Consider the following 72,089-nt stretch of genomic DNA (forward strand, 5'->3'; position numbering starts at 1 on the left):
ACTCCAACTGCCAACCTGGAGATGCCTTCCCAACATTCTAAACCTGCCTCCAACTGTCACAGGGTTCTGGAATGTTCTGGAAGGTACTGGTAGGTTCCAGTGATGTCACAGGTGACAATGGGTGGCCACCATTTTGTGCTCCAGGCCCTCAGACAGAAGTTCCAGGGGTAGATAAAATGGCTCCCTGAATCTGCATCAATACTGAAAAGTCTGGTGGTTCCCAAAAAGGAAAAAATACTAACAGGGTTTGAGGCAAAAGTGGAACAAAATAAATAATGATGAGGAGGGACCACCCAAAGGGCTGACAGGTCTAACACGCGTCCCCCCCAGCTGAAAGTGGGGAGAGCTACCCAACCCCTTGGGAGTTCTCATCACTAAGGCGGAAATACCTTGAGAGACCGTCTGCATTGGCGTGGTCCACTCCAGGCCGATGTTCCACCTGAAAGTCCATTCCCTGTAGGGAGATAGACCACCTCAACAACTTGGGATTCTCCCCCTTCATCTGCATCAGCCAACGAAGGGGTCTGTGGCCGGTCTGAACTAGGAAGTGCGAGCCAAACAGGTATGGCCGCAACTTCTTCAGAGCCCATACCACTGCAAAGGCTTCACGCTCTATTGCACTCCACTTCTGTTCCCTGGGAAGTAGTCTCCGGGATAGGAAGACCACGGGTTGATCCAGACCCTCTTCATTGAGTTGCGATAACACTGCCCCAATGCCATGTTCTGATGCATCTGTCTGGACAATGAACTTCTTGGAAAAGTCTGGGGCCCTTAAGACCGGGGCCTCGCACATGGCTTTCTTCAGCTTGACGAAGGCCTGCTGACAAGCCTCCGTCCAGACTACCCGTCGAGGTTGTTTCTTGGACGTAAGCTCCGTGAGGGGGGCCACGATGGTACCGTATCCCTTCACGAAGCGGCGGTAGTATCCGGTGAGGCCCAAAAATGCTCGGACCTCAGTCTGAGTCTTGGGGGGTTCCCAGGCCATGATGGCCTCGATCTTCACCTGGAGGGGTTGCACCGCTCCCCTACCCACCAAGTGTCCAAGGTACACTACCGACCCCTGCCCGATCCGGCACTTGCTGGCCTTGATCGTCAATCCAGCTTGTCTCAGGGCCTGGAGAACAGCTTGCAGGTGACGCAAGTGATCCTCCCAGCTGTTACTGAAGACGGCTATGTCATCCAGATAAGCAGCAGAGAAACTCTCCATTCCGGTGAGGATCTGGTTTACCAGGCGCTGAAACGTGGCAGGTGCGTTCTTGAGCCCGAAGGGCATCACACAGAACTGGTAGTGGCCATTGGGCGTGGAGAAGGCTGACCTTTCCCTTGCTCCATCAGTCAAAGAGATCTGCCAGTACCCACAAGTAAGGTCAAAGGTACTTAGATATTGGGCAGCTCCCAGCCGGTCAATCAATTCATCCGCCCTTGGGATCGGATGAGCATCAGTTTTGGTTACTGAATTCAGTCCCCGGTAGTCCACACAGAACCTCAGTTCCGGTTGGCCACCCGGTGGTGCGGCTTTTGGTACTAACACCACCGGACTGGACCAGGGGCTGCTAGAAGGTTTGATCACTCCTAGCTCCAGCATCTTAGTGACTTCACCGTTAATGCTGGCCTTCACCTTGTCTGACATCCGGTAGATCTTGGACTTCACAGGTGGGCTGTCTCCTGTGTCCACGTCATGGACGCACAGGTGAGTCCTACCCGGAACAAGGGAGAACAACGAAGAGTACTGTCCCAGGACCTGGCGGCAGTCCTCCTGCTGTTCAGGAGTTAGGGATGGGGAGAGAATCACTCCCTCCACCGACCCATCCTTCTCTTGAGACGCAAACAAATCGGGGAGAGGCTCGCTTTCCACGTCCTCTGCTCCGTCAGTCACCATCATCAAAATGACTTCGGGCCTCTCGTGGTGGGGTTTGAGGCGGTTGGCATGCAGCACCCGTAGGGGCTGACGAGGGGTCTTAAGATCCACCAAGTAGGTAGCCTTACCCTTCTTCTCCAATACCTCAAAGGGTCCTGACCAGCGATCCTGGAGGGCGCTAAGCTCTCCTGGTTCGATCACCCACACCTTCTGGCCAGGCTCCAACTCCACCGGGTGAGCGTTGTGGTCATACCACGCCTTCATTACTGCTTGGCTGGCCTCCAAGTTGTCAGAAGCTTGCTTCCACAACTTAGCCATTTGGCTCCGGAAGGCCAGCATGTAGCTCACCACATCCTGGGGAAGCTTTCTGGGAGTTCTCTCCCATCCGTCTCTCACCAGGTTGAGAGGTCCACGTACAGGGTGCCCATACAAAAGCTCGAAGGGGCTGAAGCCCACTCCCTTCTGTGGCACTTCCCTGTAGGAAAACAATAGACAGGGTAGGAGGACGTCCCATTTCCTCCGCAGGCTTTCAGGCAGACTTCTGATCATGCCTTTCAAGGTTTTGTTGAACCTCTCCACCAGACCATTGGTCTGGGGGTGGTAAGGAGTTGTGAACCGGTAGGTCACTCCACACTCCTTCCACATGGCCCGCATGTACGCTGACATGAAGTTGGTCCCCCTGTCGGACACAACTTCCTTGGGAAAACCCACTCGGGTAAAGATTCCCATCAGGGCCCTAGCCACAACAGGTGCTGTAATGGTCCTCAGAGGTATTGCCTCTGGGTACCGTGTGGCATGATCCACCAGAACCAGGATAAACCTGTGACCAGCTGACGTAGGCGGATCTAACGGACCCACAATGTCGATGCCCACCCTTTCAAAGGGGGTGCTAACGACAGGAAGTGGTTCCAGGGGAGCTTTCAGCTTCACCCCTGTTTTCCCACTGGCTTGGCAAGACACACATGTCCGGCAGTAGATGTCGGACGACACTTTCATCTGAGGCCAATAAAAGTGTGGGACAAGACGGGCGAAGGTCTTGTCTTGCCCCAGGTGTCCTGCCAATGGGATCTCGTGAGCCAACTCCAGAAGGAAGGCTCGATAACGTTGAGGGACTACCAAGGCTCGTGACGATCCATGTAGGGGTGCCTTGGGTTCACTGTAGAGGAGGCCATCCTCCCAGTAAACACTGTAGTTCCCTTCAACGTTCCCTGCTGCCTGGGCTTCGGCCTGTCGCCTCAGTCCCTCAAGGGTAGGGCACTCCTCCTGGCCCTGGCAGAATTCCTCCCTGGTCGGGCCTCCCTCCACGTGCCACTCGGCCGGGATGGGTAGGTCCTCCAGTTTGGTAACATCCCCCACCGCGGACTCCTGGTCCACCACCTCCGGTGGCCTATCCGTCCTACGGGGGGCGGACGCCGAGGCAGGCTCCTCCTGTCCTCGGTTCTTCCCTTGACTGGCAGCTGGCTGGGCCTTTGTTCCAGGCTCCAGCCGAAACGAACTTCCTCTCCGGGTAGTCGCGGACCTTGTGCTAACACAGGCCCAGTCAGGTGTACCCAGCATCTCAGTGTGAGTCCGGTATTCCACCTCTTTCCAAGCATTGTGCTCCATGTCATTCCCTAGCAGACAATCGACTGGCACGGCAGGGCTTACGGCAACTCGAAGTGAACCTGCAACCCCTTCCCATTCAAAGGGAACCTCGGCCACTGGATAGTGGCCTGTTCTGCCGTCAGCCATCGCGGCTGGGTGGAGTACATCGGGAATCACCTGCTCTGGAGACACCAGTTGGCTACGCACCATAGTCATACTGGCTCCTGTGTCTCTCAGAGCCTCCCCTCTTTGGCCGTTGATGGTGACCCACTGCCCATACTTTGCGGTATTTGCGGGCACCTGGATCTTAGGAACCATCTCCCGTTCTCCCAGGGACACTAAAGTGACACCCGCCCACTCCCTTCCCTTAATTAAAGGCATCTCCTCCCCGAGCACTACACTAGCTACTCCGGGGGCCTTTCCTCCAATGGGAGGGGGTGGTCGTTTTGGGCACTTCGCATCTCCCTTATAGTGTCCAACGCCACCGCACTCGAAGCAATGGACAACCCTTGGCTGCTGACTCTGGCCAGGATTAGGGTTTCTGGGTGGGTTAGCCCTAGGGGTGAATCCTGTTCCCTTACCTTGGAAATTATTTTGGGGGCCTTTGGAGAACTCCTTTTTCTTTTCCCCTCCCTCTTTCTTCTGGGGGGCGCCCTGTCCGGCCTTTTGAGTATCCCCTCCAGTCCCCCTTGTGGACACCCGGGTACTAGCCCAAATGTCCGCCTCCTCAGCAAGCTTCCGGGGATTGGTCAGCTTGCTATCCACCAGGTGTTGACGCAGTTCAGGGAAACATTTTTCGAGCAGGTGTTCCTTCAATACTAAATCAAACAACCCCTCGTAGTTCCTCACTTCACTGCCCTGAATCCAACCCTCTAATGCCTTCTTTGCATAATCCAGGAAGTCCACCCAATTCTGTGTGCCCAGTTTGTGGCTACCCCGGAACTTCTGTCTGTATTTCTCGGGTGTTAGTCCAAACTTTCGTATGAGCGCCACTTTCATGGTGGGGTAGTGGGTCTGCTCATCCTGCTCTAGGGCCAATAATGCATCCCTACCAGCTGGAGGCATGTACCTGTACAATCCCCCTCCCCAGTACTTCTCTGGAACCCCATGGGCCCTTAATGAGACCTCATAGGCCGCTAGCCACTTGGCAATATCGTCGCCCACACCATAGCTAGCCACTATGTCTTTCGGCAAATAGGGTTTGGGTTCCCTGGTGAACTCTCTTTCTTCGCTGCCACCATTAGGAATAGGGTGTGCCCCGGCTCGTAGGATCTGAAGATCTATCTCTTTCAGCCTTAGCTCATGAGCCATCCTCTGTTCCTCCTTCTCTTTCTCCAGCCTTGCTAAGTCCCATGTGAGCTGTCTTTTCTCCCTCCGGTCTGTTAACTCCACTTCAGACAAGCCACCGCTAGAGGCACTGCTGCCCTTCCTAGAAAGTGTCCTGGGCCCCGCTAACAGGTTCCCCACCTCAGGTTGGTACAAACCAGCTCCCTCACTGTCGGGCTCTCTATCCCTGTCCTCCTCCTCAGCCTTGCTTTCTCGTCGTGCCTCCCCCCTAGCCCTTAAGCTGGTTTGGAGTGCACCCTTCTTTGCTCCTGGGGGACAATACACCCCTTCCCGCTGACAAAACTCCCTGAGTTGGGCCACAGTGTAGGTTTCCAGGTCTTCTAGCACAAACTCCATTTTGCCCACTCAGAACAGAAGACAGGTTTTTACAGAAGCTATGCAGGGGGGTACCTTTTATAATACCTCCTCCCACCACCAGAGTAAATTTGGAAAAAACAAAAACTCACAATTAGGAGGTCCGCTTGGAGAAAACTCCCGGTGTAGGCCTATGGACTACCCACAGTTATTGTCGAGTATACGTAGGCACAGCTCTATCCCACCACTGAACACCAATTATGTTAGAAAACCACTCCCACACCGGAAGGGTGGTGGTGCTCTCCCAGACATACACTGTGGTAGCTTGGCTCGAGTGGTCAGGGATCAGGCACCGTGCTAAGCATACGTCATACCCACACAATAACCATGCGTGCATCCGTTCCAAAAACGACACTACACCTTAAAAATTATACTGAAAATATATCTCTTTATCTTCTTTTCTCTTAGTTGCTGATTAAATAAATAATAATACAATCACAGTACACAAGGCTTTTCCTGTGGAAGGGTAAGTCAAATCAACACTATCTTAACGATTCAATAAATAAGGTAGATCATAAATAATCAAGGCATAAATATAAGTGCATTACATGAAAGGCAATTAAATATTATGAGGCAATAAATACTGCGAGACAATAAATACTGTGCGACAATAAATACTGTGAAACAATAAATACTGTGAGGCAATAAATACTGTGAGGTAATAAATAGGATTAATACAATAAATACAGTGCTCTCAATAAATAATAAAAGCCAACAGTGACACTTGAAAATCAGTTCACATTCCTGAGGTACTATGGGATGATTTGACCCAATCCCAGCTTGTAGAGATTTGGATGGCCTGAGGGGTATACTCCCTGGCTTGGACAAGGCTGAGGCCTAAACTGAGGTAGATCAAGGGGGAATCTAGAGATCTGGCTCTCCCACACTACACAACCCCTCTGTATTAGTCTCAGCTCACCCCTGGCACTATCAAGCTGGTTCCAGCACCTCTTTAGCCTCTAGGATGGTCTCTTAGGGCTTCACAGGGCCTTAGGCGCCCTCTATTCCACTTACTGCCCTTTTTATGAAGTTCCGACGCCGCTGGAGTCGTGTCGACGCCGTGAGGCGGCTCCGGTTCGATGTCGGCGGCCTCGGCGCAATGACAGTTCTTGACGACGCCGGTAGGCGGTTCCGGTTCGATGTCGGCGGCCTCGGCTCGATGTCGACCTCCGGTTCGATGACGTCGGGCAGTCTTGGCTTGATGTCGACTTCGGGCGGCTCCGGTTCGATGTCGGCGGCCTCGGCTCGGTGTCGACTTCCGGCGGCTCCGGAGTGCGATCTCCACTCCCGACCTCCGGTGCTCCTTTCCTCAGGTTCCGGCGACTCCGGAGTGCGACCTCCACTCCCGACCTCCGGCACGATTCTCTTCAGGTTCCGGCGACTCCGGAGTGCGATCTCCACTCCCGACCTCCGGCACACTTCACCTCGGTCTCCGGCGACTCCGGAGGGCGGACTTCACTCCCCCGTCGACGCCGCACACTCGACCTCGGGTGACTTCCTCCTCGACCTCTGGTACTCTCCACGACCTCCGTCGGCACCCTCTCTCGACCTCTGGCGGCTCCGGGTACGACGTCTGCTTTCCAGTCAGCGCCGCTTCTCCACCTCGGGCTCCAGGTCTCCAGGCTTCTCGACGTCGGACTTCAAGAAGTTACCAGTAACCAGGTCAGGAACTTGCTGTTCTTTACTTTTAAGGCCTGTTCCTGCTGTCCAGGTCCTTAAGATGGTTTCTCTTGCTTTCTCCCACACAGGGCTCCAGGCTGGGCTCAGTCAGTAGGGACTAGTATCAAGGGTGGGTTTATGGACCCCACTCCAGGCACAAGTTTCCACCCCTGCTGCCTCACTCCTTCCTCCTTCAGTTCTGTGCTCCTCTCTCTTCACCAGTCAGGTGCCAACTGCCAACTCCAACTGCCAACCTGGAGATGCCTTCCCAACATTCTAAACCTGCCTCCAACTGTCACAGGGTTCTGGAATGTTCTAGAAGGTGCTGGTAGGTTCCAGTGATGTCACAGGTGACAATGGGTGGCCACCATTTTGTGCTCCAGGCCCTCAGACAGAAGTTCCAGGGGTAGATAAAATGGCTCCCTGAATCTGCATCAATACTAAAAAGTCTGGTGGTTCCCAAAAAGGAAAAAATACTAACAAGGTTTGAGGCAAAAGTGGGACAAAATAAATAATGATGAGGAGGGACCACCCAAAGGGCTGACAGGTCTAACAGTAGTAAACACTCCCCTTGTGAGAGTTAACGCGAGCAGACATACACCTCTTGACGGTGTCACCAGCAGATGACAGCCCTCCACCCCCTGTAATGGGCAGCAGACACACCCACCAGTGATGGACCGCAGGCACCTCTTGTGAGAGGGGCAGCAGACACGTCCACCTGTGATGGACAGAAGGCACCCCTCGTAAGAGGGTAGCACTCTCCGTGTGAGTGGTAGCACACACATCCACCTGTAATGGACAGCAGACACCCCTGGTGAGAGGGTGGAACTCCCTGTGTGAGGGATAGCACCACGTCCACCTGTGACATACAGCAGGCACGCTAGGTGAGACGGTGAAACTCCCTGTGTGAGGGATAGCACACACGTCCACCTGTGATGGACAGCAGGCACCCCTGGTGAGAGGGTGGCACCCTTCGTGTGAGGGGCAGCATACACGTCCACCTAGGATGGACAGCAGGCACCCCTCGTGAGAGGGTAGCACTGTGTGAGGAGTAGTGCACACAGCCACCTGGGATGGACAGCAGGCACCTTTCATGAGAGGGTAGCACTTCCTTTGGGAGGGGAGCGCACACATTCACCTGCGATGGACAGCAGGCACCCCTCGTGAGAGGGCAGCAAACACCTTCCTTGTGAGGGGTAGCTCACACATTCACTAGTGATGGACAGCAGGCACCCCTGGAGAGAGGGTAGCATTCCCCCTGTGAGGGGTAGCGCACACACCCACCTGTGATGGACAGCAGGCACCCCTGGTGTGAGGGTAGCAATCCCTGTTGGGGGGTAGCGCACACATTTATCTGTGATGAACAGTAGGCACGTTACGTGAGAGAGCAGCCAGGACACCCCGTGTGAGGGTCACCAGGAGATGACAGCACCCCCCCCACCCCCTGCTTTTGTCAGCAAGCAGTCACTGCTCCAGTGAGGGAGAGGTTCACCAGCAGCTGGCAGACCTCCACCCTCCTGCTAGTGTCAGCAGGCCATCCCTGCCCATGTGAGGGAGAGTACGTTAACCCTCAAAGAAGGCGCCATCCCTGACCCTCGGCAGATCCGACCCGGGAAGCTTTAATGAACTGTCCCAGCGCGGCCTGTGATTAAGGGGCTGGAACGGCAGGCAGAACAGGCTTCACCCTCAGGGTGCCCCAGGGCCCACACAGTGCTTGTGCCCGGGTACCACTGCACTGTGGTGAGCCAAGGCTTGCTTGTGCAAGGGTTCAAAGGGATGGACAGCAGAGGGGCACCAAGGGTGCCCAGAGACTGATCACAGACTTATTAATATTCAAAGAGCAAGCTCCCGTCGCACACTGCGATCTTGTGCAAGTGATGGCATGGCGGCATCAGATAAGGAGGCGTTCAGATCCGAGCGGGCTCAGGCCCCGAGGGCACAGGGAGGACGGCGGTTACAGTCAGAGCAGAGGGCACAGGGCAGCTCACACCAGGACACGGTGCGCCCTCTCACATTACACTGGAGACCACTTGTGACACGAGAACACCAAGGCCAGCCAGACTCACACTCCCGTCTGGGGGCAGGGCGGGGGGGGTTTCCTTTAATAATCCCGCAGTCTACCGTCACAAATGAAAGAGTGGACAGCAGAGGTAGACAGATCAATGGCCCCTTACGAGCAGGACCGACGCCATCTGTTCAAGCCCAAGAACCGTACATCTAAGAGTTAAAGCCCCCGCTTCCTCATCAGCGCCCCCCTCCCCCACCCCAGAGGCTGGTTGTGGTTAATGTGTTCATTTCCAAGCTCAGAGGATTTCTTCCACCGCAAACGCCATCAATTTCGTGCGACCAGCAACTTACTTTCAGATGGGCGACACCGTGGGGCTTAGCAGCTGAAGGCAGCGGCGTTTTCGGATTCGGGGGCGTGTTTTCTTTCTCTCTCGAAAAAAAACACGCCCAGAGAAAACTTCGACAAAACCACGCCCTCGAATCCGAAAAGGACATTAGATCAAAAATAGATCAAGAGATCAAAAATAAACGTGATAAATTCGGCACGGCAGCATTTCGTCTCTCGGAGGGGGCCCTGGCCCCCTGCCCCCACAGCTAATAAAAAACTCTGAGGTTCGAGTGAGATTATCCCCTCAATCCATGCTGGCAGGGTCCGGGGGTTTCAGTTACAAATCTGGTTATCAGGTGAGCTACATGCAATAGGATTGAAGCAGGACTACAACTCCCAGAATGCATTGTTAGAAGATGAATTCACAGTGCAGGATGGGAAGTCACTCTGTAGACCCCTCTGCCCGTGGCTCAGTGTTCCATATTTCTATATTCAATAGAAATATATAGAACTATATATTCTATGTTCAATATTTCTCTTGTGCAGCGACCACCAAAATACCAAGGAGCCCTGGTGGCCCGCATCGCGCTCAAGAAAACACGTGTAAAGAGTGAAATGCCGCCAGTGACTAAAGCCGCCGAGCAATGCATTTAGTGGTGAAACGCTGCATTCGCTCAGCGCCTAGAGTCGTGTCAGTTCGTGGTGAGCACTGCACACTCAGCGGCCTATTTACCGGTTTACTTTTCATTGGTTAATTCATCCACCCATTCACTGATGCGCTTATCCGCGGATTCACTCACTCATTGAAGTTCTAACTGAGTGACTGAAACCTTCAGTTACTTACTGAATCTCTCTCATTCACTGTGACACTTAATCGGGAGCTGTGATTGGCCGGGGCAGTCTTGACGTAGCTGCCACGGGGCACGATCAGTGCCCGCAGACACTGACTCCACTGTCGCCTCGCCTCCACCCTCCCTTCACGTGGGGTTTAAAGCAGACACGACGGATCCTGTCCTTCCGGTGTCTTTTATAAACACATTTTATTTACAGTTTGTTACCGGCACGTTACAAACCACATTATGTTGGTTTTCACAACACAGTTGCTTCACATTTGCTTTGTTCACATTTTTTTGTAGCACATAAACAAAGCTGCTTCCTAAAATTATCAGCAATAGATTTGTTTGTGAATGCTTTTTGTAAAAATTGTACAAGTGAACTACTTCTTGTGTGCACAGCCTGAGAGGACAGGGGGAGGAGACCAGAGCAGCAGCCGGACACGGGAGCACCGAGGGAGCCGAGAGAAGGGGGAGAGGACGAGCGGACGAGAGGACGAGCACACCACTGCCTTTCTCCGAGGTGAAGCAGAAATGCCTCGGAGAAACGCAGTGGCGTTTTCGGATTCGGAGGCGTGTTTTTCTTTTCTCTCCTCTTGCCATTGGCTGGAGGAGAGAAAAACACGCCCAGTGAAAAGTATCGAAAAAAAAAACGCCTCCGAATCCGAAAAGGACGGGGCTTGTTTTGCGAGACAAACCTCTTCTCCAATGGCTGGCCAGCATTTAAGAGGCCAGCCAATGGAGAAGAGGAGAGAAGAGGGGCGGGTTCAAGCCCCTCTTCTCCAAGTCATTAAATCTCGCGAGCGAGACTGCGCAAGCGCAGCCTTCGCTAGCCGAGACCTAAAAATGAGTCATCTTATGAAGGGGCTCATTTTTATCTCTCTGAACCGTTAAAAGTGGGAGTACTGTTGAAACACCAGTAGCCGCGTAAAGGTCCCATAGGGGAACCCTGCTTCTCTCGTTGACTGGTTTTAATTATCTGTATTTTATGTAGGAGAGTGTATATGTTGTCTTGAAGAAGGTGGTAAGAATCATAAGAAACACTGAAACGCGTCAATGAGGTAAAAAAAAAGACTGGATCTGTAAACATATCTGCTATGACGAAAGATGATTTCTAGATGAAGTATCATGTATAATGTTGACACACTGCAGTAATATGTACTAACTAGACCATTGGTGTTGTCTTTTTGTGTCCCTCCCCTGTGTTGAACCTGTTTTTATGGTTTATAGATTGTATTATTTTATTTTGTGTCGTATTGTGGAAAGAAAGAACGTTTTTTTTAACTAATACATCCTAGAAGTAGGAAATGTTTTTAACTCCGAAATTTGATTTAAACTTATTTTTATTGTACTACATGATGTCCAGTTTGAATATATGATCATTAATAAAATAATGGAAGAGCTTTGAAAATACTCCACTTTGATCTAGTGTTTTTCTATACTGTAGTGGTACTGAGGTGTCAATGTACATAACACAGGAGTTACCAGATCCTGCTGGGGTGAGACTGAATGTTGTATGTATTCATGGTTCAGCACTTCCCAAGGGGAAATCCTATTTTTATTGTTCAAAATAGTGCCTTGTCCCATTGTTATGTGGGGCCCTCTCTCCGATTCCGTTTGATTGCACCTATTCTTGCGTGAAATTACACCCATCTACATTAAATCTACCCATGCCTGAGATATCCCTAAAACTGAATGAATTAAAATAAGCTTAGCCTCTGCTTTAATGTACACTCATTCCAGTTAGACATTATTCCATATGTGGATGTGTTGTAGTCTGTGTATTTGTTCATGGCCCTTTAACTCTGATGTAATCTATGGAGTATTAGGGGCATCATAGAGAATTGTGGTGTGTCCTGGACAACCAGAGGACAGTTAGTTGGAGGGTTGGTCCAGTGGTGGCTGTGATGTACATGGTGGATCCAATAAAGCTGAGCTAATTTCACGGTTTATTTACTCTATTAAAATCACCAAAGATGTATCCAAATTATTGAACCTTTTCTAGTAACTAAAGTAAAAAAGAATGTGGTTGTACGGTGAGGTGTGGAGCATGTAATGCTTGGCAAGAAGATCTTTGCAGGTGGGAGGGTGGTGAGGGGGCGGGTGATAAAACCTAGGTCTAATGTGAATGTTGAACATAGATCATTGGGGAGTTTACCATGTGCAAAAGAAGGTGAGGGAGTTCCAGCCAGGAGGAGTCCAACTTATCTTAAGGATTATGTTGTGAATTAACACGCTTGTGGAAGTTTATGTGAGAGTGTTCAGTGGTTACTTCACTGGCAAGGGGGACAGCCTCCATGAGAGCACTCGACTGGAATGCGCTCAAAGTAGTCCTACGTGGGTAATGTCGCACGAAGACAGATGGAGTCAAAAGCATGCGACAGGGGGAACTCGGGAAACAAGAGCAGAAACTAGCTAGCCTGCCACACAACAACTCGGGCAGTCCCACTGCTGAAAAGGAAACGGAGCAAGAGAGGCGTACCATAGGGAAAATTTGACAATCTGGATAAATTCATCAGGAAGGAATAAAGGCAGTACCTGCATCGAGAGGGGGACAGGCCGGGCAGGCTCTTGGCCTGGCTTTTGCGGAGTGAACGGCCCCCACCTGTAATAATGGCAATGAAAGGCCATTTGGGTGGCATGTGTAAGGCTGCCCGGGGGGGGGGGTTGCGCAGCGGCCCGCCCCTTTGAGGGCGGCCGCCTTAGTGCCACAGGAAGGCACAGGGGTGGGAGGTCGTGTCCCTGGGATAGACCAAGGGAGACCCCAGCAGATAGCTGCTTCCGGCGGGGAGGAGCCAGGGGGGGTACATATTCTGTCTCCGCCCCCTCCTCGGTGGCCACTCCCAAGGCTGTGGAGGAGTTACAGGGCGATCCAGGGTCTGCACATACCAAGGGGTATAGCATGCAGCAGCACCGCGTGGTGCTAAGCCAGGATACCCAGGGATGCTTAGCGTGTCCACTGGAAGACCGACGGCGCCCCGCTATCCGACAGGCGGTTGTGGGTCTGAGCAACCGGGGGCTGCCATGTATGCTCCGCCCACCCATCACGGGGGGGCGTGTGAAGCAAGTGGACTGGTGGTCCACGGGTGGGAGGGGGGGACCCTCCCAACATTAGGTATACTCCAATTGGCGTTGCCATGGTGACTCTAGGCTTATCAGACGGGCAGGCGGCATAGGGGCTGGCCTGCCCTGGGATCGCCCGTAAGATAACCCACCATGTTTGCATATTGCTTATGCTAATAAACCTGCAGCAATATTTCTCCACTTACATTCAGTGTCGTGTGTTTTTATTTATGTACTTATGTGTGTTGTGATAACTGTTGCCGATATTGGCACTATGTAAGGCTGCCCGGGGGGGGGTTGCGCAGCGGCCCGCCCCTTTGAGGGCGGCCGCCTTAGTGCCACAGGAAGGCACAGGGGTGGGAGGTCGTGTCCCTGGGATAGACCAAGGGAGACCCCAGCAGATAGCTGCTTCCGGCGGGGAGGAGCCAGGGGGGTACATATTCTGTCTCCGCCCCCTCCTCGCCCTCTTGTCCGCTCGTTCGCCTTGCCCGCCCATCCGCTTACCCGGCGTCCGGAGGGACAAAGGGGGGGCCAGGTTTTCTAACAATTCTCACTTTGTGTTGCAGGAGGAGTTACAGGGCGATCCAGGGTCTGCACATACCAAGGGGTATAGCATGCAGCAGCACTGCGTGGTGCTAAGCCAGGATACCCAGGGATGTTTAGCGTGTCCACTGGAAGACCGACGGCGCCCCGCTATCCGACAGGCGGTTGTGGGTCTGAGCAACCGGGGGCTGCCATGTATGCTCCGCCCACCCATCACGGGGGGGGCGTGTGAAGCAAGTGGACTGGTGGTCCACGGGTGGGAGGGGGGGACCCTCCCAACATTAGGTATACACCAATTGGCGTTGCCATGGTGACTCTAGGCTTATCAGACGGGCAGGCGGCATAGGGGCTGGCCTGCCCTGGGATCGCCCGTAAGATAACCCACCATGTTTGCATATTGCTTATGCTAATAAACCTGCAGCAATATTTCTCCACTTACATTCAGTGTCGTGTGTTTTTATTTATGTACTTATGTGTGTTGTGATAACTGTTGCCGATATTGGCACTATTGCATACACCGGCTGCAATGAACGGTGAGCTGCAACACCATCTGTCAGCGCTCTATAAATGTCAAGGTGATTGAGTAGACATGGCAGAGGGAGTTTTTGGCTAGTGTGCATCTCCAGACTTTAACTGTGAAACAGGCAGCAGCCTTAGATGCGGACCTCACTAAGGAGAGACTGCTCGAGGCCATTAAGGGTATGCCCAGATGTAAGTCACCGGGCCTTGGTGGCCTACCTTCTGAGTTCTACCAGAGCTACCTGGACCTGCTGTTGGAACAGCTTTTGGAGGTGTTTTGGGAGGGCCGACAGATGGGGACGCTGCTGAAATCTGTGCGGGAAACCCTCATCATCATGTTGCCCAAGCTCATTGGCTCCTACCACCCCGTTGTCCATGATTAACATCAATGCCAAGGTGCTAGCGAAGGCCCTGGCCAACCGCCTTCGAGCAGAGACCCTCAGTTTGATCCATGACCATCAGTGTGGGTTTATCCTGCAGTGCAGCACCCTTATGAACCTCCCAGGCTGACTCACATCATGCAGTTGGTCTGGGGCTTGCCCCTAGAAGGGACGCTGATGGCCCTGGATATAGAAATGGCTTTCAACACACTGGATTGGGACTTCCTCCAGGTGGTTTTGCGGCGAATGGCATTTTCAGTTTCTGAAATGGGTCTCCCTGTTGTTTAAGGACCCTTCGGCAAGGGTGAGGTCCCCGACTGTGTTGGGGTAAATCACTGGGGTTCCCACTGGCAGCGCTGGAGGGGCAACTCTCAGAGGCATTACACCAGGTTGTGCTGGGAGCTAGAGGCGTTTGGATAAGGTGGGGATTTAAATTGCATAGGAGGAAGACAGACATTTTCCCAAAACATGGGTAGAGTGCTCAATGGGCTTCGAGCCTCGGTGGTGTTCTGGCAAACGCTGCCATTGTCGGTGGCTGGCAGGATCTCCTTAACTATATGGTATTCCTTCCACAATGCTTGTACACGTTGCGGAATTCAGTGTTTGATCCAGAGGAGCACTTTCAAGGCACTTGACAGTTTATCAGTGGTCTTGGGGGTGCAAGTGCAGCAGGGTGAGTGTCCAGGTCCTCAAGCTTGACCCAATGCAGACTTCGAGCTGTATTATCTGGCTCACCTATAGAACATGGGCCCAGATGGTGCTCAGATGTGAATAATTGGGAGAAGCGCCTATTGGCCGGAACCCCAGAGGCGGCACACCTGCCGTCCATAATACCAGCAGGACCAGAAAAAAGCAGACCCTGCCCATTTGCAGTATGACAGGTTGCCCAGCCCTGGGGGAGGGCTGTCAGGAGGGTGTTTCGCACACCACAGTTTCCCAGAAATCTCCCGCTGTTGTGGTTGCCTCAGTTTGCAGACCTCGACCGCGAGGTCTCCCTACTTAGATGGAGAGAGGGGGGATGTGAGCTACTGGGGGACCTATAACCTGCCTTACATTTCAAGAGGTGCAGAAACTATTTGAGGTGGGGCCGGGTCAGTTCTTGCAGTTTGCGGCACTGACCAGGGTTGCGTGGGAATTGTGCCCGGATTTCCCAACTACACCGAGATCATCTAATACACTGGGCATCATGTTGGAGCTCATCTCCTCCAGGCGATTGGTATCTTACATATATCGAGCCCTAAGGGCAGACCGTCCATGGGCCACATATTGTGTCTGGAAGGCGGAACTGCCAGGACCCCTTACAGATGGAGAGTGGAATAGGTCCTGCGCCCTGGTGAAAAAAGTGTCTTGTAATGCATGGTTCAAGCAGGCTCTCTGTTATGTTCTCCACCGTGCGTACCTGGCACCCATGCGACTCAGTAGAATTGATCCTACCTCCTGCACAAATGCCTGTCCGCGCTGCAAAGGGGTCGGAGCAGGCTTCACACACATGCTATGGGGCTGAAACAAGCTTACCCAATATTGGCAGGATGTCCTTGATTGCCTGACATGTGCAATCTTTATTCAGCTTGACGCGACGATTAAACATTATTTACTGGACCTTATCCCATCACCCAAAGAAGGGAGGATACGTTACAGGTTTACCCAACTGTGTCTCTTGCTGGTGAAATGCAGAGTGGCCATCAGGTGGCTCTCTCCCGTTGAGCCCACGATTTTGGGATGGTCCAGGGACCTCATGGAGTGGTCTTGGGCAGAGCTGAGATGCACAAAAGAAGTTAATGCCGATGAGCACTTGGAGGATGATTGTCAAGAGTGAGAGCGCATAATACAGGACATAACCCAAGAGGGTGGGGCGGCACAGAGTGGGGCATTGAATGTGGCATCACCAAAGGTGGGGACGCAGCCCCTGGTGAGTGGAGAGGTGAGGGCATCCCCAAATAGCGAACTGTACAGAAAACTGAAGGGTGTATTGCTTTGGAAGGGCATGGATCTGGGCGAGTGATGCTGGGGTGGTCTGGGAGTCCACCTATAATCTGGATATAGGGGATCACGACAATGGAGGACCTCCTGGAGAGATGATCCTGGGAGACAGTTATTGAGCCTGAAGAGACCCTCTCCTATCGACAAACTTGTTCCTCCAGTTAACTCATCAGCATGAACTCACCCAGATTCATAGTCGCTATGTTCAGACACCTGGGTGGGTTGACACAGCTGTAAGTTCTTTGTTATAACACAGCTGCGCGCTGTGCACTGTGAATGAGTGAGAATCTGGATAAATAAAGTATTTTCAAAAAAAGTATTGGTTTATTTTAGTAGGGACCAACTTTTGTGGTTTCCAATTAATATTAAAGACTGTTAGTTGTTTTTATTATAGGGTGGGATGTGTTTTAACCTATGTATTTGTTCATGCCCCTTTGACTCTGATATCCTATGGAGTCTTAGGTGCATCATATAGAATCTGGGGTGTCTTGGACAACCAGAGAGCAGTTGGATGTAGGGTTGGTCCAGTGGTACTGTGCTGTACATGGTGGACATAATAAAGAGAGCTGATCTAATTTCACGACCCATTTACTCTCTTTACAGGATGCAATTATCGCGAAGCGTTATAAAATTACCATCAAATCTGCTTGAAATTTACTCCACATCCACTCAATATGTCCCATGGACATGACATTAACACCCACATCTGCACATATATCCACATATCTGCTGGAAATATTATTGTTAATTTATTTATAGGTATTTGTAAGCGCAGAATTTGTCTATTGGTGCGATAGAAGACTTTAAATAGACTCAAGTCACTTTTTTTTGCTATGCATATACCACTTTTTGTCTGTGAAGAAGCTTGAGCTGAAGGTGATTCTTAAGCAGATTTCAATATTCAAGGACTGCCTTTTTTTTGTTACTGGCAGAAATTTTCCGATAGTTATCATTACCGATAGACGAGTAGCTACCATTGGTCAGTAGGTGCAGATTCACCGGGACCTCGAGTCCGTAGGGTCCCTTTGAACCCGGATAATTCCTATATTTTACTACCCCAACAGCAGCCAAAGGGGCCATTTTCCTTGCTTGCACTAAGACCCATGGCACCCTTGTTACGCTAACGATTAACAAAGGGCTTTTAATGTTAAAAAAAGTCTACTATCTGATTAACTAGTAACCGCCATTTAGGTGTCCCATGCACATGCACCTATGATGCAAGAAATATGCTGTATGCCAAAATGAGTGCCAGCAGTCAGTTGGCACTTTCTGGCTGCTTGTGGTAGAAGATATAGACTATGAGTCTGGTAGACAGTCGTGTCGGATTGCATTTGATAGGATTCAGGTAACGAAGTGGTCAGGTGGAAGCCCTACCAACAACACAGCAAAGACAAATAAACTGAGCTAGCTCAGAAGGCTTTGCTTCCATACAGTTGTAATCTGAAAATGAAAGGGAGACAGAGAGAGAATGGAAGAAAGAAAGAAAGAAAGAAAAAAAAAACAAAGAAAGAAAGAAAGAAAGAAAGATAAGAGAGAGCAACAGTGTGTATACAGGATATTACTTTTGTATTGTATAAGTGTCAACATCCGTAGATTTGCGTTGACTTGCAACTGAACTGGCATGCAGTCATTGTGTGCGGGAGGACGCCATCTTTAAATAGTTGTTCACCAGCAGGGATCTGCACAAATGCTACTAACCCAAAGCAGATGCCAAGTACAAGCCCCACCAGATGCTGTAAAGTCATGAAGAGATGCAACTGAGTCCCTCGCTGGCACACCGCCTTGCTAGCATGTTCTTGGAGGCTGATGTTAATTGTTTTATCACATCTGTCCAGGCCTTCTTGCCTCTGGGTACATTGACCACAGTGTCAATGTCTCTGAACATGATCTTGATGTGCGCTCGTGATTTCCTTGATATGATCAGCTCGTGAGTCATGACAGTAAGCACCTGTGTTATGTTCCCGATGACCACAGTTCACTCATTCAGAAATGGGAATAGCACACCTTGTCAGGCTGAAGCTGGAAATGTCTCTGTGGTTTTGGACAATCTGGCACTAGATCGAAACACTTCGATATGGCTTGGTTGTTAACGGGCACGTGTAATGGTTATTTTAGTAGTGAGAGGGTGGTTATATCACATATGGACATAATTCCTCGTGCCCTGTGGTCTGCCTTTGGGAATGACGCCCTTGAACTTTTGCACGATAGAGTGTGATGGAAGGCTTGCGATGAATGGTATCCTTGCCCGTCAGTGACCGGTTGAGGCCGGACTGGGCCCCCTCTCTTGGCCCTTGGATCCGGTGTTCAGTGTGGCCGTTGTAGGGCTTTACTAATCTACTCAGTATTAACTGTGGGGTATCTGTTTCTGTTTTTATCTATTTTCATTACAGGTCTGTCAGGTGTTAAGAAATTAATTAATCTGAGTAAGAGGAAGGCTGAGGGTAGGATGGTGGGGACTCTCGACGACTACCTAACAAGGGCATAAACAGTAATTAATGACAAGATATTAGCCGTGGAACGAAGACTATCCTTGGAACCAGCCCCAATGTTACCTTGTGTACAGCCCATGGCTGTACAGGATAACACAAAGAATACTCGGTCTGGTAATTGTTCCCCGGTGGGACCTGTAAGTTTAACGTCTAGGTTCGGGCTCACAGATCCCTCTTTAATTGTAAGTAGCCCCTCTAGCCCAGCTATGGTAACCACACGGGCGAAACAAAAAGTTACTGGAGCCAAAGCTAGAGAACCGCCCTGTAAGAAAAGCAAAGGTCGGGGTCCTAGTAAGTTAAGTGCTCCTAAGGTTGTTCCCGGTATCATAGGGGCTCAATCTTATGGGAATCCTACCGCCTCTGTAAGCACTACACCATTGCAACCTATGGCCCAGCAGAATTTTGAGCTATTATGCTCTCTACTTAGAGAACAGTTAGTATCTCTTATACAACCCGTCTTGGAAAAGTTAGAATCTGTGGTGGTAAGGCTTAATTGTATCGAAGCAAACCTAAAAAGTACACAATCTTTAGCCGCATCACTACCCGAGCAGAATCCTAAGGAAGTGGCTAGTCACGCTGGTGAAGGGGCTATTAATTGCCACTATGACTTAAGACCCCAAGTAGATAACCCTCATGATCCCATAGTGTCCAGGGCTCACACAAATCGGTCTATGGCCCATCCCAGTACTGGTAGTAGACCGTCGACCGAACATCAGTCAATGGGGAATATGTTAAGGCCTGTTGCCCAAGACACAGAGGACCCTGATGTGTTAATAAGTTTACATCTTCCCCCGGAAGCTACACCCTACACAGTTATTCTAGCTAATGTTCCAACACTTCCAGAAGGGTCTAGGGAGCATTGGTCTAATCTTAAAAATAAAGCCCTGCACTGTCTTGGGAACAAATTTGGGGCCAGTAAAACATTGTTTGAGGAATTCAAAATGGTTAGGTGGGTAAATTGGGTTGGCCATTCCCAAAAGACCATGGCAGGGGATTGTGTGGTACTGAGCTTTAGGTCTCCACTATTGGTAGAACATATACTAGAGATGGCCTCCCATTATGCTCCCACCCCCAGTGAGATTATGATTCTACCCCTGGGCTATTTTTACAGACCAGCAAGGGCCATGCTTAACAAACAGACCCGTGTTCTGCATAGTGCTCCCCAGCAGGGTCTGCAGTCTATTAAGTCTATTATGTCACATAACCGTTTTTCCGCCTTATCTACCCTGGAGGATAATGACTGACTGAGGGATAGTATTGACCTCCCCTGGTCTGGAGTAACTGGGTGTCTAATACCATCATGTCAGGAGTTACTAGTTCAAATGAATCCAATGGCCCAAGGAGAGGAATCTGTTCCAATTTTAAACCCCACATATGAAGGTTTACCCAGTGCCCGTCCTGCTTTCCACTCTAACCTGGCCAACCAGGTGGTGAATAAAACATCTGATTGCCATAATGTAACGATCTCCTCCTGGAATATAGCCGGATTACAATCCAGATTGGCTGTACCCGATTGGGTGGTTTTTGCTGACCAGGCGGACATATGGTGTTTTCAGGAGACTTGGGCGGTAGATCTCCTATATGACCTAGGTTGTCAGCCTGTCGAGGACATGGTGCGGTATAGGCCGCTGGCGTTTTGGCGACGCCTGTGGACTACCCCAGAACTGTCCCTATATGCCAAGGCCCTTGGGGGCTCTCATAGAATTAGCTGGCTGTCTGAAATCAAAACTATTTTGATTTACCTGTGTATGGGTGAGCTATGGACCAACCCGGAGACGGCAGTCTTCCCCCCGAAAAAGATCCTTAGGGACACCTATTGGCAATGGATTAAAGTAAAGCCTCATGCTTCCCTGACTGGCAGCTCTTTGACTATAACATACTTGGCTGTCAAGGATGAATCCTTTTTTTGAAGTGTATTGGGACGTAATAACAAAGCTGCAGGATCGAAAACTTTATCATCAATTTAGACTTGGCACCCTTCCGTTACGCTGTTTTACAAAAAGTTGGAATACATCTGGTAATGATAAATGTCCCCTATGTGAGGATAAGATTGAAACAGTTGATCATTTTCTCTTTGTTTGCCCAGAGTATCTCCAACCAAGACAGCTGTGGTTGCGCCCTGTATGCCGCGAACTGGGCGTTAGATCAGCGCAGGCTGCCAGCAGAATACTGAAGTCTGATACATCAATACTTGTGGTTATTGGTGTGGCTAAATTTATTAGTTGGGCATGGCTCCTACGGAACCGGAGGATTAGTCACAAACTTCCTGGCCCCAAATAATGCTGAGACTAACGTGGTATAGGTTTTAAATAGATTCAAGTCGCTTGTAAAATTGTATATTTAATATCTTTTTATTATTACTGATTTTAATGTGTTATTTATTTAACTGGTTTATTATGTCTATTGTGTCAATTTATATTCCTACTTTCAATTAATTGCATATGATGAAATGTTAGTATGTCTTTTATGATGAAATATTCGCAATAAAGACTTCTTTGACTTGACTTGGTATTGGAAGACACAGTGTAGGCCGTCGGAAGCCATCTTGAATATGGTGGGAGTGAAAAGTATAGAGCAGTCATTCTTAATGACACACTGAGATCCAGGTTACTCTTTACAATTAACCCTTGGTTTTGCGAATAATCAAATTAGACGCATAGACTTGAATATGAAGCCAAAAACATTGAGTTGAAACACAGCGCCTAAACATCTAACAACGTTTTGAATATTTAGTTACTATACGTATATTAAGCAAAAATTTGCTGCCTAAGGCTGTGGCAGCCACACTTTCGTCCTCTCTATCATGAAAATGCTTTTTTTTGTATTTTGATATAATTTTCTGTCACCAAATTTCGAGCCAACCACTTCTATATTTCAAATATATTTTTTCCGTTATGCCCCTAAGTTGCCCACAAAGGTACAGATCAAAGGGTGCCCCAAAACATATTATGTGCAATTAGGTGCACCTACCACTACGACTGCCTGAGAGTAGAGAGAAGAATCCTCTGTTATACCCAAAACTTCACTTTTTCATTCAGAGCAGCCGCTAAACCTGACATTACTTACTTTTAAATGAGGCGAAACTCTATCCAAAAGTCTCCAAGACCTTCTCACTATTAAAATCACTTTCATAATCTTCTTTTTGTTTTTACTGGAATAACCTTTTAAGTAATGATACTTAAGTATTTGTATTAGAAGATACAGACAATGATAATAGCTCTTTTTTGGTGTCTTACTACTTTATTAACTCTTTCTTTACGTGCTCTTTGTTTTTGGTTTTGGCATATGTGAAATCAAAGTTATGAACCCAAGCAGAACAGAGAACAGATGTGAGGCCTCCAAAATCTCCCAGGCTTGGTGAAAGAAGATGTGGTGACCAAGGGTATTGGGCCGATATAGACAAGTTTGCATGTGCTAACCTAAGAACGTTCCCATCTCGTTGAGAACTTGCTGGTGATATCACCCAGTATAACCAATGACCAATTTGTTACATATTCGGAGCAAATTCTAATTTGGAATCGGGGTGTTGAACAAAAAATATGCCTCGCATCAGTCAAACTTCTCCCATAAACTGTAAGATATTGCATCCTACTTGATTTATATGACATATTATATAGCATGAAGATAGCAGTGAGATCGCTCAGTTGGCCAATGCACTCGCTGCCGTGCTTGGTGTGCTGTGGGGAGCACATAGCTGTCACATTCTCATCCTTTTAAGAGCATTAAGATGGGTACTGTGAAGTTGGGTTATAGTAACATGTTATTATTCCTGCATCAGACTGACGTTTTTCTCATGTTAGGCGTGCCATGAGTTTGCTTCAGGGCATGAACCGTGAGGTGGTGCCCTTACTACATCAATCATAACGTGTTTGCAGTGTATGAACCATGAATCTTCCCCAACTACGTAAGCCAGGAGGTTTCCATATGCACAAGATCAAGAACTGCCTCCACATGACCCAGAATATTATCTCTACAAGATCGGCAACTCCTTAATCATTGGACAGAAAATTGCCCTAAGGCGAGCCATTAAATTCACCCACATGCAAGCAGGACCTATGCAATATAAGCCGCATGATGTCACCAGGAGCAGCACACTTTGGCTGTAAGTCGTAGTATGACCACATTCCTGAAATAAAAGTGGCCTCCACGTGATCTGTGAACATGTCCATGTATATAATGAAGTGACTACACATTTGCATGAAATTGCCAAACAACTTATCAGATTGGCTTAAAAGTTACAAACGCTCTCACTGCTAGGGTTTACAGACACGCGGGGCTACTCGAGAAAGAACAACAAAGAAATTAGCTTTCCACTCCTGATTTAGTAAATGGTTCCCATATATCTTTTAAAGTCAGCAGAGGTCAGTAGTGGAAGTTATGGAAAACAAGTAGTTGGAGGTTAGCTCATTACGCCAAATTAACTTATTTAAATGTGTACTTACCTCCGTTCATCCATAATCTGGTGTTTACATTTCCCCACCCTGCCCCTCACCCGCCCCGCCTCACTGCCCCACCGAACTCCCTCCACGGACCGCTACTGCTTACATGGTATCACTTCCAGGTTCAAAGGCAGTGCTTCCGGGGTAACAGTAGAAGCAGCAGTATAACACATCCTATGGCACTAGTTCAGGTGCCTGGCACTATTACTCATTGTTTTGGTTACATCGTTGGCTCTTAATTTACCACCAACTTCTTCCCTTCACTTATGTTGTGTTTTCCCTTTCCGTTCCCTTCCCTCTGCCTTCTGAACTTACGTTATGTTCACATGGACTTGCTTAATTAACTCTAAACTTGAATTGTAGATGTTTTTGAGCATGGCTACCCCCTCTCAATGGCCTGTGGCTCCAGTTCTGGTTCCAGATTACACACAGAGCCCATCATTCGCGCTGAGAAAGGGGTTAATTCATCAATAAATGCAAAATATCACACACCTGTTATTTGTGTTCGGCATATACTGATTATTTTATGTTGTGTTGTTTTCCCAGAGTACCAATCAATGGTTCCATGAAGGTCCAGAGCTCACATCCCATGCCAGTCCTTAATCAGTGTCTTCAATGCCAGGCTGAAGCGCGTCGACTTTCCACATTGGAGGAGTCCTTTTCAAAATTAAACACATTAAGGATTCTATGGACAGACATTTAGGTCAAGAGAGCAGGACGGGCCCTCATGTGTGGACTCCAAATGGACTACCTTCCACATGGACTATGTGATAAATGAGAAATACGGCCATAATTGTCCTAACCACTGGAAGACAGAAGAAACATTTCTAGCTGTTACATTGATTTTATACATTGGTATACTGTGGATGTATGTTTTGTTACTTTCTTATGTGTCCAATACTGTGTATATATTTTTTTTTACGTACAATATAAGCGACCTATGTCTATACACATTGTAGGTACAGAAACCAGGAGTGATGGTTTTGTCTGCTTGTTGATGAGTCATAATAAATGATGCTTGGTAAATTTAGGTACAGCATCAGTGACTAATTTGTTTTCTCACGGAGTACGTTTTGATGTAATTGGTTCCCATATATATATAAGCTTTTTAATTTCACCTTTGGGGAGCACGCTAAGTTTTTGTCACTTTGAATTATTAATTGTACCACCTGTGAACGGTAGAAATGAGGTCAGGAATGCATTTAGGCTTTTATATATAAAAAAACTCATATTGTCCAGGTAATATGTGATTTATCTAGATCTGTGATTATTATGTCATCACAAGCATTTAAGCATACATAAGTTGATAATATTTATATTTGGAAAAAAATTTATTCAATGACCCACTACAACTATTTTACAAATATTTTTTCTATGTTCATAGTTGTGTATATGCAATGTCACTTTAAAAACTGGGGTTGATGCCAAGCGCAGTCATGTGATCAAGGCCACTTGAACGTCCGAAACGCGTCAAGACAAACTGCTGGAATAAATAATTATTGCACCATTGTTGGTCTGCACTCGTCATTTCTGCGCGAAGCAGCGGGAAGGTGTCACGAGTTCAAAGTGATATATATATATATATTCACTGAAAAAACCATAGGTTTCACACATGTTATAGTTAGCGGAAATTTTACTGATAAAAAACCAATGAAATTCCCCCGTTATAGTTAGTGCAGGCAACTATAACTCACGCGACTGCAATCCTCTGCTGATGCTAATACTGTATTTAGACACTTATTTGCCCATGTCTTCTTCCATACATTTTTAGCTATACATATATTACAAATATTTTTTTTTCATAAAGACACATATGTCATCAGCAGAAGATTGCGGTCGCGTGAGTTATAGTTGCCTGCACTAACTATAACGGGGGAATTTCATTGGTTTTTTATCAGTAAAATTTCCGCTAACTATAACATGTGTGAAACCTATGGTTTTTTCAGTGAATTTGCAAGGTTTTTTAAATGCTAATTCCTAACTATAACGTGTGTGAAACCTATGGTTTTTTCAGTGAATTTGTACGGTTTTTTAAATGCTAAGTTACTTTACGCCATTCGTGGCGTGCGCGCCCACTTAACGCAGTTCGTTCCGTGCGCGCACGGTGCGCTTCGCGCACCGTGCGCGCACAGTGAGCATGCGGTGCGCTTCGCGCACCGCGCGCCCACTTTACGCAGTTAGTGCCGTGCACGCACGGTGGGCACGCGGTGCGATGACAAAGCAAGAAAGCACGTCAACAAATCTGTTTCTGCTTTCCTCCGTGACTATGGTATGGGTGCCATTTACCACAACAACTTGCGTTATGACATGCAAGACATTTATAGAGGAGATGGTGTGCACTTCAATGATGAAGGGAACAGAGTCTTCCTCTTGAACCTTAGACTCTGCATCGGTACTTACTTGTAGGTACCACTAAAAAATCATTTCATAAACACAACGGCTCTTTTTAGAGCCCCCTAATATCTAAACACTTAAATCTGATTTTCATTTTTTTTTTTATTTTTTTCTACCGTACGCTTACCGTAAGCTTACCGTACGCGTACCCCGTGATTTTTTTTAAAATCAATAAATGTTTTCTTTGTACTTTACAGTCCTTCTTTGACCCCCTCACAAATGTAAGGGGGTCTGTAACTCTCCTCATTGCCCCCTTTTCTTGTTTTCACTCTTTTTTTTCTGAGTGAAATACACAAAATGGCGGCCGCCGCTTCCTGGTTTCGGCCGATTCGAATGTTTACTAAGATCTAAGAGCCAATCAGAATCGCGCTCGCGCACGCCACCGTACGCTTACGGTAAGCGTACGGTAAGCGTACCGTAAGCGGGCTCAGATATATATATTGATTTAAAGGCTATTTTCTCAGAATCTACTGAACAGATTTACACCAAACCTACAAAAGGCACTTCCTTGACCTAGGGACTACCTCTCTGCCAAATTTCGAGTAATTCTGTTCAGCCGTTCGGGCTGTAGCTCGTTCTAAAGGTCCTATGGAAAAATGCATGGGGAAAACGCGTTTTGGGACCCCCCTTTTATCTCAGCCCCCGCTTGACGGATCCCCCCGAGACTTTCAGGGTAGGAGCGGAGCGTAGCGCCCCACCTATTTTGAGAAATTCGCGAGGATTCATCGACCGGCGCCAAAGTTATTCAAAATAGAATGTTGAGGTTTTCCTATGGAAAAGGGGTCCTAACTATAACTACCTACTGGCGACCGCCAGTAGGTAATATATATATATATATATATATATATATATATATCCTGATATTCCGCTTCCTATGCACAATCCAGCGCAAAAAGACCAAACGGATAAGGACCACAATTCAGTGCTTGAATTTTATTTTGAGTGGTTAGTCGCCATGACGCGTTTCAGCCCTTCCCACGGGCCTTGATCACATGACACAGTGAAAGCAGTGCATTGGTTTAAATAGTTTGTGCGTGACGACATATTCATTGGATACAGAAGCATGCAAGCATGATAGAAATAGAAAACATATTCACTTGGTGAACTACAAATCTGTCTTTTTTCCTTTCTAGTTTCACTTTGCGTCTTTTTGAAAAGCGAAGATGTGTAAAATATCACAATAGAATCACAATTAAGAGTCCATAATATTCCTTAATTACATAAATAACTAAAGCATACACAATTTCTGATTTAATTTAACATCATGTATATTAATACCCTCAATGTCGTCCATAATTAAATCAATGCAAAAATAATAGATCAAAGTGCAAATTGGTGCAAAATAGTGCAAATGGTGAATAAAATATATACAAAATATATTTTTTGTATTTTTCTTTAAGCAGCATAAATGCCAATACAAAGCTCATTTTGGTATGATATAAAAACCAGTATATCTGTTTAAATACAAAAATATTGCTGGTTAATGTAGCACCAGAAGAGGAAAGAACAAAAGGAATAAAAGAAGAAAGAAAGATTGGATAGGGAAGGGAGAGGGAGGAAAGGAAGGAAAAAGAGGGTTGGGGAGGGAAAGAAGGGAAAGAAAGAAGGTAGGAAAAGGAACCGGAAACGTGAGTATAACTGAATACACACTGGATCACCATTAAAGTATTTTATACTTAGAAATTGTTCCTGTGAGTGCTGTAACATATATATGGGAACCAATTACATCAAAACGTACTCCGTGAGAAAACAAATTAGTCACTGATGCTGTATCTAAATTTATATGCTGCAACAAGGTACATTTTCTTCCTTAGTACCCAATGGAAAGCACTCACGGGAACAATTTCCAAGTTTAAAATACTTTATTGGTGCAGACCCCCCGCTTACTGACAGGCACGTTTCGCCTTGCGGCTTTTTCGATGTCAGTTGCCCTGTACTCAACTAGCAGTATTTCAAATCCACAGCGTGTCACATGATTAATGACTAACATAAATGACGGACTAATCCTTGCGCTGCTATGCCAAAGAATGGCGGCCATCTTATAACATGTTTTACATCTCGTGATTCTCATACTGCCAAGTTTTTAAATGTGCAATAAGTGATATGAAAGAAGATTAAAATGATATACAATGGAATTCATATAAACAGTTATTTACCCTTCAGTAAATTTCCATTACATTTTCATTAACAGACATATGCCACTGAAGAAAAAGGGGTAAAAACTGTTATACAATAATTTCAAAAGATCTAATTCTTTTCATAATTAATTCCATTTGTATTTAAATTAAGCCCTGAATGGGCATAAGCAGCAATTTAGATTTCATTTATATTGGCTATGTTCTTATTCAGCCCTGATGGGCAATTCATTTCAATCATCCTTAGTCAGCGATCAATAGATATATAATGTATACAATATATACATTATATACAATTTTAATACAATTTTTGACACAGTTTTTTAAGATATATCCCACCTATCAGTTTTCTGTTCCCTTCATAAGTTCATATTCCCTGTTAGTCCAAATGAACCCACAACTCTTCATCGTTGTTCAGCCCAATCGGGGCCTTCGTTTGTAGATCTATGATATATCTGGACTCTAACACCCTTCGTTTTTTAGTCCCTTCGCCTCCTCTCTCTCCCCTATCTGCCTGATCAATGCAATAATATTTGAGGAGGTCCCGATTACTCTGATGATATTGCTCGAAATGGCGCGCAACTGCATAGGTGGCATCTTTATTTGTAATTGTGCGCAAGTGCTCAAGGATGCGCTTTTTTACTGGGTGTATAGTACTCCCAAGGTAACGTTTTAGACAGGGACATTCTAAGCAATATACTGCAAAATCTAAGTTGCAGTTAAGGAACTTTTTAATTGTTCTGGTGGGCCTAGGGTCCCCTGGCCTCCCCCTGTAGGTGGTCGTTTTCTTACTGTTTTTGCAGGCTTTACACCGTAAACAAGGATAAAATCCCAAGATATTAATTTTATTCCTTGTCTTCATCATGGGATCAAAGTGACTATGTATTAAATGGTCACTAATCGATTGGCAGCGTTTATAAGTAATTAATGGGCGAGACGGAAGATGGTATTTTAGAATATTAGCTGTCTGTAAAATATGCTAGTTCTTCTGGAAGATATGTACAACTGAACTAGATTTACTGTTATATGTTGTAATCATTCTTACACTGCTATCTTGTAAAGAAGATGTTTTGGTTTTTGCTACCAATAGCGTCTTTCTATCTATTTCCCCCACTTTTCTTTCTGCTTGTTGTAGGGAGCATTACTGTATCCCCGCCTTTTGAATCTTTCTATAGCTCCTTTTTTGGCTATCTTAAAATCTGTTTGGTTAGAACAATTGCGTTTAATGCGCACTAGTTCTCCAAATGGAATATATCTTCTAAGGCTTCTGGGATGGTAGCTAGCTGCATGTAATACAGCATTTCCAGCTGTAAAAAAATATATATATATTTATATATATATTCACTTAAAAAACCATAGGTTTCACACATGTTATAGTTAGCTGGACATTTCACTCGTAAAAAACCAATGAAATTCCCCCGTTGTAGTTACTGCAGGCAACTATAACTCACGCGACCGCAATCCTCTGCTGATGACGTCAGATATTACATCACTGTATTTAGACACTTATTTACCCATGTCTTCTTCCATTAATCTTTAGCTATACATATATTACAAATATTTATTTTTCAGAAAGACACATATGTCATCAGTGATGTAATATCTGACGTCATCAGCAGAGGATTGCGGTCGCGTGAGTTATAGTTGCCTGCAGTAACTATAACGGGGGAATTTCATTGGTTTTTTACGAGTGAAATGTCCAGCTAACTATAACATGTGTGAAACCTATGTTTTTTTAAGTGAATTTGCAAGGTTTTTTAAATGCTAATTCGTAACTATAACGTGTGTGAAACCTATGGTTTTTTCAGTGAATTTGTACGGTTTTTTAAATGCTAAGTTATGATTTTTTTTGTTTTTTTCAGGTTTTACACCGCTCTGTGGGCACTCGGTGCGCTTCGCGCACCGAGCACCCACGGTTCGCAGTGCACGCAGGGTGCGCGCACCTCGCGATTTAAAAAAAATAATAATTGTTTTTTTCTCCCTTGGGGGTCCTTCTGTGACCCCCTGACCAAGGCTAGGGGGTCAGGAACTGTCCACTCTGCCCCCTTTTCACGTTCTCCGCCTTTGTTTTTCACCCCCTCAGACTGCGAGAAACAAAATGGCGGCTGACACTTCCTGGTTTCGACCGATTAGAATGTTTACCGACATCTAACAACCAATCAGAATTGCGCTCGCGCACGGCAGGGTGCGCGCACCGTGCGCGCGTATAGATATTGATATGCTTTTAAATGCTATTTTCTCAGGAAATACTGAACAGATTTACACCAGACCTGCAAAAGGCACTTCCTTGACCTTATGGCTACCTCTCTGCCAAATTCCACGTAATTCTGTTCAGCCGTTCGGGCTGTAGCTGCGACTAAAGGTCCTATGGAAAAATGCATGGGGAAAACGTGTTTTGGGACCCCCCCTTTTTCTCGGCGCCCGCTTGACGAATCACCCCGAGACTTTCAGGGTAGGAGCTGAACGGAGCGCCCCATTAGTTTTGAAAATTTCGCGAGGATTCTTCAACCGGCGCCAAAGTTATTCAAAATAGAATTTTGAGATTTCCTATGGAAACTAGGTTGTAACTATAACTATCTACTGGCGACCGCCAGTAGATAATATATATTCACTTAAAAAACCATAGGTTTCACACGTGTTATAGTTAGGTGGATATTTCACTCGTAAAAAAACAATGAAATTCCCCCGTTATAGTTAGTTCAGATAACTATAACTCGCGCGCCCGCAATCCTCTGCTCATGACGTCACATATTACATCACTCATGACATGGTCAGTGGCATCACTCTTGACATCACTGATGACATCATCCTTGTGATAGAGTGGCGGTCGCGTGAGTTATAGTTATCTGAACTAACTATAACGGGGGAATTTCATTGGTTTTTTACGAGTGAAATATCTACCTAACTATAACATGTGTGAAACCTATGGTTTTTTAAGTGGATTTGCAAGGCTTTTTAAATGCTAATTCCTAACTATAACGTGTGTGAAACCTATGGTTTTTTCAGTGAATTTGTACGTTTTTTTAAATGCTAAGTTATGTATGTATTATTATTTTTTTTTATATATTTATTTTACAATATACTGCATATTAAAAATGTTATTTTATTTTTTATGGTTTTTCACTGTGCGCACACGGTGCGCGCACCCCCGCGATTTAAAAAAAAAAAAATTAAAATGTTTTTTTCTGCCTTCGGGGTCCTTCAGGGACCCCCTGACAAAGGCTAGGGGGTCAAGAACTCTCTACCCTGCCCACTTTTCATGTTCGCCACCTTCCTTTTCCACTCTCGCACTGAAAACAAACGAAATGGCGGCCGATACTTCCTGATTTCGACCGATTCAAACGTTGACTGACATGTAACAACCAATCAGAATTACGCTCGCGCACGTTAAGGTGCGCGCATGGTGCGCGGCTATAGATATGTATGTGCTTTTAACTCCAATTTTCTCAGGAACTACTGAACAGATTGACTCCATATATGCAAAAGGCACATCCCTGACCTGAGGACTACCTCTCTGCCAAATTTCAAGTAATTCTGTTCAGCCGTTCGGGCTGTACCTTCGACTAAAGGTCCTAAGGGAAAATGCATGGGGAAAACGCGTTTTGGGACCCCCCTTTTTTCTCGGCCCCCGCTTGACGAATCCCCCCGAGACTTTCAGGGTAGGAGCTGAGCGGAGCGCCCCATTAGTTTTGAAAATTTTGCGAAGATTCGTCAACCGGCGCCAAAGTTATTCAAAATAGAATTTTGAGATTTCCTATGGAAACACGGTCCTAACTATAACTATCTACTGGCGACCGCCAGTAGATAATATACCGGTATGACCTGTAGAAGCCAGCTTGCTGCACCCATGCCAAAGGCAGTACTGGGTGTACAGCTGCCTTTTAGTGGGTGATAAGAGTCTAAGTGATGAGGGGAGAAAGGATCAGGACTGCTACTGTGTTAAGTGAAATCGGTCTGCAAAATCCTTTGAGACTAAAACGACTACATCGCCCATCATTGCATCCGGCAGGAAATGACACTGCACTCTGTGACCGGGCATTTATAGATATTACCAGTGTTTCGTTTGTAAAAAAAATAAGCGCAGAAGGCCATAGTTCTGTTCAGAATCCTGCAGTCTGTGCTACTGAATGCCAGAGTTGTCGATTACCAAGGCTACATCGTTTTAATTCCACCTCATAGCTCTTTCATCCCTGCCCGTTCAGTCTCACTCTTACAGGGTCTTTTTCATCCCTGCTTTCTCCATTTGTGCTGGTTTTCTGTCTTCTTCCCCTTCCTCCTCCTCCTCCTTTCGCCCTTTCATGTCTTTCTCTTGCTCTTGGTCGAAGCATAATTTTTTTAAATAAGCGCGGGTCTCCATGAATGAGTGCTGGTGCGCCCCACCTGTAACCACCGGCTCAAATTAAGCAGTAGATATTACAGCTGAGCTTGTTGATATGTACCATCTAGCAGAGCAGGAAAATGTGTGTGCAATGTGTAAGGCGGAAGAGATACAGAAGGAGGGGGGGAAATCGGTGTGTGTTTGTTGTGGGGGCGTGGGAAGTGGTAAGGGGGCGATGTGTGTGTCAAGAGGAGAATGTGGGGAGGGAAAGGAGGGCTTCAGCTGCATGCCACAGGGAAAGAAAGGGTGGAGAGAAAATAGACATCATGTATGTATCTGAGTAATGGGAACAGGAGCGTTTGACAAATAACGTGTGTTTGATGGGGAATGAAGCTACCACCAGGAAAAATAAACATCTGGTGTCAGAGATGACGTAAGGAATATGGAGCCAGCGGAGGAGAAAAGGCAACCAATGAGCGCCTGGTGCTGTGGTGAGCGAGGCAGAGGTGGGGAGCAGTAAACCGCGAGTTTACGGCGTAACGGAGAGTGTGTGGGCGCGCGCGTGTGTGTAGAGTACCTAAAAATGTTTATCCTCCCAAAAAAAGGGGCGGGGGATCCGTGGAATTTCCCTCAGGCTGTTTGATTTATAAATATATAATGTCCTGTGCTACAAAAGGTACTTACTGTTCGTCACGTTGTGTAAGTGATAGGAGGGTGTTAGCGGGGGGAACTCAGCTGATGTCTGCGTCACTGTCAGTCTGTCACTATCAGCAGCGGGGAGAGGTGGTTTCAAGTGGCTCCCCGGTCTCTTCCCTCCACCTCCATATCTCAAAACCTACTTCAGTGGAGAAAGAAAGGCTGAGGGTTAGCCCTTAAGGTCGTGTGTGTGTTGTTGTTGCTTCTGTATCACGCTGTGTGCTTTAGTATTTACTTTGGCAACGCTGGCGTGGCTTGCCATGCAAAGGAGGTATGTTTTTGCATGCTGTTGTGGATTGCTTATGTTCCATAAAGCAAGTTACTGCGGGTGGCGGGGGAGGGGGGCATTGGTATGAGAAATGTACTGGCAAGGATCGGCTTGGGTGGCGTCCTGAGAATTCAAAGGCATGCCCGAGACAAGAAGACAATACCGTGAAGGGGTCATAGGTCATGACTCGTGAAAGGGGAGGGCTGAGCTGGGGGTTCAGACAAAGTCTTGAAGGAGAAGGCTGTCGTGCCCCCTTAACCCTCCCCAGAAAAGACCCCTGAAGAGATTCAGATATGGACCCATAGGACAATAAACGGAAAAGGCGGGAAGAGCTCAAAGGAAGGAACTCTACCTCACAGAGGAGGCAGGCAGCAGGTTAAGAAATAATTATTGTGATCACGAGCAATGACATCAGTGGGGAGGGGCGCCGCCCTGTCTGAAGCCGAAGTAACTGCATCATGTGAAAAACTTTACCTCGTGAAAGGGATGGGTCAGTACCTAAATGAAAGACATCTCCACATAATTGAATGGGGCAGCTGTGAGAGTATGGGATTAACTCAGCAAGGGAATGAGAGGGAAGCACCCCTCGGCCCACAAGACAAGTGCAGTGCATCTGTCAAAATTGCGGTAGCTGCCCCTATTAGGAAAAAGATACGTTCTGCCATAACTGTGGGATGAGAGAGCTCATATGTGTAAAGAGGGCTGCACTATTTTAACTAGGGGACAGGGGTCCAGCTGTTGGGCCGCTAAGGACCATGAACACGAGAAAGAATTTGCACCTATTGGACAATATGGCTCCCTCGTATGAGTGCATTCTGCTTCCTGTGAGCACTAGTCCGTTTTCTCTTTCATTTGAAGTACTACATCTTATGCAGATCAGCCAGCAGCGTTGATCTTTCTGTACCTTTTACCCACATATGACGCTGTTGACCACCAGACACTGATTTCTCGCCTGGAAGACATGAGTAGGATTATCAGACTGGATCTTCCCATTATTGTCCAATAGGAAACACCAGTTTAAGAACGGGCTCATGGAATTCAGTTGGAAACCTCTTTGATGCATGGTCCTACAAGGTTCACCAGTGTCATCTGTGCTATTTCACGTATACATTCACCCTCTGGCCAAAATGGACAAAGCAGACCAACTTCAGTTCCAGCAGTGTGCTTGCACTCCCAAGGTTTCCTCAGATTACATAGAAAATTGTCCAACCAAAACAACTTCCTTATATGTATTAAATACAACTTCTCTTGGGAGTGGGAAAGCTTCCTTTGCCTAAATGTAGATAAAACAGAGATCCGATCTCAAAAAACAAACCTATCTCAAGCCTATTTCACAGACCCTGTAGTATCACGACGATGTCAGACACAACTGAAAGCCCCCAAAATCTTGGAATCATCTTTGATCAGAATATATCCTTCCACCCTCAGTTAAATTCAGTGGTGGAAAACATTAGATCCTAAAGCCTACAGAAGCACCAATGCAGTGTCTTGTTCATTGTCCTACACAACAGATAAACTAAATTTAGCAGGTCGTCAGAAAACCGACTGGCTCACCTCCTCATCCACCCCCAAAAGAGAGGACCGCTTTAATAAAGTTTCTAATATTAAGGTCTCGTTACTCATTTCAGTGCTGGCTCCCCATTTTAACTTCAACCGTAAACTGTTTGATAATGTCTCCTATCTCAAGAGAAGAACGAATTATACACACTGATTGTTTTCCGTTGCCTTTATAGGAAATGCGGGAACCTCTATGTTGGACCTCTACTTCCAGCCTATTTGGCTTAGATGAGAGCTGAGTTTGGTGCCACCTGATGAACAAATTTGGGAAGGGAATCTGTGGGATGTATCCTCCGTACAAACTAAAGAGAATATTTTCTTTAGAGTCCCACTGAAGCTTTCCAGAGGTACATCTCATTTCTCTTGAGAGGAGAGTGTGGTATTAGATCTATTATTTCTTAACTCATAGCTGTTGCCTGATATCGGAGAATTAATTGGAAAATTCACCTTGTAACTTATCCTCTCCCAGGGCTCTGGAGCACCTTATCAAATCACTTAGTTGCCGATTGGTTGAGCGTTCTTCTAAAGGGTGCTATTTGTACCCTTTTGGGTAAACCCACTAAGAAGCCCTGTCAGGGCTGGCTCTCAGTAAGTGAAGTCTTTTAGCAGAAATGGAAGAAGGTGAGAGGAAGTCCCTTCTTAACTGGGGAGTAAACCATGTTGCTAAAGTTAGGGGCCCTTAGTACTACCATGGATGACAGCTTCATCCTCGCTGCCTTATGCGAATACCTGTAGTCAAGCTAACTATTCTTAAGATGCTTTGCCTTCTTGAAGGACCAAGTTATGCAATGAATAATAAGTTGAAACCAGTTTCTAGTTGCCGTCGTGCTTTCCAGTCTGGGATTAGCTGAGAGGTTGGTGGACTATCCCCCCTGCTCTGCAGAGTGGTGACATGGATCTGGAAATCCAATTTCTGCACCTCCTGGGTGGATTAAAGGCCCTATCATGGAGCTGATGATTACCCTTTTAGCATTTGTTTCCAGGCAGTACATTTCTGAAGTACAAAGTAATGTGCCATTGCTGTTATGTATTGGAGAATTATAGGAAAAAATCAAGGGATCACCACTCTGTTATTTATACTGTGCTTAGTGGTGTTTTTTTTCATTGTTATTTTTACATTTTCAGAAAACTCAATCCATCTGTTATTTAAACTTTGTTTTCTATTCCACCTTATATTTTATTCTGTGCTTCAAAGAGAAATCCAAACGAGTTAGGCAAATGATGAAAGACAAGGCAGCCTTAGGAAAGCTGCCCTTTGAGCCCTATGTAGCTGTTAATTTCCGGCTAGTTACTTAGGAAGTAAATGTTTTGGTTGGTTTCTACCTCTGCACATGACGTTAGTGAGTTGCATTATTGACTCTGACCGTACACATTTCTTCACAGGGATAACGTGCTGCTCAAGAAATACCCAAAACCTGCTTCTCCTTTTAACATCAATCAGTAGGTTTATAGGTCCACTTTTTTGTACTGCACAGTTTCAAAAGAGCACAGAACATCAGAAGGGTATGTCCCCTGAATATCTAAGCTAGAATATGGAGGCATACACAAATTTAGGACAAAATATCGAAAGATTAGTAAGTATAGATTTTCGATACTTAACTCCACATCTCTGTATCTTGCTGATACATATATCAGCAAGGTAGAGCCATGTGGAGTTACCACATCTCCGTATTTTGCCTATATATATATATATATATATATATATATATATATATATATATATATTTGTATTTATTTTTTTATTTTTTTTATTTATGTATGTTTATGTGTATCGGTAACGTACAGAGATGTGGAGTTAGGTACAGTATAATTATTTACTTCATCGATATTTAGGTCTTCGATACTCTGTCCACGATAGTCGTGTATCTTGTGGTATTCAGTAGTACAATCCATCAGGAGAACGCTGAACCTTTATCCCAAGACATCATGAGTTCTCCTAGAATCGATGCCTCCTACTGGTGGAAACACCCGAGGAAAAGAGACAACTGTTTCTCATTAGATAGTCTTGTAATAGCAGAATGCTGCTTCATTCCAGATGTTTTTTTTAGCATCAGGCTCCTTGGCCTGTTGCCATGTAGCCATCTAGGCACTGTAAAAGGCAGCAGTTTGAGTTGTACCACATGCATTATGCAATCACTTCCCCATGATACTGTATCCAGGGTGGATGCCCAGTGTTGATCAGCAGATTTCAGAAAACTCTGTCTGGTTCTCTCACAGTGTGTTGCTTCTCTGCCCTCTTAGTCAGTTCTGCTTTGCAGCTTCATTTATCTTGCCGCCGTTGGAGTTTGACATACTCCATGAGGTAAGGAGGTGTAATTTTTGTGGTATGTGTACTTTTCTCCTCTCTTGTTCCTAGCTTCCTTCACTGCCTAGGACCCATCCCCGCTGCTATGGCCCATGGGCTACCGACTGTCAAGAATCGAGAATGAGGCCTGAAGGCGCACACAGTGGATTTTGTAAGGGCTTGCATCGAGGGCGTTCATGCGCTTTCTGGCCTCCTTACTAGAATAGCTTTGCCATTATCGGCCACATGGGGTGATGGTTCCTCCACGTGGTATGTGGGTGGTCTGAGGAGTTGCAGCACACAGGTGTACGACTCAGGATCAGCCCTCACCTTGGTGGTTAGGTCTCGCCTGACCCAGCGCATGCGCTGGTCTGGCGAGACATTTTGTGAGGGCTCCAAAAAGTGCTACCACGCCAGCCTAGAGCTACAGTGCATGTGCGCGGGCACGCGCGTCGCGCTTTACCGCGACTACTTTCACTTTCGCGGCCGCGAAGATGTTTGATCGCAATGGCGATCACTTTGGCCCATGTGCGCGGGCGCGCTTCACTTTTGCGGCCGCGAAGATGTTTGATCGCGATCACTTTCGCGGCCGCGAAGATGTTGTCCGTGAGGCTTCAATAGATTGCAGCAGTTAAAACAAGCATTGGCATAGCCAATAGGTCTCGCTTTTGGGACCTTATAAGTTTTTAGTTATGCAACTGTTGCATGGCTAAACACTTATAAGGTCCCAAAGGCGAGACCTATTGGCTATGCCAATGCTTGTTTTTATTTATTTTGGAGCCCTTGCCTTCTCATCTCCCATGCTCTTACTGGCCCCTGGAGACATCATTTTAAATGTTATTCTACTTTCATCTCTATCATTTGTTTCCCGCGTAAACCCCTTGCCACTTGTGCTGCGTGCACCCCCAATTCAACCTTGTATCTCCCTGGCCTTGCACAGTTCAGTTCCTCCCCTTCGTTTGCTTGTCTGGCCTGGCGTCTCCCCCATGATGCACTTAGTTCACTGTTCGTTGTTACGAACAAGTCTGTACCTCCCCTCTTTCCCTCCCGCCACCTCTCCTCACACTTCTTCGTGCAGTTTACTCGGTCTTTATCGCACAATAGGCCTCCCGACCTCGCGTCTCTGCATTGTTCCATCCACTCCCCACCTTTCCTGACCCCTCCGCCCCACCCCTCTCAGTCAGAGGTGCGCGTGTTCGCATTGTTTACCACACACAATGGACTCCAGCTCTTTCCCTCGCCCTCCCCATGTCCCATCCTCTCTCACCAGCCCTTGTTGTGCAGTTTCTCATTGTTTACCTCGCAGTCTAACCCATGATGGCGCCCTCGCCGTCCCGGCTAAGCATGTCAGTGTTAGCGCGGATTCTGCGTTTAATCCTGTTTTATCCGCCCTGTTCCACCTCGTTGTCTTGTTGATGACCATTTAAAGGGCGGCGAAGAGGTCTCGGCTCTGAGACATCACAATAGTGGAATGCAATCATTCACTACATTAAAAAAAACTGTTAGTATCTACATCTTGCTGCCTAAAATGTAAGGCCCTTTGTACGCAGGATCTGTTCATCCTGTGTAAAGTCTATTTGCTTCCACAAAGCAGATCGCTTTCTGTGTAAGGTGTGGCACGCCTACAGAAGCAACTCACCCTGTGTAAAGTGTGAGGCGCGTACAGAAGTAACTCACTCTGTGTAAAGTGTGGTGCGCCTACAGAAGCAACTCACCCTGTGTAAAGTGTGAGGCGCGTACAGAAGTAACTCACTCTGTGTAAAGTGTGGTGCGCCTACAGAAGTGACTCACTCTGTGTAAAGTGTGGTGCGCCTACAGAAGTGACTCACTCTGTGTAAAGTGTGGTGCGCGGTGCGCCTACAGAAGCAACGCTCTCTGTGTAAAGTGTGAGGCGCGGACAGAAGTGACTCACTCTGTAAAGTATGGGCGCTCGCGGAAACAGCTCCTTCTTGTGTAAACTGTGGGGTGCTAGGTCTTAGAATCAGCTCACTCTGCAGAGTTTGGTGCATTTTCGGAAGCAGCTCACTCTGTAAGGTGTGAGGTGCTGTCAGATGCCGCTCACTGTGTAAGTGTGGGACGCTCTCATAAGCATCTCACTCTGTGTAAGGTGTGGGGTGCTGTCCGAAGCCGCTCACTCTCTGTGTAAAGAGTGGGGCGCTCTCAGAAGCCGTCACTCTCCGAATAACGTCTTGGGTGCTGTCAGAAGCCACTCACTCTCTGTGTAAAGAGTGGGGTGCTCTCAGAAGCCGTCACTCACTCTCCGAATAACGTCTTGGGTGCTGTCAGAAGCCACTCACTCTCTGTTTAAATAGTAGGGCGCTCTCAGAAGCCGTCACTCTCCGAGTAACATCTTGGGTGCTGTCAGAAGCCACTAACTCTCTGTGTAAACTGTGGGGCGCTCTCATAAGCAGTTCACTCTGTGTAAGGTGCGGGGTGCTGTCCGAAGCCACTCACTCTATGTGTAAAGAGTGGGGCGCTCTCAGAAGCCGTCACTCTCCGAGTAAGGTCTTGGGTGCTGTCCGAAGCCGCTCACTCTCTGTGTAAAGAGTGGGGCTCTCTCAGAAGCTGTCACTCTCCGAGTAACGTCTTGGGTGCTGTCAGAAGCCACTCACTCTCTGTGTAAACTGTGGGGCGCTCTCATAAGCAGCTCACTCTGTGTAAGGTGTGGGGTGCTGTCCGAAGCCGCTCACTCTCTGTGTAAAGAGTGGGGCGCTCTCAGAAGCCGTCACTCTCCGAATAAGGTCTTGGGTGCTGTCAGAAGCCGCTCACTCTCTGTGTAAAGAGTGGGGCGCTCTCAGAAGCCGTCACTCTCCGAGTAAGGTCTTGGGTGCTGTCAGAAGCCACTCACTCTCTGTGTAAACTGTGGGGCGCTCTCATAAGCAGCTCACTCTGTGTAACGTCTTGGGTGCTGTCAGAAGCCACTCACTCTCTGTGTCAAGAGTGGGGCGCTCTCAGAAGCCGTCACTCTCCGAGTAAGGTCTTGGGTGCTGTCCTAAGCCGCTCACTCTCTGTGTAAAGAGTGGGGCGCTCTCAGAAGCCGTCACTCTCCGAATAAGGTCTTGGGTGCTGTCAGAAGCCGCTCACTCTCTGTGTAAAGAGTGGGGCGCTCTCAGAAGCCGTCACTCTCCGAGTAACGTCTTGGGTGCTGTCAGAAGCCACTCACTCTCTGTGTAAACTGTGGGGCGCTCTCATAAGCAGCTCACTCTGTGTAACGTCTTGGGTGCTGTCAGAAGCCACTCACTCTCTGTGTCAAGAGTGGGGCGCTCTCAGAAGCCGTCACTCTCCGAGTAACGTCGTGGGTGCTGTCAGAAGCCACTCACTCTCTGTGTAAACTGTGGGACGCTCTCATAAGCAGCTCACTCTGTGTAACGTCTTGGGTGCTGTCAGAAGCCACTCACTCTCTGTGTAAACGGTGGGGCGCTCTCATAAGCAGCTCACTCTGTGTAAGGTGTGGGGTGCTGTCCGAAGCCGCTCACTCTCTGTGTAAAGAGTGGGGCGCTCTCAGAAGCCGTCACTCTCCGAGTAAGGTCTTGGGTGCTGTCAGCAGCCACTCACTCTCTGTGTAAAGAGTGTCGGTTACTGTCAGAAGAAGCTCCTTCTATTCGAAGTTTAGGACACTCAGAAAAGTATATATGCATAAGATTTAGGGCCCTTTCAAAAGATATATCAGTGTAAAATGTAGGCCCCGCTCAGAGGTGTTCATCCCTTTTGCTGTCGTCTTAAACAGTTTTTGTATAATACATGGGTAGCTATATTTTTTGGTGTGTTGTTGTTGCAAAACTTTGTATTGTTTTTTAAAAGTCAAAAGAATATAGAAGACTCATACATGTTCATATGAAACAAACTCAGCAGCCATTAAGAAACTACCTAAGTGCCCCCCCTCTCACCATCGGATGGACACTTGTCACATCCCTGCACCCCCAACCCCCTCCGCCCCACGCATATATCTTAAGATTCTTGATGCTGTGCAGGACTCAGGAGGCAGAATGCCTTCTGCAGACTGAGGGCTTTCCAAGTGGCAAGGACTCCGTAATGTGCAAGTCTTGTGACCTTTCTCCAGATCCTCCACCATTCACAGGCCATAACAGAGTGTTCTGTGTCATCTGTAGGTTGTGATTTTGCTTCGTGAGTGTTGTCTCAGGGTTGTAGTTTTGCCTTGAGTTAGCACTTCTGAGTGTATGCACTGTCTTCTGCTGTTAGTGGTGTGCTTGCCCTACGGTTGTGGTGTGTGCCTGTGGTCAGTGCTGTCTGTATTTTATTGGTATCCTCCCAGGTGGTGCTCCGTGAGTGTGGTCATGTCATATGTCAGTAGCGGCTTTGCCCTGCAGTGGTGCTCTGTGAGCATGGCTGGTATTGCTGTCACTAGTGGAAATCCGATTGGCCGCACTCTGCTAGTCCTCTCAGCATGTTGCCCCAAAGAATTGTGGCCATGAAGTAGCGTCGGCGGGTACGCCTATGCCAAAAGTTTAAAATGAAAATGAGTGTCGCGTTAGCCATCCCTGGACACGTGTTTCGAGGTAGTTGCCTCTCGTCAGCAGGGAGTAGGTATGTGTGTGGGGTTGCTGCGTAGGCTGCCAAAAAAATATTCTCAGGTAAAGTACCACTCTAGGCGCGCAGGTGCGTAGCCATGGGCTCGTCAGCCCCACCGGCTCAAGGGAGCCTGAATATAAACAAAAATCCGATTGGCCGCACTCTGCTAGTCCTATCAGCGTGTTGCCCAAAAGAATTGTGGTCCATGAAGTAGCGTCGGCGGGTACGCCTATGCCAAAAGTTTAAAATGAAAATGAGTGTCGCGTTAGCCATCCCTGGACACGTGTTTCGAGGTAGTTGCCTCTCGTCAGCAGGGAGTAGGTATGTGTGTGGGGTTGCTGCGTAGGCTGCCAAAAAAATATTTTCAGGTAAAGTACCACTCAAGGTGCGCAGGTGCGTAGCCATGGGCTCGTCAGCCCCACCGGCTCAAGGGAGCCTGAATATAAACAAAAATCCGATTGGCCGCACTCTGCTAGTCCTATCAGCGTGTTGCCCCAAAGAATTGTGGTCCATGAAGTAGCGTCGGCGGGTACGCCTATGCCAAAAGTTTAAAATGAAAATGAGTGTGGCGTTAGCCATCCCTGGACACGTGTTTCGAGGTAGTTGCCTCTCGTCAGCAGGGAGTAGGTATGTGTGTGGGGTTGCTGCGTAGGCTGCCAAAAAAATATTCTCAGGTAAAGTACCACTCAAGGCGCGCAGGTGCGTGGCCATGGGCTCGTCAGCCCCACCGGCTCAAGGGAGCCTGAATATAAACAAAAATCCGATTGGCCGCACTCTGCTAGTCCTATCAGCGTGTTGCCCCAAAGAATTGTGGTCCATGAAGTAGCGTCGGCGGGTACGCCTATGCCAAAAGTTTAAAATGAAAATGAGTGTCGCGTTAGCCATCCCTGGACACGTGTTTCGAGGTAGTTGCCTCTCGTCAGCAGGGAGTAGGTATGTGTGTGGGGTTGCTGCGTAGGCTGCCCAAAAAATATTCACAGGTAAAGTACCACTCAAGGCGCGCAGGTGCGTAGCCATGGGCTCGTCAGCCCCACCGGCTCAAGGGAGCCTGAATATAAACAAAAATCCAATTGGCTGCACTCTGCTAGTCCTATCAGCGTGTTGCCCCAAAGAACAACACGCTGGTAGGTAGAGCAGTGTGCGACCAATTGGACTCTTTGGGGCAACACGCTGGTAGGTAGAGCAGTGTGCGACCAATTGGACTTTTTTTTAATATTCAGGCTCCTTGAGCCGGTGGAGCTGACGAGCTCATGGTTACGCACCTTCGCGCTACGAGAGGTACTTTACCTGAGAACACTTATTTTAGCAGCCTACACAGCAACCCTACACACTTACCTACTCCCTGCTGACGAGAGGCAACTACCTCGAAACACGTGTCCAGGGATGGCTAACGCTACTCTTACTTGCACTCATTACTCGGGCATAGGCCTACCCGCCGACGCTGACTTCAGGGACCACAATTCTTTGGGACAACACGCTGGTAGGTAGAGCAGTGTGTGACCAATTGGACTTTTGTTAATATTCAGGCTCCTTGAGCCGGTGGAGCTGACGAGCTCATGGTTACGCACCTGCGCGCTACGAGAGGTACTTTACCTGCGAACACTTATTTTAGCAGCCTACACAGCAACCCTACACACTTACCTACTCCCTGCTGACGAGAGGCAACTACCTCGAAACACGTGTCCAGGGATGGCTAACGCTACTCTTACTTGCACTCATTACTCGGGCATAGGCGTACCCGCCGACGCTGACTTCAGGGACCACAATTCTTTGGGGCAACACGCTGGTAGGTAGAGCAGTGTGCGACCAATTGGACTTTTGTTAATATTCAGGCTCCTTGAGCCGGTGGAGCTGACGAGCTCATGGTTACGCACCTGCGCACTACGAGAGGTACTTTACCTGAGAACACTTATTTTAGCAGCCTACACAGCAACCCTACACACTTACCTACTCCCTGCTGACGAGAGGCAACTACCTCGAAACACGTGTCCAGGGATGGCTAACGCTACTCTTACTTGCACTCATTACTCGAGCATAGGCGTACCCGCCGACGCTGATTCCAGGGACCACAATTCTTTGGGGCAACACGCTGGTAGGTAGAGCAGTGTGCGACCAATTGGACTTTTGTTAATATTCAGGCTCCTTGAGCCGGTGGAGCTGACGAGCTCATGGTTACGCACCTGCGCGCTACGAGAGGTACTTTACCTGAGAACACTTATTTTAGCAGCCTACACAGCAACCCTACACACTTACCTACTCCCTGCTGACGAGAGGCAACTACCTCGAAACACGTGTCCAGGGATGGCTAACGCTACTCTTACTTGCACTCATTACTCGGGCATAGGCGTACCCACCGACGCTGACTTCAGGGACCACAATTCTTTGGGGCAACACGCTGGTAGGTAGAGCAGTGTGCGACCAATTGGACTTTTGTTAATATTCAGGCTCCTTGAGCCGGTGGAGCTGACGAGCTCATGGTTACGCACCTGCGCGCTACGAGAGGTACTTTACCTGAGAACACTTATTTTAGCAGCCTACACAGCAACCCTACACACTTACCTACTCCCTGCTGACGAGAGGCAACTACCTCAAAACACGTGTCCAGGGATGGCTAACGCTACTCTTACTTGCACTCATTACTCGGGCATAGGCGTACCCGCCGACGCTGACTTCAGGGACCACAATTCTTTGGGGCAACACGCTGGTAGGTAGAGCAGTGTGCGACCAATTGGACTTTTGTTAATATTCAGGCTCCTTGAGCCGGTGGAGCTGACGAGCTCATGGTTACGCACCTGCGCGCTACGAGAGGTACTTCACCTGAGAACACTTATTTTAGCAGCCTACACAGCAACCCTACACACTTACCTACTCCCTGCTGACGAGAGGCAACTACCTCGAAACACGTGTCCAGGGATGGCTAACGCTACTCTTACTTGCACTCATTACTCGGGCATAGGCGTACCCGCTGACGCTGACTTCAGGGACCACAATTCTTTGGGGCAACACGCTAGTAGGTAGAGCAGTGTGCGACCAATTGGACTGCTGTCACTAGTGGGTTTGTCCTATGGTCATGCTATGTGCCTGTGGTCACTGTTGTTTGTAGGTCTTGATTTTGTCCTGCAGTGATAGGTTGTGAGTTTGCTCTCGTTCGGCGCCCCTATGTGTGGTTACTGTTCTCTGTTGGTAGTGTTCTTGCCCTGCGGTTATGCTTTGTGAATTAGGTCAGTGTCGTTGATGGGTTTTTTGTTCCTGTGCTACGGTAATGTGCTTTTTGTTCTCTGTAGGTTGTAGGTTTGTTCTGAGCTGGTGCTTTGTTAGTGTTGTCAGTGACATCTGTTGGTAACAGATAAGTTTGCCCTGAGGAGATGCTTTGTATGAAGTCAATGGAGTCTTCAGTGTGTGGGTGTTACCTGCAGGGTTGCTCCATGAGTGTGGTCAATGTTGTCTTTAGTTGTGTTCTGCGATGCTACTCTTCAAGTATGGTTATGCTCTGTAGTGGTGTCCTTTGAGTGTAGTTCCTGTTGTCTGTTTAGTTGACCTCAGGGGATGCTCCTTTGAGTGTGGTCATTGTTGTCTGATACATTTTTCTTGTGGTTGTGCCCTATGTAAGTGGTCAGTGTCATCTGTAGATTGTGTGTTTTCCTTGTAGTAGTGCTTGGTGTGTGTGTGTGGTGAATGACACCTGTAGGTTGTGGGTTTTCTAGGCAGCGATGCTGAGTGAGTGGCAGTGACGTCTGTAGTTTGTGGGTTTTCCCTGTGATGGTGTTTATGAGTGTGGTCAGCTCTGAGTTTTCTTGCACTGGTGCTCTTTGTGTGTGTGGTCAATGTCATCTGTAGCTTGTGAGTTCTCCCAGCAGTGGTGCTTTGTGTGTGTGTGTGGCCACCTCATGTCATCTGTAGGTTGTGGGTTCAGGTGGTGCTATGTATGTGTGGTCAATGTTGTCTGTAGGTTGAGAGTTTTCCCTACAATCATGCTCCATGACTGTGGTTTGTGCCATCTGTTGGTGTTGGGTTTGTCCACTGGTGTTGCACATAAACATGATTAGTGTTTGCTTTCAGTTGTAGAGTTTGCTTGCCGTGTAGTTGAGTCTTAATCGTTCCTTGAACACACAGATCTGTTGCAGGCGTCCTAATTTTTTAAAGCACAATTAAAATCAAACTGAAAACTCCCAATAATGATTTTAACTAAACTACTAACCCTAACCTGCAACCGAACCTTAAATCCTGGCCCTACGCCGTCTCCTAAACCATTATATACTTTCAATTATTTATATTTTCCGTGCTTTGCTCTATGTGACTTTTGTTCGAATACATTTTGTTTAAAAAAAAAATTTATTGCACAGAATTTTTCATTTTTACAAACAACACAAGAGGAGAGAATCGAGAAGAAAAGTCAGAAAGCCACTGAGAGCATACTATCAACATTCATTACAAAAAAACAGCAGTCCTGCGAATCAAATCAAGCAGCATTATATTATATAATTAACTAGTAACTAGCAGCTGTAATGTAATAATGTATGCATTATCTTCATTCAATAAAACTGATACGGATCCTACCCAAAATCCCTAATATATACAGGGTGCACACAAGGGATAACTGACAATATAAAATAACACATTCATCTAGATATAACTTCTACAGAGATCCTGATATCAGCTATTTTCAGCCCCAAGTTTACACAATTCCGGCTGTGGGTAATAATTCCTATAGTAGATACATTGCAGACAGGTCCCTTAGAGGAAAAGACAGAAACAGTGAGGCCAAGAGCGCCTTTTGGTTACTTCATTACCAAATAGCTCTACCTATCCTGCTGGTCCGCTATCCAATCAACAAAGGGCGCCCAGATCCGATTCCCCTTCTTACTGGCCTTCTTCCCTTTACGTGAATACAGTGATATCTCCAGATTATAATTTGCCAATAATCCGCTAGCCATTGATGAAAAGAAGGTGGGGAATGGTTAAGCCAAGCGGATGCAATGTATAAGCGATATACAGCCAAGGCCACAAACATAAAGAGCTGGGCAGAACTGGGAACCTGTCTGCTGTGTACACCCAGCAGTATGAGTTGGGGAGTAAGGGATGCGTTGAACTTCAGGCTTTTGTCGATGAATTTAGTAATCTCTGTTCTGAGTGGTTCTCGTGAGGGACAGCTATCGTACATGTGTATCAAATCTGCTCCCAAGCACTGGCATCCTGGACATCTAGTACCCACCGCACCCACGCCACTTAGCGATTTTCCTGGGGGTATAGTTTAAGCCAGAAATGGCTTTGTATTGTTGAGCCTGTAAATTAGCTGGCAGTAAGACAGAATGACCTAACTCAAGGGTCTCCAAAAAAGGACTGTCCGTGGCCCACAATTCTGTTTGCCATTTCACAGATTGCCTCTCAAGATCATCCTGTGAGAAGGAGCTTATTGCACTATAAATTCGACCTACTGTGCAGGGTAACCCCCACACTATTAAATCCAACAGTTCTGTTCTAATAAAAGCTTGTGGACCCCCACCTTTCTTAATTAGCAAATCCTGAACTTGCAAATATTTAAAGAATTCCTTGCGATTAAGCTCATACTGTGGCCTCAGTTCCTCAAAGGAAATATTCTCTCATCGGAATAAAATTCCCCTAGTCTCCTGTTCCATGGCACTTCCATCACAGTGCATAAGTGTCCCAAAAAACACCCAGGAGAATGGGGTTTTTCTCGCAGTGGAGTGTAGTAATTGAATCCCCTAACCCCAGTTTCTTCCGGAGTGCTGTCCAGACTTTGTAAGCTCCCTGGATGGTCTTCAATAGGGGTGGGCGGTAAACTCCACTCTGCCGGCTAAGTTCATGAAGTTTTTGTCACTCGGTACTCCGCTTGGAGGGCGGAGTTTTAGCAGAGACTACCGGCACCCACCACTAATTAGGAACCCTGTAAAACACCAATAAAAAATGATTATAAATCTGTTTTTCCATAGCAATGCGGTAGAATCAAGAGTATTTCTTTACCTCAGACATTATTAACTTCTCTTGTAGTGTTATAGCTTTTGCAACAAATTGCCAAACATATACGCTAAAGCTCAAGCCTTCTAACTCACGCTGTTAATGACGCAGTAAACCTTGTATGGCAGGCCAGCCCCGGGGGTCACCCCTTACCTGCCGGTGCTGCGGTGGGCAGGTGTGCCGGGACTACGCTGCATGCTGCTGCTGCCTGCTGAGGCAATGCGCGGGGAGGAGGGACCGCCAGCCCATCATTGCCGCTCTACCTGCATTGTCTATCTGTGCTACCCAGAGATAGGGGGTTGCTGCGGTTCGTGGCACAGGAGGAGGGGTGGTACTGCATGGCTGGCAATAGAACAGCAGCCTGTGAGGTAGACTGTGGAACAGAACCTGACCTGGCTGTCTCCCTCCCCCTCCTGTTCAACCCTCTGGCTGCAGCAATAGCGCTACAGTCACACCTCTGCACTGATGCACCCCTGCTGAATTGGCCGCTCAGACACACCTTGCTGCTAGCACTGAAATGCCTGAAGACCTGCCATGGTGGAATCAAGGCGCAGAGCTGTGCAATGGGCCAGGCTGCGTAGTCAGCCTGACAGGGTGGAAACCAGGCAGTGGGGATGGGGCCGGGTCCAGATGCCCCAGGACGAAGTCCTGTCACGCTGTCGGCGGGGCTGCTGGATGCAGGAAGAGTTAAGTTGGAAGGGTGGAGGGCAGTGGCTCCAGCTGTGGCAAAAGATGGCAGCTCGAAGTGAACGCTGCGTGTCAAGCCTTGATCTAGAGACGTATAACCATGGTGATACTTCTCTAGATCGAGGCTTGACACGCAGTGTTCACTTCCCCTTAGAGCGGTCCATGAGTGGACAGATTAGACAACTCCAGCAGCGCCAACTGGCTACGCTTGCTGACTGACCCACCAGCGTACGAGAGATAGTGCCAATAGAACAGCCATATGTTCATTAGTGAAATCTTGTCCCAAACTGTAAATGACATACCAACTTGATGCCGGCCAACACACTGGTTCCCTCCAGTTATACCTCTTCTGCACAGTTCAGACCCTACTACAGTATGTGCATGCTACCTGTCTTCATAATGCCCTGACATGGAGGAGCTAATCGGGGACATCTCCACCCCCTGCACACTGTTCCGCTAAAACAGGGTCCAGATTAGGGGTGGGTGTCAGCGAGTGGAGCAACTCGGCCCACTCACTGAACGCTGTGGAATTCCACACAGTTTTTATGCAACTCCACAGAATTCCCGGTAGTGGAATTCTGAGACCTCCACCCACCCCTAGTCTTAAAGCAAATCTTTTTAAAATAGCTGTGTTCTGTTTGTCGGAGAAGACACCCCCTAGCATCCACTCCAAGTAGAAAATCAAACTCAAGGGGATCTCTCCACTTGCTGGTCAGGCTCTTTCCCCCCTATTAAAGTAACCATATATTGCAGAGCCGCCACCCAGTATTATAGTTTGAAATTTAAGTTGGCCCACCCCCCCTTTTTCTTTAGAAAGTGTCAAAACCTTAAGAGCCCTTCTAGTTTCAGAGTAAGCCCAAATAAATCTAGTCACCATATCATTGATTAGCTTGAACCAGTGACTCCCAAACTCGAGTGAGATGGCCCGGAAGAAATATAACACTTTAGGGAGAAATATAATTTTAACAACATTACTCCTGCCAATTATAGATAGGTGCAGATTATCCATTCTTGCTAAATCTTTTCTTGCTATTCCGATAACTGGGGCTAGATTATTCTCAACTATTTGATCAACCTCTGCTGCTATGATAACACACAGATATACAGCTTCTCCACCACTCGGATATCATTAAACTGTATACTCCTTTTGATAACCACTGGGGTTTAATTGCGATTTAAGGAATATCCGGAGAATCTACCGAAGATACCCGCCTCTTTTTCAATCACTTTCAATGCCGTCGCTGGATCAGGAGAAACGACAGCAACATCATCAGCATAGGAGAGTACCTTTGTGTCCCATCCATGATAATGCATAGGTGTGATTGCAATGTTGTTGTCAAACTTCTGTATTAGGGGGGCTATATAAAGCAAAAAGCAGCAGGGAGCAGGGACACCGTTGCCTTGTACCTCGTTTAATCTGAATTTGTTCTGTTTTTCCCCCATTAATAAAATCCTAGCTGTGGGATTGTTGTACAGTGCTTTTACTTCAATGATATAGCCAGGCCCTATTCCAAACCAGTTCACGACGACCCATAAATACTTCCAGAGACCCTGCCAAACTCTTTTTCTGCATCAAATAATATCAAAGCCATAGGGTCCCCTGCAATAGAAGAAGCATCTAAAAGAGTTATAACCCGGCAGATTTGATCCGTGGTCCCCCTCCCTGGTATAAAGCCATGTTGCCCTAGGGGAGACGTCTTTACCTGTTATCTGGCATAGACACATGGCCAATACCTTAGAGTATATTTTGCTGTCACTGTGCATCAGCGTAGACGGTCGATATCTTTTATCTCTTTTTAGAAAGACTACTATGTTTGCTGTTGACCGCGACTCTGGGGGGTACAGGCGATCGTAGATTTGTAAAAACAAGTCCATCAGGATTGCCCCTAACTGACAGGAGAACACCCTGTAAAACTCAATGGGGATCTTGTACGTACCTACAACTTTCCCTGAGGGCAAGCTTTTTAAAGCCATCTGTATTTCTTCCCTCGAGGAGGGCAGTACCAAACAATTCTTGATCTCGAGCAATAAATTTCACAGTTGGGGTAGACTCTAAATATTGTGAAATATCCCAGTCTCCCAACTCCTCTTCCTCACTGTAGAACATTTGATAATATCCTTGGAAGGCCTCCCGTATACCCTCAGTATCCTCAGCTGTGCCCCCGCTTGCAGCCCTCAGTCCTATTATCTCTCGTTGTGTCGACTTTTGACTCGCACATTCGCTATACTCATAGCAACCTTGTTTCCATGCAACATATTTATCTGCAGCCTTTTTTGTAGATATCCTCATCGTCGCAGCCTTAGTGAGGGAAACATTATGCTGTACTTTCTCAAAATCCACTCCATTGGATGCAGCCTGAATTAACTTTGCTTCAGCTTAGGCCAGAGCGCCATACCATGCCAGCATTTGCTGCTTTTCTTTTTTATGCTGGTTCAAACTGAACCTGATCATCTCCCCTTGCACAACCGCCTCGAAGGCATCCCATACTACCCCCGCAAGAATGTTCCCCCTATTATCTTCCATAAATACATGTATCTAGTTTTCATTGTATCAGACACATTCTTCATCGGACAGTAATGCGTGCTCAAAAGTCCAATTCAAAGGTTTTCTCACTAACCCCTTTACTACTATCTCCAGTACCAGTGGGTTTTGGAGAAGACCATGGGGGATAAAAAAAAAAATCTAAATGTACATATTTCCTCTGTGGGGCAGAGAAGTAAGTGAGCCTTGGATCTGCCACCTTGCCCTTATTCCAGGTATCAATTAGGCCATGATCTCTCCACATATGGAACAATTATCTAAACACTGGGTTTCCGACCCGAATAAAAATTAACACCCACCTCCAGTGAACCTCCCCAAGTGAATAATAAAATCACCACAAATAAAGATCGGAGTAGGCCAGCGCACAATTTCATTGTCCAGCCAATCAAAAACGTGAGATCATCGGTAAACGATCCATATACAGAGCACAGCGTGAATACCCCACTTGAATAATATAACACTGAGTGATCACCCATCTGCCATAACTTGTAGCCTGGGTCTGCTTAAACCTAAAAAGATTCCTTTGAGCCAAAATGGCTACACCATGAGTCCTTGTCCTAGGGGTTGTACAGCCAACCACCTGGAAACCCACTGATTCAAGCAGATGTTTCCTTGCCCCTTCAATGTGCTTTTCCTGCAGACATAATATATCAGCCTGCGGTATCTGCAGGTCGAGGGCTGCCCTTTGCCTCTGAAGGCTGTCATTCATCCCGTTAATATTCAGAGTAGCTATACAAATCTTACTCACGACTTAATCTCAGGTACACAGCAAACAAGCTGCACCTTCTTTTTAAATTCCACAGATGCACCAGAGCTGTCCTAAAGTGTGCACAGCATTCCTTGCACATTGTTCTTTTATCATGTAGGGCCTTTCTTCCTCCCACAACAACATAAGTATCCCCAAAAACTTGTTCGTGAGTTGGGGGGGGGGGGGGTGCTTGGAATGACAACGGGAGCCATCACTCAGGTCATGGCTGACCTGACTACTTCATGGTGGGGGGACGAGAAGGGGTGTTTTGTGTGTTGGGTAGGAGGAGGGAGCTGGTCCTGGTAGGGTTCTTAGGGGGGTGGTTTGGGTTCAACACAAGAGGAGAGCTATGAATATGGAATACTTTGCGCTATTACGGATAGGACTTGCACACATGTGGAAAGCATGGGGCAGTAGCAGTTTCGTTGTTGATGGTACACCGCATGGTTATAAGACGGCTGACTGGTCGTGGTGGTGGCATGGGTCATTTTACCGCGGCTTCGGCCCCCTGTAATGGCAGCGATCCAGATAGGGTTGCGGGTCCGCTCTCGCACCCGGTGAGCGGCCCCCGGAAACTCAGATGGCCTATGGGTCTAATTTTGTTGTGGGATGCCTAGGGCTCCCCGTAATCGGGCAGGGCCGGTGGACGGCGGCGCACCAACATCTGTGGTAGCCTGGGGGAGGGCTAGGCCTCCATCTCCACTTTGCGACAGGACCGCAGGGGCTGCACTGTGCGAACGCGAGGCCTCTTGGTAATTGGTAGAGGCCTTGCAGTGTGTAAGGTGGGCAGGGCCACAGAGGAAGTGAACGCAGCCCCAGGAAAGGGTAGGGAAAAGGGACGGAGTGCTATGGGAAACACCAGGGCTTCGAGTGGGCCGGGTCCTGCCAGCAGTTCAAAAAGCTGGTGCGGACACCGGTCCTTATCGGGCTCTCCATTTTGCCCACAGATAGCCCTGGCTTATTGTAGGTGTAAGGTTACTTGTTCTATATATCTGGATGCAGTGACAGAAGCAGCAGAATACCACTCAGGCGGCATCCTATACTAAGCACCGATTTTCCGTTTGCATGTTGTCAGCTGTGCCCCTAATTACATCAGCCACACCCCTTTGAGAGAACCCCCAGTTTTTTATCCCAGTAAAATTCTGGGGAGTGCTACTAGCAGGAGCCTACACATACTTTTAGGGGGCATTGAGGTGGACCTCATGGTATGGGCAGTTAATGGCACAACTGTGACTGGGTCAGGGATAGCTGCCTTGAAGGAGGGTCATCTGGGATCAAGGCCCGGTTTAAGGCAGGGTGCAGGAGGACTGCTTTTAAGGAGTTTTTACTTTGTGTGGGTGGGGAAGCATAGAGCAGAGAGAGACTGGCAGGGGCCTGACAGAGGACATTGGGAATTTGGTGTAGCAGGCTCAGGCAGAAGGTGGAGTTGGCATGACTATCGAACTTAGGACAGGGTGGTTAGAGGCATTCAGTTTAGGTGGTATCAGCACACCCGGTCTGTTATTACTTTCCACAGATTGACAGGGTACCTTTAGTGGTAGACTTGAGAGAGCTTAGAGTGGCTTAGGGCCCGAGGGGAAGAGAAAGCACAGCCCGTGTGGCCAGCTAGATGGCGACGGTGGACAGCAAGATCATCGCCCCAAGCAGGTCTGGCGTGACTTTGACGATGCAACACGCTGGAGGGCTAAATACAATCCACAGCAGACCAGCAAATGAGATGGATCATCCCGCCTCATTAGATTGCTTTGGAGGGCGGGGTACAGCCCCCAGCATCAGCTGGTTACAACAAATTCTGGTGGTGAAACATGGTTTATACAATTGAGTGCCTGAAGATGAGGTAGGGGAATTGAGAGTGAGGATGAGATACAATTGGAGGTGCCAAGTTGTTGCTAACAAGGATCTGGGCCGGGGGTACTATTAATCCACATTCCAGTAATATTTTGCAGGTTCTCAGAACCCTCAAGGCGGAAGGGGTGGAACCTTGAGGCACGAAGACATGGCATAGCGGCGTGTCCCGGAGTGGGTACTGGCTATGATGCCAGGTAAGCTGACACGGGGCAGACACCGCAAAAAAGGGTATCTGTTAGAGGAGGCGATGGAGCCTCCTGGGAGCAGGCCTTCCTAAACGGTACAGGCGAGGAAGCCCGCCTAAGCTGGTGGAGGCGAAGGAGCCTCATGGGAGTGGGGAGGCCCGCTACAGCGGTACGAGCAAGGAGGCCCACCTAAGCTAGTGTCTGCATGAGAAGGGAGGCCCGCCTGAGAGATATGAGTGGGGTCGCCTACCTAAGCTGGTATTGGTATGAGCGGAGAGGCCCGTCTCAAGGAAGGCTGCAATGGGAGGACAGTAGGCTTTGTTCGAAGGGCTCAACATACAGGTGCTTCACTGCGGTGGAGTGGGGACAAACATCAGGAGGTACTTGGACCGTAGGGTAAATGGAGCCAGTTTCAGAACAATCTGGGTTCCCCATTCATGCCGCATACAGAAGCACAAGTCAGAGACTGGGGGTTTGGCACCAGGGACCATGCGGCAGAGTTGGGGAAGACGGACATACAGGTTGTAAGGAGTTACTACCTTACATGGGGATTCATGGCCATTGGGGCTCATCACATGTTGTTACTAAGGGGATGGCAAGAGGATGGGAGTGAGAGGAGACACTGAAACTATTACCTAGGGCAGCTAAGATCAGACGAGGAAGAATTTGAGTTGTGCAGACAGCTGAAGGTGCCAACGTTTATAGAGATGTGGATGGCAACATTTTATCTATGCTAGTGTTCTGAAAAGTTCTCTGACAGTGTCACTAATTTCAAAGTGGACATCATCATAAAGTCCAAATAAATTATGGAGGCTGACTGATGAATGCAGGGCTCCTACGGCTTACTATTTAGTGGCACATTTGACTGTGGCTATGCTTCCATAATATGGGTCCAGCTATGTTGGTAAACCTATTTTAAGGCTTTAGGTACACCATTTGTATACAGTCATTCCAGGGGCGCCCCAACCCAGGAGGGGTAGGGGTGTTTGGCAAAGAATGGAGTGCTCAATTTGGAGCATATTAGGATTGCAATGAAGGGCACTGCACGAGAGAGCAAAATAAAGTTTGACATGAATCTTACAAAGGCGCAGACAGACATGCATGGGTACATGGCTGGGTGCCGGGGTCGGTCCAGTGGTCCAGCAAGACATGGGCAGCTGTAGTTTTCCACAGGCAGGGAGGGGCAGACAGGGTCCGGAGGTACAGGCTCTTATGCTAGGCAAGTTGGACAGACTGGAATCGGGCGTTCCAACTATAAATGGAAGGAAGACACAAGGCTGTGGTTACAAGGCTCCCCGTGGGGTTTCAGTCTGGGGGGAAGGCCCAAGAGGGCTACACTGGGCAGCTACCTTGCAATTAGCCAGTACGCATAGACAGGTAGCGAGAGGCAAAGTGGGCAAAGAGATTCGATAAGGTAGGATGGTGGGGTTCTTTTTAGGGGGGCTGAGTTAGTTGTGTGCCCCCCCTTTTCGGAGGGGTACCGAAGAGAAAAAGGGGCTGTTAGGTTGCTTCAATACATTTTGTGGTCGGACGGATAGTCAGTCGGTAAATTTATATCTGTGGAACAAGTCTTGGTGACATACTCATCAGTGAATGTACGTAGCATTAACCTTACGGGAAAGAGTGGGACAGGGGGCGCTTATGGCAAAGAACGGCCTTCCGTTTGTTGCCAGTACACCCTGCGGACCTTCACCTGTGTGAGAATCCAATGCCTGGTCAGATACGTAGGGTGGAAAACCGTGTCTAAGGGGTCGCTTCTTTTTGGGTGCTCTCTTAGAGTATCTCAGGATGTTCTTGCAATGGAGTTCAACATGGTTCACAGGCATGTAACGCATTACTTGGATAACTTCCTGGTTGAAGGGAAACCTGATGACGCGGACAGCCAGCACAGGCTGGTAAGTTCCAGGAGCTCATGGGTGAGCAGGTTTGCCATTGGCAGCAGAAGAACACGATGGGACCCAAAACGGTCATGCTTCTTATTGGTATAGAGCTTGATTCAAGGACTATGGAATCCTGGTTGCTGGGGTACAGGAGAGTTACAAGCAGAGTGCAGAAAAGTAGGATCTGCGTCTATGGTTACCCCCACATTTTTGCATGACGCTAAGCTGTATTTTGACTAGTCTGACTGGGATCCTGCTAATCAGGACCCCAGTCTATCTGCTTTCTCCCTAAATTGGTATGTTCAGTACTTAGGCACATCCCAGATTGGATACTAAGATACCCTTATAAGTCCCTAGTATATGGTACTAAGGTACCCCAAGCGGAGGTACCCCAGAGATCCCCCAGGGGCTGAAGTATGTATTATGCCACCCATGGGAGACCATTCAAAATGGTACTACAGGCCTGCCATTGCAGCCTGCACTTACTAAAGATATAGGTTCCCTATATCTAGGGTCACTGCACTTAAAACCTATAAGTCACCCCTATAGCAGGCCTTTTCCAATCCTGAAGACAAAGTGCTTGGTTCTAAGTGAGTTGGTGCCCCTGCGTGAGTAGGACACCCCTGCAGCCTACAGAGTCCATTCTCCCAGGTTGTCAGTGAGGCAGCCATACACTATGTAGAGGGGCACCGCGTATTTACGCAATGACCATTTAAAAAAATGGCTGCAACGAATCCTATCATGTTTGGTATCAAACATGTTGGAATCATACCCCCACAGTGTAAACAGTGTGGAAGGTATGATTCCAAGCACTGTAAGAGCCCTCTGTTAGGCTCTCAGTGCTCCTGGTACCAGCCTTCTTGACCCGGACAGCAAAAAATTATTGCTGCCCACCAGAGACATGATTCTGCCCTCCTGTTGCTGAGCCAAGTTCGGGGAGGGAAAGGCAGAACAACAGGCATCCTGTTACAGGGAGGTGTGACCACCTCCCAGACAGGATTTAATGTATTGGGATGGTGTGAGTGCGTTTGTCAGTGCCACTCAGTCTGCATGAGGGGCCCATTTGGTGTCCCTGTGCATAGTCCAGTTCAAAGCAGTCCTGGGAGCCGTTGGCTCCCGCTCTGACGCGAAACTGGACAAAGGACATGGGAGTAACGTCCTCCCTGTCCAGAGCCTCCCCTGGGAGGGTCCCCTGAAGCTTCCCAACCCTTTCCCTAGGGTACTTAAAGGCTTGTCTTGGTGTAGGTCCCTAGATTCGTTGTGGGAGAAGATTCAGATCAGACACCACTGCACTTCTACCGTCTGGGCACTCTGGACTTTGCTGGACTTCGTTTGGGTCTGACTTCGTCTCTCTTCCAGTCTGCTGCATCGTCTGTACCTGTGCATCATACAGGAACATTCCAAGGCCTGTAAAGCATCAAAGACGCTTGAAGAAAATCTCTCTTGGAGTGAAGGAGTCACTTCACTGCATTTGCACGCACTGCAACTAAGTCGACCGGTCTGCAGATCCTGAGCTCCTCTGCACTCCGTGAGCTCTGCAACATAGGTGGTGGTTTTCCACAGCTGCTGAGGCCTGCCTTGCCCTCTCACCAGGTTTGAGGCCAGTATCCCTCGTTGGGGTTGCAATAACCGAACCCCTGTGCACCACGTCCAACTTGCAGTTGCAAAGGCTTGTTGGCTTCTTTCCAAGAAGACCTTTGAGCTCCAAGTAGCTCAAACCTCGAGCACCTCCAGTGACCAGAATCTTCAGCCACACCATGTCGTGTGCATCGTGGCCCGTATCTTTTGGTGAGCCTCTTGAGGTCCTCTCGTGACTCCAGCGCCTCCGGCCTGTGGGTCCACTTGAGGGTCACACTTGTTTCTTCTAGGCTCCCCTGATTGCTCAGGGCCTGCTCTGACTCCCCTGCTGTTTGTTAGGTCCCCTGGACCTTGCTGGTCCTGATGTTGCTCCTTCTTTGATTCCTGCGTGGCTTGCCTTTACCAAGGCTTGTTGGTGCTCCCTCCGGACACCGACCCCTTAGTACTCAACATCCTTTGTGGGACAGCTTGTGCACAGTTCCTGGTTCTCCTCAGTGTCACCTGATCCCCACAGCTGCAGACTCAAGGTCCTCGTCATCCATCATGCAACCCCACTCACCGCTATTTACTGTTTTTCTTTGCTAGAGTATTGTGTGCATTGTGTTTATCTCCGTGATGGAGATATTGGAACGTACTAGAGAGTATTACATAATAAATACATATTTTATAAATACTTGGTGTGGTTCTTTTCACTTAATCTATACTATAAGATTGCATTCTGGTAAAACAAGTTGCTTTACACTCCTTCTGGACTACGCCTGAAGGCTGCTCTCCACAGCTGCCACTTGGATAGCTTTCTAAGGTTATCTTTGACCTCTTAAATCACCATAAGGGTTGTCTGGACTGGTGCAAGGTGCCCACTTACCGTAGTGGACATCATATACCAGGCCAGCTTCTCAGACAGAGGCTTCTGGAGGCAATGTTGGGGCAGATGAAAGAAATAGTCAGGGAGATGCAGATCCTGTTAAGACATTAGGAACCTTGCATGCAGGGTAATGAGAACGGGGTGGGCAGGGGTAAGAGGTTGAGTTGTCACTTTCGGGTTGCCATTACCACACTATCTTATCATGCTGGCTGCAGAGGTGGGGAGTGTTTTTTACAACTCCTTAATGGGATTCCTCTAGCAGTATTGACAAACAGGGACTTGGTAGCTCAGATCTTTGCAGGAGCGGCGGTGGATTTTGTTTTTGTCCTTCTTGGCAGGGGCATTGGTGAGCTGAGCTATGACCACCAGAGGGGACGCGGAGTTTCTGCAGCATTGCCTTCTAAAAATGTTTCTTTGGGAGTGGCAGAGGCTTTATGGGGGAGCAGTGGGCACACAGGAAAGTTCACTTTAAAGTTGACGCCACGTCAGTGGTATGGGTGGGGAATAGCTGGTCAGCAAGGCAACTTTGAAGAATCAGTGGGTTTTGTTCTAAAATACAGGCAACTTAATATCATGTTGGGAGCGAGACAGGTACCATGTGGGGACACCAGCAATGCCGATGCTCAGTTTAGTGCACAGTGGGAGAGGTTACATGGGCTGGCCACTGAGGTGGACATGGTCAGGACTAGGATGACTCAGGATCTTTAGTCATTATGGGGAAAGAATGCTTTAGTTAATAGCCGTTTCTCTAGCAGTGTAGACGAGGACGGCTTATGCCCAGTCATGGTCTGAAGTTTAGCAGGTGGAGCCACAGGAAGGTCATAGGAACAGGGTAGGACAGGGCAAATAATACGATTTATAATTCTCTCATGGACAAAGGACAGTCAAGGTTGACCGTTTATGGCAACCAGGCAGATATTGCCTTTTCAGGCTAGCTTTGATGGGATTATGCACCCTCTGCAGGCGAGATTGGGAGAGGAACATTTAGAGGGCGGGTCCAGGGAAGTAGGCTGGGGATCCTAAAAGGAGCCCTTTGTCATTCGGCTATTTAAGTGCAGGCACTGGGTTCTTCCCAGGATATGCAGTGGGACTGGTGAGTCCGTTTTTGTTCTCAGCCCCAATGGCCAGGATGTTTTTCAAGAGCTTTGTGGGTTCATGAACTTTTGAGAGTAGGGCCATTCTCTGGGAGGTAGACGGTTGGTCTGTCGTGGGCCTGTGGGTCTAGATCTACAGTTCTTAGGTAGATCATAAGAGTGCAGGCAGGAAATTGTGGCTCCGGTTATGTCCCATAGTTAAGTTTGCTTGGTTCACTGGAGGCAGCCATGCAGACTCGTTTAGTGCTGGGGGAGCTCCATGTTAGGGGGTGGGAGGAGCGTTAGTTCAATAATTGTACAGGTTGTCAATTTGTTTCTGTTTTACAGGTTTTGCCTCCAGGCCTTAGGCTGCAGTTTTTAAGATATGGATTGTGGGTCAAGTGGGGCAGGAAGACACTGGAGGTCCAGCAGTCATGGGGCAATTTTGGGTCGTCTTTGTCGCTATGCACTCCATCAGCTGGTAAGAATAAGGGGACTGAGAGGAAAGGGGCCCTCTCCCCCTTTGGAATTAGATTACCAATAGGGGAAATGTGTCCTGACATACTGCTTATACATTTTGGTAGGAACGAGTTAGGGCTTCATAAGGTTGGTCAGTGTTAACTCCATGTAGGAGGACTCGTGGGGAATTCAGGAGATATGGGCTGGTTGCCACATTTGGTAGATGGTGATTGTTCCATGAAGGGTTGAGCATAGGACTGTCAAGCCAGCAGTCATAGTCAAGGCTAGGAGGTAGCGGTTCTAGGAAGTGCACCCCCCTTTTTTTGCAAGTACATCGTCCTGGACAGAGTTGAGCATTCTGATCTTCATTAGGAGGATGTGGTATTTGCGAGGAGATAAGGTAAAGTTCTCCTCCATAGGCATTGAACTCTACGTGTTGCAGCTAAAGCTGGTGTTGCTGAAGGTACTCAACAATCGTTAGTTTGAAGCTCATTCCTTATGAATGGGGCAGAAAAAGGGCACACTAGTGGGCCCTCTTTTCCTGGGTGGGGGCTGGCAGAGAAGTTGCCATGGTTTACTGAAGTTTATTGCTGTTGTCAGCGGCAATTCAGGCGGAAAGGGAATGGGTAGGCTGTTCACGCCTGGATGAGCCAGAAAGTTTAAGGTCTATAGAAAGTTTAATTGGTTAATAGATGTAGGAAAGAGAGAAGGGAGTTTAAAGGTCTTAGTTGCAGTTGACCAGCTTTGGAGCATGTATGATATTCCTGAATTAGGTTGTGGAGGGGAGGGGACAGTTTAGGGGAAGAGGTAGCTTAATGTAGTCGATTAAATGTGTATAGTGAGGTTGTAGTTTTGTAAGGCAAAGCCCAAGGTTGTTTTGTGATGTGCACCTGTTTCAATAAAACGTCCTTTTTCACACAAACCTGTGTCAGTGGTCTATGCTGCTCCCCTCTTCCCCAAGGGGGACTTGGGGTACAGCCGAATACAAGGAGGTCTGCCCCCAGGTATTTTGGGGGAAGTGGAGCAGTCAGAAAACTGCTCAGGGTTCAGGCGGTTTTTGGGCTACTTATGTAGCCCGAGAGTGTATATGCTGCCATTTTACAGTACCAGCCACCATTTTATCTTGGTGACACGGTGGCTGGTACCTGGTAGATAACATTTTTGTCCCACCCTCCCATCCCTATACTTAGGCTTTTTTGGGTGGGGGGTTCCCCTTTTCTTGTGCATCATCTTCATTGGACAAGTTTTGTTGAATACAGGTGTGCCAAAGGGGTTATGTTGTTAAGGTTGTCGCTTGAAGCAGGTGCTTAGGCAGATGGCAAAGAAGTTGCCATGGTTTACCAAAGTTTATTGTTGTTGTCTGCTACAATTCAGGCTGAAAGGGAACAGGTAGGCAAGTTCACGCCTGGATGAGCCAGGAAGTTTAAGATCCGGTAGGTAGTTTAATTGGTTAATAGATGTAGTAAAGAAGGAAGGAAGTTTAAAGGTCTCAGTTGCAGTTCACCTGCTCTCGAGCATGTACGAAATTGCTGAATTAAGCTGTGTTGGGGGGGGACATTTTAGGACGGGTATGCTTAACGTAAGTGATTAACTTTGTATAGAGAGATTGTAGTTTTGTAAGGCAAAGGGCAAGGTTGTTTTGTGATGTGCACCTGTTTCAATAAAGTGGCCTTTTTTATGCAAACCTGGCGTCAGTGGTCTGTGCTGCTCCCCTTTTCCCCAAACAAGACCTGGACCTACGATCCCTGAGTATTTCGTTGCAGGGCTTGACTTCTCTGAACAGGGATAGCTCCACATGCCTCAGAGCTTGATACGTTTCTCACTGTTTACTTTCCAGCTGCATTGAAACAGAAACGGCTAGAGCTAGAAGTGAGTGGCTTGCGGGGCGTGCTAGGCAGTCACCATCTTGCTAGGTGAATACGTTTTCTATTCTGTAAAATATGTCCTTTAAAAGATGGCCTTTCCTAGTATTGATTAAACAACAAAAGAGTGACAAAGGGATAGGGAGCAAAAAAAGGAGAGGCACGGGCAAAAACCAAAAATATTTGTTAAAAGAACCCTCACTCACCAACCTAGTTGGTGACATGCTTCATCATCGGGTTCCCACCAGAGAGGCCGAATGCCTCTCTGGTGTGCTGCGACGCCTGTGTTACAGCGGAGCGGGTTTCTGGTTGTGAAGGGAAGTGAGATTAAAAGGTGAATGATTTTAACCAATGACAAGTTTATTCTTGGCAAATCAAAAACCAATAAAAACGTGAATTGGGCAAGTTCTGGCCAGTGATGTTGACCAGGGCTTGACCAATTTTTAGGTCGACATGTTTCTGCTTATGGTGCCTATTCGGCTAAGCTTTCATCAGGACCAAGGTAGTCTCCACGGCGGTATGCACACTCTAAGGCGCACCCTGACCTGTGGAGATCAAAAGGTAAAACTCACGGTTTTACCCAGGAGCCTCCTATTATCCGGGGCTCAGAATGTTTATGCTGTTGTTGTTACTAACATCATGGGTCCGGGAGGGGGGTAGTGAGCTATAGTATTTCCATGCTCGCACACTCCCGCGATCAACCTCGATCTGTCCTCCTCGGCCTATTAAAGGCAAAAGCACCTTTAATATCGTCATAATATCAGGAAAGGTGTACTCTCCCATCAGTAACATGTCTTTAATTTCTCGGTGGAAACCCGCTGGGTCTTTGTCATGACTAGGTACTACTTTTTTCATTTCTAATAATTCCATTTTTGATATGGGTGTGTAAACAAATACACGGTGAAACTCATTGTCTTCGCCTTTTATTGGGTGCACTTTCCTAGTATTGTGCATTACTTCCCTGAAACAATCATGTTCTTGTGTCTGCACGTCCCATTGTTTCCTAAACCTGTGTCTGCCTGTCCTCCACCCCGGACTCCAAGTTTTCCTGTTCCACTACCATCTTTTGTTACCCTTCCGCAGAGGCTCCCATTCTTCGTGACTGGGGTCCCAATTCTCCTGTCCCAGGCTTCTCCACGTCTCTACATGATCATGTGTCTCCTGTTCTGTCTGCCTTCCTCTGCTTGTCCTTGTGTTTCCGCTTCCTCTGTATTCCACTGTCTGTGCCTGCGAGTACCCGTCTTCTATTCCTGCCTGTCCCTGTGTCTCCCTGTCTCCCTGACCCAACGCCCAATGACTCTGAGTTTCTGTGTCCCACTGTGCTGTGTCTCCATGCCCGGGGTTTCTCAGTCTTTCCGGCCGAGTGTCTCTATCGCATGCCTACTACTCCACATCTCTCCACGAACCCATGTCCCTGGGTCTCATCTAACCACAGTGGCGGCTGGTGACATTTGAAAGAGGTAGGGCGTAAAGTTTGTAATGCGTGTAAGCGAGTGCAGCGAGCGAGCCATACTGTCATAAGGGGGTTTCGGGGGGGGGGTCTCCCCCCAAGAAAATTTTGAAAAGAGAGTGGGCAATTGGTGCATTTTCAAGCATATTTGAGAAAGCAAGAGGGTTAATAACTAAAGAGGCTTCATATGATAATGACATAGGTAGGTGCTTATTCAGTATAACCACAGAACTTCATAATAAGATTACAATGCTGAGTACCGCACAGAAGTTAATTCATAGTATGCTGACAACATCACATCAGAGAAAAATGATTGAAGAGGCTCCTTAGTGTTTGAATGTTGGCAAATACATGTTCAGCAACAATAACCCTGCTGGAGTTCAGGTGAAGCTGCAGGAAGGAGGCCTTTAAATGTCTTTATATTGTCACTTGCACATGATTTGCTGGGGTTCAGAGGTGAAATGTCAGGCAGTATCTTTTGACAAATTGATGCTCTTCTCTTCTGATTGACACTGATGTTTGCTCTGACTGCAAAGTGAGAGGATTTTGTAATGGGAACCAAATGCGTGACAATCTCGCTGCGTGTGCTAAAGGAGGTGTGAAACTGAGGAAAAGGCTGTATTATCAAAACAGATTTGTAGCAGAGTAAAATTTTATAAATTCCTTCAAATAAACTGTACATAGGTTTCAAAATATATCAACAATTAGGAAAATAAATTCCACATATTGTAAGCTTTAGCATTTTATCAGTAGACTCACTGCGCAACATAAATCTGCTCGCTACCGTCCTGGTCACAACATTGAAGGCACGGCTGAGATCGCAGGGGCATTCCTTGAGTGTGGGGCCTGCACATGGATCACTCTACCCCCCCTCTCCTTCAGCGTGAGTGTATCTTCGTGCCCTGGATTGATAACTGGAAGCTTGAGGAACGGCCACTCCAGGGAGGACCCATGTCCCCCCAGTATACGACTTACATGTGTGGCTGGATAATATGCCGCTTCTGCCTTCCTGACCTGATGGAAGCGCATAGCATGTCACTTTATGCTTTGCTTTTTCTCAAATTTCTCCGAGTGTTACCGGAGGGGAATTTTCGCAGGAATGCAAGCACAATCTCTCCTAAACTCGAAAAGTAAAATTAAGTGCCACAAACACCGTTTCTGCTCAACTTCACCTTTGATGCAGTACTTGGATGGGAATGTGTACTGCCCCTTTGTATTATCATTCAACAAGCATGAACGCGTCATTAAACGTCACCTTGGACGGTCTAAACTTGATTCTGGTAATCTAATGATCCGTTCAAGTGACTGAAACATAGCAGATGCATGCGCAGTGTATGCAAAGTGAGGCGCGCAATGTTTGCAAAGTGAGGCGCGCAATGTTTGCAAAGTGAGGTGCGCAATGTTTGCAAGTGAGGCGCGCTCATCTTTGAACAACAGACACTATGTGAGAACCAAGCTAATCTAAAACGGAGCACCAAACCAAAAAATGCAACCCAAATCAAGACGATCAAGAAATACCCGACTTTCTGGACTGTCTCGTAGTTGCACTTCTAGCGAGTTACTGCCCCTCCCAGCCCTCAGATCAAAGCAAGAGGAAAATCCCAAACTGAAGGTTTCATGTGTTTAGAACTAGTCTTTCCGGATTTATGAATACAAACTATTGTAACCTTTGATTTACCAATCAACCATGTGCCACAAAAGAATAAAGCCCTTCAATGAAAAACACGAAAAACGTTACTATATGATGGTTTTATGCCTGGAACACCTGACTTTGTGCATGTTATTACAACCACAGAAGGAGAATTGTAATTATGCAAACGTCTAATAAAAGTTGCATTCATTATAACAGCTCTAATGACGCTCTTCACTGCCTGCCATCTAGACACACACTTGAATATATTGCTAACCTATAAATACCGCTCACAAACCAGCTGCATCACCGAACATCATTTACATTTCACACCGTAACCACATTAAGTTGTAAATGGGTCATAAAAAGCTCTCCTGATGACAGCGCTATGGCCACTCTAAGTTAACATGATCGGACAGATGTAGCTAGGATGGAGGCCAGGGCTGACCCGCAGCATTGGAGCACGGTTTCTGCAGGAGGAGCTGAACAAAAAGCGCTGCTGTGCTGTGATTGTTGTCAGTCCTTCTTCTTCTTTGTGATTTTAAAAATCAGGGGCCTGTAGGTGTCTAAAGGCCGGCGTGGGCAAACTCCGCTAGTCCTGTCTTCTCCTTTGTATTTTGATACTTGCAGAGCAGCCATTTTGTAAAGGGGAGAATGAAAACTACTGGCACCGGAATACGACTTGAAGACAGGGCGTAACACTCGCGCCTGGAACGATATACCCAGGGCTTTAAGTGGGCCAGGATCTCACCGGGTCTGAGCACCGACAGTTTTTTTTAAGGGGGCCTCGAAATGAGTCTCTATCGGGCTCTGTTTTGTGCCCTGGCACAGGCCGTTTGTTTTTTCCGGACTGCAGTGACAGCAGGCACATCCATGTGCGCCTGGTGAGCGTTATAGAGGAAGAGAAATCCTTTCAAGAGAGTCATTTTCTCTCTGGATTTCCCTTCTCTTTTTGAAACTCAGGGGCAGCAACATTGTTGTGGTGTCTACAGGGCTTTAAGTGGAAGCTTTTTCAATATTATATGTAAGACATGGTTGCTGTTTATTTATCTTATGCAACTAACAACCATTAACAAAGCCAATAGTCCTGACTTGTAAGTATGATATGACTTGTTGTATCATATATCAGGACGGATTGACAGGAACAGCAAAATACAAGTCGGGCGGCACACTGTGCTAAACACAGATTTCTAGCTCATGTGTTTTTAAGCCACGCCCTTAATTACATTAACTACGTCCCTTTGAGAGACCCCCAGTTTTTTCATCCCACTTAAAGCCCTGGATATACCTCTGGTTCTTTTGACCCAGGTGGTTAGCAGAAAGTAATGTACCCTGCAGGACTATCAGCAGTGCCCTGGGGTCTACAAGCACTCGTGAACCCCACGAGGGTATGGCAGACATCTTGGGTGAAAGACTGCTTCACAAACCGGAGCCCTCGAGTTACCAGGTCCATGAGTGAGTTCTGCATCCAGTCCAAGCCTTCGATTCCAAAAATCAAGATTCATGGCGCCTCACAGAGGAGCCCCCCTTCTCGAGCCCAAACCTATGCCCTCCTCGAGCCCCTTGTTTCTCCTGTTCTCTCTAAATGTGGTACCTGGGGCCCCGAAGAGGTGGGGTGACACTGGGCAGAAAAAGCATAGTTCGCTGTGGGTGCCTGCAGCTCTTTGCATCCAGTCGCGGCGGGGGGGGGGGTGAAGGGGGGGGTTGCACAGGGGTGGGGGCGGGGGGGGGGAGTTTTAAAATAAATGGAAAAAAATCCTACCTGTCCTGAGCAGGTCCGCCGTCCGCGCCGCCTCGGGTCCGTTGGCGCCTACAGCCCCTCTCAGCCAATCCTGGCGCTGCCAGCAGCGCCAGGATTGGCTTAGGGCATGGTTACTCCTTGCCTGCCTGCCCATTAGGAGACCGAGGTTTGAGCCTTTGCTCAACCCTCGCTCTCCTAATGGGCATGCGCCAGCCTGTGCAGCCACTAGTGAGCATGACTGGGGACGGTGCAAAAATTTGCGCACCTTCCCCACTCATGCGCACTTGTGCTGCTGCCTGATGCCCCGGGTCCGTCTGACAATCATGTCAGTCAACATGACGCCGGACCGCCCACCCCCTTCAGACTCTGAAGGGGGTGGGCGGTCCGACGTCATGCTGACTGACATAATTGTCAGTTGTTCTCCCTCGCCGTCTCTGAACTTCAGAGACGCCGAGGGAGCTGCGGGCGGGGGGCCTACGCCCCAACGCCCCAATGGACGCACCGTCCCTGTCTAACCAGTACCCTGTCAGTCTGCCATGAAGTTTTCTCTGTCTCCCGGCCCACTGTATTGCTTTTGTCTCTGTCCACAAATCCTGCCCTCCCTTGTCTTTCTATTTCATTCTTAGCCGTACCAACTTACACTGAGCTTCCCCTGCTCCTCTGGCCTGGTCTCTGTACATCCGAGAGTCGTTTCATTTCCCTGACCTTTTGTCCTCTCCCTCTTGCCCACAAGTTCCCCCCCGTCTCCCAAGATTTCAAAGTCCCCATGCCCCTCTGTCTTTGCCTCACCCTCTCCCTGTATCACACTGTCCCATGTCTGCTATCATCCAGCCTTCCTATGTCTCACCGTCGTCTGTATTTCTGCCAACTTGTGTCCCAGTCTCTGTATCATCGCTGTGTAGTTCGGGCCTTCGGCCCCACATGCCTCAGGAACAGACGAAACTCACTGGTAAATGGGTACTACAACTGGCCATGAGCACGTGCACCCGGCCTCATGTCCCCATTTTCAATTCTGACTTCTCCTTGTGCATTTCTGTCTCCCTGTCCCCTTGCCTGTCTGACCCTAAATTTCCCCTTTTCAGTGCCTTAAATCTTCCTGCCTTCTGGTCCCTGCTGTGCCCCTTACCCACATGTTTCCATGTCCCTGTCTCTCTGCACCCCGTAATGTCCCCACCCTCCTTCTCTGCCCCCTCCCTCCCTCTCACACACTTCTTCCCTGTCCCATTCCCTTTCCTCACATTCCTTCCCCACCCCTCGCTCTCCCCACAGCCCTCCCTGTCCACTCCTCTCCTCACAGTTCTTCACTCCCCTTCCCTCCTTCTCCCCACTCCTTCCCTGCCCCTTCCCTTCCTCTCCTCACACTCTTTCGTTGCCCCCTTCCCTACATCTCCCCATTCCTTTCCTGCTCCATTTCTCCCTCTCCACACACTCCTTTCCTGTCCCCTTCCCACATACTCCTTCTCCACCACTCACTCTCCCTACAGCCGTCCCTGTCTCCTTCTCTCCTTGCACACCTTCACAGTCCCCTCCCCTCCCACACCTCTTCCCTGTCCCCTTCCCTACCATCCGCACACTCCTTCCCTACTCTTTCACTCCCTCTTCCCACATTCCTTCCCTGCCCCCTTCCCTCCTTCTCCCCACAGTCCTTCCTTGCCCCTCCCTCCCAGTTCTTCTCAGCCCCTTCTCTGCCCCTCCCCTCCCCCTCCCAGTTCTTCTCTGCCCCTCCCCTCTCCCAGTCCTTTCCTGCCCCTCCCCTCTCCCAGTACTTCCCTGCCTCCTTTCCTTCTTCCTCTCTCATTGTAAGCAGGAAAACTAGAGTCTCCCTTGTTCTTTACTGAAAGGTCTGCCCCAGGTGCTTCCAGTAGTTGGCATGGATGAAAGTCCTACCCCCTTTTCCACACAAGGTGAACCCCTATTTCCTTAAGTCACATGTAAGGGATGATAAGAAGCAGTCTTGTCTCTGTAGAGGCTGATATGTTTCTGAAGCTGCTACTTGTGTGGTTTTGGCCTGAAATAACCGTGACGTCAATGTCAACCACAATATCTCAAAGCACAGTTCAGAATCCCTGGGTTAGTAAACCTTTCCCAACTAGGTTTCCTTAGAAGTAGACAAGATAGCTTGCCAGCAATAATCGAATGTCTCATTTGAACAGTCCTTGCTCCAAAGACATTGGACTAACAAATCCCTGCGGCAAACAAGCAGTGGCAAAGTCAATAGGTCGCGCCTATGCAGGAGCTATTGGCTTTGCCAATGTGTTTTAGGCATGTTGTACAAAAGCGTGACTGCTGTTCAGCATGGCTGAAAGTTAATGGCATAGGCGAGAGTGGCATGGAGTGTTGTAGAGTGGAATGGCAAAGAGTGGAGGAGAGTGCTGTAGAGGGGAGTGACAGAGAGTGTTGTGTATTCGAGTGGCATAATGTGGTGTCACGTAGAGTAGCATACACTGGAGTAGCATAGAGGAGAGTGGATTGTTGTAGATTGTTGCAGAGTATAGTGGCGTAGAGTGCAGTGGCATTGATGGTAATGCCATTGAATTCAGTGGCATACAATGCAGTCTTAGAATGCAGTTGCGTAGATTAGAGTGCTGCATAGTAGAGTGCAGTGATGCAGAGAGCAAGTGGCGCAGACTGGAGTGGTGCAGAGTAGAGTGGCATAGAGTGGTGTGGCGTAGAGTGGTGTGGCGTAGAGTGCAGTGCAATAGAGAAGAGTGGTGCAGAGTGGAGTGACGTAGAGTTGAGTGATGCAGAGGGCAATGGAGCAGAATAGAGTTGAATGGCATAGAGTTTAGAGTGCAGAGTAGAGACGAGTGGCATTGTGTGCAGTGGCATACAGTGGTGCAGAGTAGAGTGTCATAGAGTGTAGTGCCATAGAGTGCAGTGGCACAGAGTGCAGTAGCATAGAGAGGAGTAGTGCAGAGTAGAGTGGTAGAGAGTTCAGTGGCGGAGAGTGCAGTTTTGCTGAGGAGAGTGTCAGAGATCAGTGGTGCAGAGTGTAGTAGAGTGGCGTAGAAAGCAGTGGCATTGAGTTCAGTGGAAGAGTGCAGCTGTGTAGAGTGCAGTGGCATAGTGCTGCAGACTAAAGTGATGTGGAGTGCGGTGGCATTGAATGCAGTGTCATTGAATTCAGTGGCGTTCTATGCAGTGTCAGAATGCAGTAGCATAGATTAGAGTGGTGTATAGTACAATGTAGTGGTGCAGAGTGCAGTGGCACAGAAAGTAGTGGCATAGAGTGTAGTGGCGTAGAGTGGAGTGGAATAGAGTGGTATAGAGTGGAGTAGCATAGAGTTGATTGATTCAGAGGGCAGTGGCGCAGAGTAGAGTTGAGTGGCATAGAGTGAAGGGTAGAGTCAAGTGGCATAGAGAGCTGTGGCGTAGAGTGGTGCAGTGTAGAGTAGCATAGAGTGGTGAAGAGTAGAGTACAGTGCCGTAGAGTGCAGTGGCATAGTGTGCGGTGGTATAGAGTGGAGTACGGTAGAGTGGCGTATAGTTCTGTGGCACAGAGTGCAATGTTGCAGAGTGGAGTGTCAGAGTGCAGTGGTGTAGAGTGTAGTAGAGTGGCATAGAGAGCAGTGGTGTAGAGTACAGTGATGCATAGTAAAGTGCAGTAGCGTATAGTGCAGTGCAGTGACATAGAGTGCAGTTGTGTAGAGTACATTGGTGTGGAGTACATTAGCATAGAGTTGTTGTGTTTCGATTTAGATACCCGTATATAGGTTTCCCTGAATCATGTCTTTATATAGGCACAAATCGCTTTGCTCTTATTTAGGCATAGAATCCCAGCCCTTATTTAGGCATTAGCCATGCTAACCAAATACAGGCATGGTCATCTACATCCGTCCATCCCACGTCACACCGAGTTCTTAGAAACCAGACCCTTAAGCCGAACTGGACTTTCCCTAGCTAGTATTATTGATTTCTCCAAGAACTCATTTATTATGCATGAACTACTATTCCTTAGGGATTCATCCATGACGTCTTCCTCTGCCCGACTTTACGTCAATGCTAGCATTCCTAAGCACCTTTGAGGTATAAATATGCCTTCCCTTACCATGGCAAACCACGGCACGACTCAGCACGACTTGACTGCACGGTTCGCCACGGCAAGTTCGGAAGAGACCATATCCCGGCCTGACGCACTCTCCAGACGCTGTCATCCCTGCTCACAGCGAATCCAGCTTCCAGTGTTCTGACTCCCTTCGCGGGGTGTTAGAGTTTGAGACCTGGATAGTGATTCCCACCTCGCTCATTCTAAAGGTATGGAGCCGACTAGAACCTAGAGGGACTCTTGGCATACTAAACTTAGTATATACCGTACTATAGAAAACAGCACCTACTTTTACCTCGCACTACACTTAGGTTAGGTACACCGGGGTAGGACTATTTAGAAGCATCAGATGTGTATTCACTTTTTAGCCTGTGTTATTTATGTATGTATATATGAATATATGTCATAGCTAAAAGACAATGCAATTGCAGTATTATTTCTTCTTACTGCTTATGCTGTACGTATTATATCTTGTTTTCTGTCTAACGATTGTAACAGCTCATATCTCTTACACGAGAAACAAGACTGTTCAATAAACCCTTTTATTGAAACGGCCATCTATCTATTTCTGTGTAACTCTGGAGAAACTAAGTATGCACGATTGACTGAGTGAAACTGTTATCTATTGTTTCTACGATTCTGAGACGCGTTTCGATTCTAAGGGAAACAAAGTTGTCATGTTTATGCGGTTGTCAGAAACTAATCCCTTCTTGTTCATTCGAGAAGTTTCCAGTGACCTCTGAGTTAGCTGGCACATACAAGTAATTAAGTTTAATGTACTCGATAGGAGCATACTGACCTTAGTCCTATGCGAAAACTATAGTGTATATTATTCCAATGCGCAGAGCCTATAAGGGAAATAGGAACTACACTACATGGCGCCCAACGGTTTGGTAAGGCACTAATTTAACACGAGATACTGGAGTAACTCAGTTGTGCTTTTCTCAGAGACCCCTACTCATAATACTCCATAAGACGTCTGGAGTGGGTAGGGATAATATCCGCCGTAGCTGAATAGGACGAAAATCCTATGTATTAGCTGTTTGGTTTATTCAACGTTGAAGGATACAGTGTTCCAAAATATTGTGCACCTTATCTTTGTTTCCTTGAAACTTGTTCTACATTTTTCATTAAACATAATGTCTGAAACTGATGAGGGTGTTATAAACATCCATCCAAATCTAAGGAGAGCCATCACTCTAAAACGTATAAAACATGGCCTAACACCAAGAGGTGGTAGAGCAGTTTTTGTGATAGAGGCACATGAATCTTTTCAGACAGAGGCATTCTATTCATGGATTACATCTCCAGAATCAAATCCAGTAACAAAAATGTTTCACTTCTTCAAAGAAGATGAACCACCTGAGGAATACATTCCCTTCAAGTATATTGAAATTCCACTCACATACCAGGAGCATCAACTCTGGTTTAAAAGCGCTCTAAAACAGGTAGACCAGGAGCAACATGGACGATTTTAGCTGGCTACACACCTCATCCTGACATTGAAACAATGTCAGACGGTGAGTTACTCACCCAACTCAAAGAGTTGATAAAAATTTACAGACAGTTAGTACAATATGTCATGCAGACTTTAACGGTCCAACCACCAATAACCATTCCAAATCAAACTCCTAATCAGGGGAATACACTACAAATTACTCCACAGACGTTACACGCAGTCATGGGTAAAATACCCACAAAACATGAACAAATTCCATTCTGGATAGCTCAAAAAATTACTCAAATCAAAGCAGTATTTCCTAATACTAGCCCTTATGAGAAACACAGAATCCTAACAATCTGTTTACCAATGGGGATCACACCACATCTGGAAGACTGCACCACTTGGGGCACAGTCTTTGCTGCCATCTATACTAAAACACATGGTGTTCCGTCTATTGTGGGAATACCTGATGTCTTGAAACAAATTCAAAGCGAATACGGGGCAGTGCCTG

This window comes from Triturus cristatus, chromosome 11 (genome assembly GCF_964204655.1).
Source record: "Triturus cristatus chromosome 11, aTriCri1.1, whole genome shotgun sequence".
Classification (NCBI taxonomy): Eukaryota; Metazoa; Chordata; class Amphibia; order Caudata; family Salamandridae; genus Triturus; species Triturus cristatus.